Source organism: Cupressus sempervirens, chromosome 1, assembly GCF_028749045.1.
Source record: "Cupressus sempervirens isolate cs-2001-9-10 chromosome 1, ASM2874904v1, whole genome shotgun sequence".
In the NCBI taxonomy this organism is placed as follows: Eukaryota; Viridiplantae; Streptophyta; class Pinopsida; order Cupressales; family Cupressaceae; genus Cupressus; species Cupressus sempervirens.
The window spans coordinates 879523294-879595382 of record NC_143118.1 but is presented as its reverse complement, the minus strand read 5'-3'; the positions used below and the strand labels follow the sequence as shown (position 1 = coordinate 879595382).

General features: G+C 34.7%; 1 protein-coding gene across 2 annotated transcripts; it reads left to right on the top strand.

The window, feature by feature from the left end:
* Positions 1-54952: 54952 nt before the first annotated feature.
* Positions 54953-70619, top strand: LOC149580633 (HrpN-interacting protein from malus protein). 2 transcript variants are annotated; one of them, XM_089792551.1, is made up of 3 exons: positions 54953-55144; positions 55277-55422; positions 69895-70619. In XM_089792551.1, exons 1-2 carry the CDS (start codon positions 55066-55068, stop codon positions 55399-55401), a joined length of 204 nt encoding a protein of 67 aa, XP_089648677.1. In that variant the 5' UTR covers positions 54953-55065; the 3' UTR covers positions 55402-55422; positions 69895-70619. The 2 variants fall into 2 exon arrangements, with proteins under 2 accessions (XP_089648677.1, XP_089648670.1); XM_089792544.1 differs by lacking the exon at positions 69895-70619 and having other exon boundaries at positions 54956-55144; positions 55277-55630.
* Positions 70620-72089: the final 1470 nt, after the last annotated feature.

Genomic DNA, 72089 nt, shown 5'->3' with positions numbered 1-72089 from the left:
AGCCTTTCTCTTAGTGGAATATCCTAGAAATAAACCTTCATCACTTTTTGCATCAAGTTTTCTTTTCCTTGTATCTTTCAATATGTAACATTTTCTTCAAAAAACATTGAATAATTGACATTAGGTGCATAGCCATACCAAAGTTCAAAAGGTTTTTTTGTTTGTAACTTTCACTTGAACTCAATTTAGAGTATAGACTTTAGTGCTTACAGCTTCTCTCCAGTATTTTTGTGAAATATTCTTCTCTATCATCAATGTCCTTGCAAAGTCCATGATTGATCTATTCCTTCTTTCAATTATTTCATGTTGTGGTGGATTCCTTGGTGCACTTATTTGTCTCTTGATTCATTTGTCATTATAGAATATGTTGAACTCATCTAATATGAATTCATCTCCTCTATCTTATCTCAAGAACTTTGGACTCTTTCCTATTTATTTTTCAACTCTAGCCAAATACCACTTACACATTTGAAATGCATCAGAGTTTTCTTTAAGAAATATCACAATCATCATTCTAGAAAATTCATCAACAAATAGAATGAAATATTTGTCACCATAATAGCTTTGCACTCCAATAGGACCACATAAATCAGTATGAACCAATTCCAAAATATCATCAGAAGACTTTGTCATTTTTTCCATTTGACATTGTTTTCACATAAGTTTATTAGGTTTTCTCAATCTTGGTAATCGTCTTACTCTTTTTATCTTACTAATGCTTACCAAATTATCAAAGTTCACATGACATATCCTCTTATATCACAACAAAATACCTTCAAATTGTGCAAAAAGACAAGTATCTTTAGATAGGTCTAGACAGAACAAGTTACCTCTTATCTTATCACCACTTCCAATTAGCTCACTAGTAGCATCATACATCTTTTTGTTTCTATTTGAAAATTCAACTCAGTAGCCTAAACTGATCAACTATGACACACTCTAAAAGTTATATTTTAAAGCATCAACCCAATATACATTGTCACATCTGATCTTATTATTCAATATAATTGGTCAATTACCTTTCACATAATATGGTGCATCGTTTCCAAACTTAACACTACTTCCATTATAATGTTCTAACTTTTCAAACTTACTTGTGTTACCACTCATATGATTTGAACAATCGCTATCAATTATCCATCTGTCATTCTTGTTCACATGTGAAACCAATGCAGTTTTATCAACTTCATCAAATTCATCTTTCATTGAAACATAAACAATTTCTTCATAATTTTCATCATTATCACTATTAGAACCATCTTCTTTAGCAATGTAATAGGATTTCTTACCTTTTCCTTTGTATTCTTTGTTACCTTGGTTGTCTTTTCTTTCTTATCTTCCTCAATATTTTCTATCCTTCATTTCTTCTTTCTCATCTCTATCAGGACATCTTGCAGTAATATAACCAGCTTTTTTACCTGTAAAATAGATAATAGGGAGTTTACCTTTATATTTTCATTTTCCTCTTGGTAGGCTTCTTGCCAATAATGCTTCAAGATCATCAAGATCATCATTTGATTCACTATCATTGTCCATGTGTCTACTTTTCTTCTTTATTTTAGATCCATCAAGGGTGAGTTGACACTTGAAATCACATTCAATACTATTGATGGAATAATAATCAATATTTGACAATTCAACTACAATGATTCTACCAATTAGACTATCCAAGGTTAGATCATTACCACGTGTACATCTTAGTTCTTGAATTGCAAATACTCTAATTGCATAGATATGAAATAAAGTCCTCAATACCTTTCTTATCACATTCTCATTAGATATGATGCCTCCATCTCCTCTAATAGAATTCATAACCTCCTTGATTTGGCCACAATACTATGCAACAAATTCACCTTCTTCCATTCCCATGTCATCAAATATACCTCTCAAACTTTTAGATTTTTCTCTCAGCACATTTTTGTCTCCACCATGGATTTGTGCCAACTTGTCCCACATTTTCTTTACAAGAGCACATTCCTTTACATCATCAAATTCAACATAACTTAGAGAAGATGCTAGATCTATCATCATTTGATTGTTCTCTTACTTTTCTATAATTTGTTCAACAGTCATGGATCTAGGAACCTCAATGCATTCATTCTCTAGGTAGTACAATGTAGATTCTCCAACTCCAAATAGATGCAGTTTCATTAGTTATTTCCATGCTTGGAAGTTCTACTTCTTCAACTTAGGCACCTCTCTCTTGTACATCTTGATCTTTGGCTTAAGTCCTTTAGCCTTTCCTTACAAGCACCAAATGCTCTACTACTAATTGTTCGTATATTTAGAATAAATGAAAGAGGGTTGAATCAGTTATCCTTAGGTCCAAATGTACCAATTCAAATTTTACTAACTTCAAACAACTTTAAAAATATCATTAAACAACTTAGTCCATATAGCATATCATTAGCAACTTAACATTATGTTCATTACTTAACTATTTGTTTAGTACATGTCAATTTATACTAAATAAATAATAGTAAATAACATGCATCACACATAACATTCACACATATATGACACCAATATTTAATGTGGAAACCCAATTTAGGAAAAATCATTAAGTAACATGCTACCACTTTTCACTCTTATGAAGTGAGCTCGGTTAAAAGTTAACCTTGTTGAAGGTTACAAAACACATTGTTAGGTGTGATCTTGTTAGAGGATTTAATAACCTTGTTAGGAGTGGCTTGGTTAGAGGACTTTGGATCATTCCATTAGAATGTCATCTTGATTAAAGGATTTACAAAATTATTGTTAGGTCGACCTTGATTAAAGGATTTTGACTCCCATAATGGTTAGAAAGTTACACTAGGTTTGATTTGTAAAACACAACTCACTTTGAAATTCTAGATCTCTATTTGACTCATTTGTTGGTTCATTGATTGGACTTCATTAACATCTCTTTCACTGATCTTCTTGGAAACCCTTCAAGAAGTCACACTTCACCAATCTCTACACTCTTCCTCTGCTACTTTTTTATTCACAATTTCTCCATAAAATCACCATTCAATAATGAACCAATTTCATAAAACATCTTGTATGCCTCCTTAAATAGGTAGCTTTGATCTTTTGCCACTTAATGTTAGTTTGTGGCGATTGATCAGAAAAGTATTGTACATACTTCATAAATTCTTTGGGATTACAAATTTTAATCAGGTTGTAATCATTGGATCATAATAATATTGGACTTGTTGTTTGGTGGGCATAGCCCAAGGATTGGGTGAACCACATTAAATCTTGGTGTCTTGTGTTATTTTCTATGTGATCTATTATTTTCTAATATTGTTTATATTTTTATGTAATTGTTATTTCGATTCATGGTTTAATCCTAACACTTAAACATTATTGTTGATGTAAGGGTTAGGTTAGATCCTTTAAATCTATCTATCTTTTTTTCCTTCTACTCCTTTCTTGATACGTCTAGACACTACTCTTTGAATCATTGCCTTTGATCACATAAAAACTCAATTCATGCATTAAATATTTCATCTCATCAATCCTCATCATCCACATATTTTGACTAATCCAAAAGTTCAACTATGGCAGCCTCAAACTTGATTCTTTCACAATTTGTTGTTTTGTTGATAGTCATTCATCATTGTGTAGCTCAGTCACTATTGTTTTGTCTTGCTCAGCTTCCACTAGCTTACTCGGTCTTCACTATGCTTGGTTATTACTACACTTTCCTTCTTCATCTTGCTTGGCTATAACTATTGTAGAAACCAAATTTAAATAAAGCTTCTACAAACTAAACAAAATTCATAAACTTCAAGATAGACTAAGATGAGCTCTCAATTGAGAATATGAGCCACTAATGGGCTCTCTTCAATGAGAAGCTCTCTTGTTGATTAGCTTTGTCTAAATAGATAGGATGTATGCTCAAGCTTTATGCTTCAAAAAGGGCTTCAAATGGAGTTGGAATTTGGGTGTGAGTGTATGGTTTTGATGTAAAATGGCTTCTTAAAATGGCATTATGACTTTACTTCATGGATTGTGTTAAAATGGCTTGGGAGAGGATTCCTTAAATAGGCAAAGGGCTTGAGAGATCAAGGGCTAAGATGCAAGGATGGGAAAAAGCTCATGGAGGGCTCTGATTGCATGAGAGGAGAGCACATGGATTGTGCTTCCTTATAGCCAATCAGAGAGTGACACATGTCACAGGGTGAGAGGATGGAGGAAAGGGGAAGGATGAGTCAACAAAGGAATCTCAAGGGATAAAATCTTCATAAAGACCCTCATAATGGCTTGTAAGAGCAATAAAAGGACTTGGAAGAGTCATTTATGGCCTAGTGGGCTTCATAAAGTTTTATGGTTGAGATATTTTAAGGGAGATGAGAGCAATTTCGACTTGGGCTTGATTAGGAGGGTTTTAATCTTGCTTAGGATTGTGCAAATGATTAGAGGATGGATTAGGATGGTTTAGGATTAGCTTAGGGATAGGCAAGTGGATGGCATTTAATGAGGGTGGGTGAAGGAGGAGATATTTGTTAACTTTGGCTTGGTTTAGTAAGTCTTAACCCATGTTTAGGGAATGTGACAAGGTTAGGAGGGGATTAAGATTAGGTTTAAAGACATCTTCTAGAAGAGTCTAGACTTTGGATGAGGATAAAGACTTTCTAGAATAGTCTAGAACTTCCTAGGATGAGGATGAAGACTTTCTAGAAGAGTCTAGAACTTCTTAGGATGAGGATAAATTAGATTTTTAGGAAATAAATAAAGTTTTATTTATTTCAAGGGTTTGGGTTGAGGAGATATTTATTAAAACTTTTTTAATAAACATGAGGATTAATATTCAATCTTAATTAAATATTTTGAGTTGGGATTAGGGATAGGAAATGATGGGATTAGCCTTTAATCAAAATTAAAGAAGGATTAGAAGATTTTGGAAGAGGTTAGTGGTCTTAAGGAAATTGGCCAAGTCTTGGGCAAAAAATAATTTTTTTATTTATTTTGGGTTTTTTGGTCAATTTATTAATTAAATAATTAATAAATAAGGAAATAATGTTTAAATAAGATTTAAACATTTTTGGGAGGGATTCCTTAATTAAATATTTTTAATTAAGATAAAGGGATTTAATGGCATAAAAATAAATAAATTAATTAATAAATGATGATGTCATCAGGAATTTTTCAGAAAATAAAAATACTTTATTTTCTAAAGGTTTTTAGGTGTCTACAACTATCACTTAGCTAATACTATTTTCTCAGCTATCTCTTAAGTTCCTTAATCTTCTATTTTAGCTCGTTCATTGACCAACCATATCTTGTTAGGCTTTGCTTGTGTTTAACCCAACACTTCTATACTTCATACACTGAGTAAACAATACATCATCTTGTCAAAGACTAACTATTCAAATGTCCATTGTAATTCCTTCATACTTTCTCCTTGTTAGTCAATAACTTCACTAGTTCATCTAGTTATCTCTCTTTTCAAATCCTCTTCATCAATCGAGAGATATGCCACTCTACATTGTCAGTAAATGTCTCTTTGGTAGGTTTGACATCAATGACAACATAACAATTGTTCCAAATGTATTTTCCAACATTATCATGTTGTAAAAGTTAGGATTTGAACTTTAATATTGTGGGTCTATAAATACAAGGACATCTATAATATAAAGGGAGGGCACTCTTTGCAAAAGGGAGACTCTCAAGAAATTACTAGATAAACTTTCAATAACTATTTGTTTCACATATGTAAAAAAGAGGATTTGAGTTTGTATATTTTTAACTTCCAAGTTACATAAGCTAATTTTTTGTATGTTAAATTGGTGATTATTGTATACATTTATGTAAATCATTAACATTTGGTGTAATTGATGTAGTGAAATACATTCTTCACTTGGTATCTATATTTGGATGTGCTAGCATATCTTATCCCTTTGCAAATTGAGATCTATTCTGCTACTTTAATCATTATTAAATTATATGCTAAACCCCTGCTTGTAATTGTTATCATCTATGAAGTCTTGCTTGATATTTGTATGTCTTCCATTAAAGTTTTTATTATCCATTTCATTTAGTTTTATGTTCTATCCTTCTTGTACATTTAGGTGAAAAGTACATAGAAAATCATGAATATCCCTATTATACAAGGGAGTTTCCCCTCTCAAATGTAGAGGAAGATTGCAATTAGATAGTGATCTAGTCATAATCTCTCCAACTATTGGCACATTTCTCATTGCTCACAGGGAAAACATAGTCAGTTTTGAAGATAATGTCTATATGAAAAATCATTACCAATAGATTTCTAGAAACTTAATTGGGGATCAAAATGCTAGTGCTTGTTACTTCTCATAAATATTATAGTACCCTCCCTAGAATGAAGGTTGGTGACTCTATCTAAGGTTTGAATTTAGAACAATAATTTGGTACAAAGAAAAAGTGGAAAGTGATAGTGATAGTGACAATGATGATGAAGGCTTTCTCTATCAAAATAAGTGATTTCCTAATGAACCTATTAAATTTTACTTCTTGAAGAGTTTTTATGGTGGCATAAATCTTGTTCCTACAAAGATTCATACTTTCTTTCTTCAAACTTTGCAAAATATCGAAGAAAAAGATGGAAAAGATTATGGGTTTCTTTCTCATGATTATAAACCTTTATTAGGAAAAGGTTCTACATGCAAAGATAAATAAAAATTTATTGAGAAGCATCATTCATATAAATCAATGATGGATAATGATGATGAAGAGATCAGTCGATTTACTATACATTCTTCTCAACATAATCAAATTTTTGATGACCCTAAACAAGTTTAGTTTTTAAAAAGCTCTATAGTAATATAAATCTTTCTTCTAATAAAATTCATCCTTCCTTACAACAAATCATATATATAGGATTTTTATTTTGTTTGAAAAAAATATTGCTTAGATTATGATTAACATCAACTATGTTACATGGTGGGTGGGTGTGTGTGTGTGTATGTGTGTGCGCATGTGTGTGGATATATGTATAAGGAACTTTCCCCTTATTTATGATGATTTATTGCAAACCTTGAATTTTTGCAAAAGAAATTTCAAAAAGCTTAACTTTTTGAAAAGAGTTTGAATTTTTTTTTAATATTTAGAATAACTAGGGTAGGGAGGGGGGGTGCAGTTGAATCAGTTATCCTCAGGTCTAGATGTACCAATTCAACTTTTACTAACTTCAAACAACCTAAAAAAACTCATGAAATCACTCGGTCCATATAGCATATCATCAACAAATTAACATATTCATTTATCACTTAGTTATTTGTTCATTATATACCAACTAATAGTAAATAACATGCATCACACGTGTAAAATTCACACATATATGACACTAGGATTTAATGTCAAAACCCAATTTGGGAAAAACCACCACGTAATATGCTACCACTTTTCACTCTTCTAAAGTAAGCTCAGTTAAGAGCCAACCCTATTAAAGGTTAAAACCACACTATTAGGTTTGATCTTGTTAAAGGATTTAATCACCTTGTTAGGAGTGGCCTAGATAGAGGACTTTGGACCATCCCACTAGAATGTCACCTTGATTAAAGGATTTACAAAATGACAATTAAGTCAACCTTGATTAAAGGATTTTCATTACCATAATGGTTAGAAAGTAAAAATAAATTTGATTTGTTAAGATACAACTCATTTTGCAAATTTAGATCTCTGTTCAGCTCATTTGTTGGTTCATTGATTGGACTTCATTATACTCTCCTCTAATCTTCTTGGCAACCCTTCAAGCAATCACACTTCACCAATCTTCTCAACTTTTTTCTGCTATTATGTTCTTCATAGGTTCTCGAGAAAATCACCAATCAACAATGAACCAACCTTTGAAAACATCTCTTATGCCTCCTCAAATAGGCAGCTTTGATCTTTTGCCACTTAAACATCACCATAGATCTTAGGGTTTGGTTAGATTCAACTAATCTATCCACCCTTTTGTCCTTCTACTCCTTTATTGATACTTGTAGTAACTTCTCTTTTAAATTATTGTCTTTGATCATATAACAAACTCAATTTGTGCATAAATACCAGATCATTGATCCTTATCATCCATGCATTTTTACTAATTCAAAAATTAAATTATATCAACTTCAAACTAGGTTCTTTCACAAACAGTTATTTGCTAACACTCATTCATCGCTATATTATTTTGGTTGGTCAAAACTGTGTAGCTCGGTCTCTATTGTTCTATCTCACTTGGATTTCATTAGCTTCCTTGGTCTTCACTATGATCAATATCTACTACATTTTCCTTCTTCAACTTGCTTAGCTAAAACTATTACTTTGCTAATACTGTTTACTCAGCTAACTCTCAAATTTCTTAATCTTCTACTTCAATAACCTTGTAAAACTATTGCTCAATCAAGCTTAGTGTTTTACTCAATTATTTGTCTTCTTCCATACACTAATTCAACCATTTTCATTAATTCATATAATGTTTAAACAATACATCATCTTGTCAAGGACTAACTAATCAAGTTCCCATTGTAATTCCAACATATTTGCTCCTCTTTACTCAACAACTTTACTAGTTCATCTAGTTATCTCTCTTTTCAAATCCTCTTCATCAATCAACAAATATGGCACTCTACATTGTTAGTAAATACCTCTCCAATAGGCTTGACATAAATGACAACATAACAATTGTTTTGATTGTAGTTTCCAACAATCTCCCTCTTTGGCATTGATGGAAACACCTCTGGTTACCATGCAAAGTCAAAAGACATTCTCATGATTTATCATTGTCAAATCCCTCTAAAATTTGATATATATCTTCATTTAATATTGGTAGTTTCATTTTGATTCTCATCCATGCACTCACTTGCACTTTTCCCTCTTATATATTAGTACATATTCTCCCTGTAGATGTGAATAGTAATTGTACATTCTCCCTCTTTGACAAGAATGCAAAAGACATCATCCATCATCTTTCTAGTTTCACCATAAATATCATATTTATATTTTCATTGTCTGGCTAATACTTCAATGTCACTTCCTCCATCATCTTTAACTTGACTCCTTGTAGTTTTATATGCTCATATGTATATCCATCTTTTCACAATCTTTAGGTAGTTCCCAAAGTGTGACTTCCTACATCAATGTATAAGATATTTTGATCATAAAAATTGATGCAATGTTTCATCTCTTCTCACCTTACCTTAGATAATGGAATGACCTCTAACTTGCATCTTAGATACTCATAAGAATCCTTGGGTAATACCTTCATGAATATATTAGTTATCTTCTCCTTTGTGTTCACATGCTCCAGTCTCACTTCTTTGTCCTGTAACAACTCTCTTAAGTAATTATACTTGATAGAAATGTGTTTGGTCTTTTTATGCATCATAGGATTCTTGGATATGTTTATAGCACTTATGTTATCACAATATATCACAACAAGTTCAAAAAATATGTTCCTTCATACCTTTCAACAATTGCTTGATCCACACAATATTTGAACAATTGACTAATGCAACAATATATGTAGCCTCTATTGTGGATTAATAAACATAGTTATGCTTCTTACTTGTCCATGAAATCAATCTCCTACCTAGAAAGAAAGCACCTCCACTTGTACTTTTTTCTATCATCAATGTTTCCTACCCAATCAACATCTATATAAACCTTCAGCAGGTTTTTTATGTACACCATATTGCAATTTTCCAATCACTAACCTTTATAATATTTGATTTACCTTAGTTGAATCATCATTCTTTAAAAGCTTGTAATGAGTAACCATAGGTGTTCCAACTAGTCTTGAGTCCTCCATTCCAGATGTCTTCAATATCTCCTTGATATACTTGGATTATGTAATGTATATACCTTTCTTCATTTGATAAATTAACTTGTGAACCAAAAAAGAGCTTGACCTCTCCAAACATTAACATCTCAAATTATTTCTTCATCTCATTAGCAAATTATTTATACAACATATCATGTCCACCAAATATGATATAATCAACAAAAGAATTGTGCTAGTAATATCTTGTTCTTAGATTCACATCTCAAGTATAGATTTCTATTGAGATTACTTCTTGCAAAACCAATTTTCACTAAATAATTGTACAACTTTTCATACCATGCTCTAGTAGTTTGCTTCAAACCATATAATTCTTTGTGCAACTTACATACCATATTATTCTTGCTAGGATCAACAAATCCTTCAGGTTGTTCAATGTAGACCTCTTCTCCTAAGATTCCATTCATAAATTCATATTTTACATCCATTTGGCATACCTTGAAACCTTTGTAAGCAACATATGCAAGAAAAGTTCTCACTCCTTCTAGCATTTCAACTGGGAAAAATGTTTCTTCATAGTCAATTTTCCTCTTGTGCATATGCCTTACAAACTAGTCTTGCCTTGTCCCTTGTGACTTTAGCTTTCTCATTCATCTTATTTCTGAATTCCAACTTAGTTCCAATAAAATTCTTGTCATTTGATTTAGGTACCAATGACCATGTCTTGCTCTTCACTATTTGATCAATTTCCTTATTCATTTCCTTCATCCAATCTTCATTTTCCAAAGCATCTTTAATAGATTTAGGTACAACCCCACATAATAAACATGTATCATTATTCAACTTACTTCTTGTCATGACTCTTGAATCTTTACTTCTAATGATTTGGTCTAATGTATGGTTTCTTTTCCCATATTTTGATAGGACAGGTTTAGGGCTTCTATCTTCTTGTATATCACTTGATTATGCTTGTTCACCTTTAGGTATATTTGGCTGCAACTTGGCATTATATGTTTGATGTTTAGTTTATTTTCTTTGATGTTTAGCTTCTTCATTATGTGACTTGGTTCCTATAGGTTGATGCTTGGTGGAGCTTTTCTATTGAACCTCAATAGTGCCCGGTTATTGACGCTCGACAACCTCTTTCTCTAGTTCTAGTAAAGTACTTGTTTCTCCTTCATAGATGTATACAAAATTTATGTAGTCTTCATTTTCTTTCTTGCATTCATCTTCATTCTTTTTTTCAAATTCATCAACTCTAACATTTGTACTTTCCATGACCTTGTTAGTGTTAGAATGCAAACACTTATATGCCTTGCTTTTAGTAGAATATCCTAGGAATATTCCTTCATCCCTCTTTGTATCAAATTTTGCTTTCCTTGTATCTTTTAGTATATAACACTTACTTCCATAAACTTTGAAATAATTGATATTAGGTGCATAGCCATACCAAAGTTCAAAAGGGGTTTTGTTTGTACCTTTCTTAACTTCAACTCGGTTTAGAATATAGATTGCACTACTTACAACTTCTCTCCAATATTTATGTAAAATATTCTTCTCCATCATTAGTGTCCTTGCAGAGTCCATGATTTATCTATTCCTTCTTTTAACTATTCCATTATATGGTTGATTCATTGGTACATGCATTTGTCTCTTGATTTCTTTCTCATTGTAGAATATGTTGAACTCACCTAATATGAATTCAACTCCTCTATCTGATTTGAATCACTTTAGACTCTTGCCTATTCCCTTTTCAACTCTATCCAAATGCCACTTAAACATTTAAAATGCATCATATTTCTCTTTAAGAAATATCACACTCGTGATTCTAGAAAAGTCATCAACAAATAGAATGAAATATTTATCACCATAATAGATGTGCATTCCAATAGGACCACATAAGTCAATATGAACCAGCTCCAAAATATCATCAAAACAATAAGTCTTTCTCTTGAAACTAAACTTTGTCATTTTTCCCATTTAACATTGTTTTTGTTAGAAATGCTTTAGAATAACTAAGAGAAGGGGTGAGTCAATTATTCAAGGTTCAAATGTCCTATTCAAACTTTTCATCAATTTAAGTGTTCCCATTTAACTATTTATTCATCCAAGCTTATACATTCCTATTCAACAAGTTACCGTAAATCAACATGTAAGCATAACACATGAAAAGATCAACACATAACACAGTGATTTACATGGAAACCCAATTTGGGAAAAACCACCAGTAACATGCTACTTAATTCTCACTCTTCTAAAGAGATGCCTTGTGAAAGGCATGCCCTGTTAAAGGCTACAACACACCGTTAAATGTGACCTGGCTAAGGGATTTAACCACCCTGTTAGAAGTGGGCTTGGCTAGAGGACTTTAGAACATTCACTTGGAATGCCATCCTATTAAAGGATTTACAAATGGTTGTTAGACCAACCTAAGTCCATAGGATTTTCTCTTACCCTAACTGATACAATTGCTAGAGAGTAACAATAAGGGGTTTTGAGTTGATTATAGAATACAACTTAACTTGCAGATTTTAGATCACTTCTCAACTCATAACATTGTCTGGCTTTCAGTCTTTGCAACTCTTGACAACTTGCCCTCCTTTCAAGCTTTGTCTCCTTAAGGCTCCATGCTCAATGTACTAGTGCAATCATCTTTCTCTAACCACTTGTTAAATCAAAGCCTTTGTAATCTGTTCTTCCTTCTCCTAGATGTCTTCTCCTTAACACCCTTTCAACCACTCCACAATTTGGTACACTAGCAACTCTTGCTTCTTGGTCTATGACTCCTTAAATAGAAGTCTTGGAGTTTCTTTTCCTGCTTGATTCTTCCCTCCTTTATGGGTTAGGTAGGATTCATTGAATCTAACCCATATTTTGTTTCTTTTAGAAACATCATGAAGAATCCTCTTGAATTCACTCAAAAATGGTTTACATAAAATTATGTGCCACCAACTCATCATCCTTATCCTCCAACTAGTTCACAAAATTCAAGGTAACAACTTTGTCAGCTCAAATTTGACGAATCTTTGACATTTACAATACTACAGCAGCTCGGCGCTATTTAAATTCTAATGCTTGGCACATACTGGTGTGAACCCACAATACTGGGTACCACTTTTGGGGGACGAAGGAAATCACGAAATGATGAAAAATTCACATTTAGAATTTTATGTATGTTCGCACGAACATACTAACAATGTTTGCATGAATATAAATTAATTATATGTTCACGCAAACATATTGACTTTTAATAAGGTATGTTCATGTGAACATACCTTGTTAATATGTTCATGCGAACATATTTGCAACGGCGATTTTGTGATGAAAATTCCACTTTTCCGTTTGAGATCTTGATAAATTTACCCTTTTTTATGTTCGTGTGAACACAAATTATTATACATGTTCACGCGAACACGCTAAATTAAATTTTTGGCTGCCAAATTATTTTATCATACGTTCATGCGAACATCTGTTCACACGAACATATTAGACAAGTTCGTGCGAACATCTCAAATTATAAATTTTTGGTGTTGTTTTTTGGAGAAAAAATGAAATTGGCTCTTTTCACCCCTAAAATTGAGATTGAATGATCTCCTACTATAAATTAAAATTTTCAATTTGTGCTACTCGGAGCAAGCTTTCCAACAACTATAATTGTAATACATATTATATTCATTAAGACTTTCAAATATGAGTTTAACTTATAATAGGTTCATTACCGATTCAGCATCAACCGACTTTGACACCTCAGGAAAATTAGTAAATTAGGTCAAATATTTTTTGAAAAATATGTAAGAACTAACTTATTGAGATACCTTTCTATTCAAAAAAAAAAAAATGTTTCTGATAAATTGACTTCAAATTAGCTGTGTCAAATGGAACATATGTCTCAATTACAATTTGTGTCACTTCAAAACTTCATAAACTATACAATATTCAACCAAAATGAATCAAACCAAATGCATCCTATGGATATTGATGTTACAAATCTAACACCAAAAGAATTATGTTATTATCATTTCTAAAAAAAAGTTGTGTCAAACGAACTGTCACTCTTTAAAAATATTGAATTTTTATTATGTACCACTTTTCAAAGGAGATGAAAAAATTGACCTAAATAATTTATTTTTTTAGATTAAAAAATATGGTTACAAAGTAGGAATAGAGTACTCAAAATCATTAGTTTATGTCATCTTGAAATTATTTATATTTTTTGAGATATAGTCAGTTGAACATGACGTTTGTTGCAAAAATATTGATTCCAATGTCAAAATTGATCAAAAAGTGGAACCCATTATTGTAGGATCACCCACTGTGTTACTCGGCATCAACTACATTTTATTGATGCTTGGCACCTAAATTTCACTTGACACCAACTAAGATTTTTTGATGCTCGGCACCTGTTACTTTTCTCTACACTTGAACTTCACTCGGCACTTGAAGTTTACTCGGCACACATTAGATTTTCTAATGCTTAGCTTAAACTAGCTTGCTCGGCACTGATTACTGAACTTAGTTTAAGCTTTGTAGTTAACCTTGTTGTACAACTTATACTTATAGTGTTTCTAAGTGTGACCAACCTCTAGATCTTCAAGTATGTTATCAATACATCATTTAACCATTGTCTTAGCTAATCCTTGCACTTCTTTACAAAACCATAACTCAACCTTTCCCTTAGGTGCTCTTGTTACATCTTGTTGATCAAATCCTCTTCATCAATCAACTAAGTAATAGTGCTTGGATCTTATAAGCAATTTTCATTCCTACAAATAGTAGGTTTGACATCAATGACAAAACAATGATTGAAAACATTCTTCATCAACCAACTTCCTTCTTTACAACAATCTCCCTCTTTGATCTTCAACAATGATATTTTCAATTAGATTTCCAACAATCTCCCTCTTTTCCATTGATGGCAAACCAAACTGATCAACCATCAAACTAAACTATCTAACAAAATGCTAACTAGGTTAGAACAGTAAGTTAAATGCGAAAAAGTAATTGTGTAACCATCAGTTTTCACATCTCCATCTTTTGATCTACTATCCTAATTGTTTCATTTCTACTTCTCCCTCTTAGCTACTGTATTCTTTTTCTTACATTCTCTTCCTCTATATGCATTTCTTATCTTCTGCTATTTCTCTTTGTTATGATCATGTTCTTTATTGTCTCCCTCATACTGTTGATCAAATGTTGCTGATTAATTTCTACATTTTCTCCCTCTTTGACAACAATGCCAAAGACATATTATCTTAGCATCTTATCATGCAAGTATAGCATCTGTAGGTTTAGTCAATTTCTCCCTCTATCACCTTGCTTGTGACTGATTTGAAACTTCAGCACTTTAATTACTTTAGGAATAATCCTAAATTAGGTATCCTCTGCATCAATGTGTAATATTTCAACAATTAGCTCATTTGATGTAGGGGAGATTTACTTTTTCTTAAGTAGCCTTGGTTAGGGGTATCACCCCTAACTTACTGTTGCATTTTGTGCCCCCTGCCAAATATTTGAATTTTAAATACTTTCCTGCCCAACGGTCACTCCCCAGTTTAATGTTATTTTAAATCATCCCAAGAATATCAAAAAATTAAATGATGAAACCTTAGGATATTTCTTATTTCCTAGGTTTATTCTCGCAGGCTTGCAGCTTCCTCATCATCAGATCAAAAGATATCTACGACTAGCGCTATCTCGCTATGGGAAGTTGCATGTTGTTTTACCATAGCAACATAGTGCCTTTTGGCCGTGTGTCAGGTGGGTCCTACTTTTTTCTTGCTATTTCTCCGGTGCTCGATTTTGATAGATCCCTGGAGGGTGCTATGGCGATATCAAAAAATTTGTGTTCCTTGCCATTAGCAACATAGCACCCAGATAGAAAGTGTTTCTGCAGTGACATCAAAAGGAAGGTGGGTCCCAAGTATGCCCCGTCGGATATCAGTGACGAGGATTTGTCAAACAGGTTGGCACATGGCCAGTTTCTATTAGATTGGTATACTGATAGGTATCCATCTTGCTCATCCCCAAATCTCAAAAAATCAATGGTGGGTGTTATCTCACTATGGGAAGTTGCGAGGATGTTACCCATAGTGACATAGCGCCTCAGTGATGCATGGCAGGGTGGGGCCGAGTGTTATGAAAACCACAAGGATGGTACCAGTCTAGGCTAAGTCGGATGCCAACTGTATTGAGTTGGTTTGTGGGCCTAGAAGTTTAAGGGCAAAGCACAATAATATGGCGAGTCTTCACGATCATCAGATCTAACGAAATTGACGGTAGGTGCTATCTCACTATGGAAAGCTGTGAGGATGTTACCCATAGTGACATAGTGCCATTGCACCATGTGGATCAGTGGGACTAGGTCTCACCAAGATGAGTATGCCAGGGATGCCAGGTTGTGCCAGTGGTTGTCAGGTGGTTCATGGGCCCAGGTTCTCAAGTTTCTTCTAAGGGATAGTGCAGTAATATGGTGAGTCTTCACAATCATCAAATCAATCTAAATCGATGGTGGGTGCTATCTCACTATGGGAAATTTCTCGAAGGATACGCATAGCGACATAGCACCTCAGTGACACGTGTCCTAGTGGGTCCAGTTAAGACATTGATGGTCAGCGATCGGTAATTGATGTGACTGTCGCAGCCTAGATTTTTTAAAGGGTGGCGTAGTTAGTAATGAAAAGAGATGGTCAACCATGTAAGACCTTGTGGGTGGCAAAGAGAAATGAACGGATTGGTCCACATGGCCTGTTTCACTTACAATGTTTAGCTAACTCGTTGACTCTGCTGATTCATGCACCAAAAATGATAAGAAATCAAGGTTTTACGCGAATCTGATCTTCATGATCAATTCCAACCACCAGAAGTGAATGTGAAGCATGTAGGGACCCTCTATCACCCCGATCTAATCTATCTACTTGGTCAAAGCACAGTTATAGCGTCGCCTCTATCTTCTCAAGGCCCTGTTTTAGTTAATAGTCAGATTTCATGGTACCTAAAGCTATACTTAGATCAGATTTCTTCAGATCCCCTTGACTGTTCTTGGTAGAGCCTTGATGGCAGTGGTTGCAGGATAGTTTTGGAGGGAAAATCTCAATTATGCCTGAACTATAAAGGCAATTTTTGTGAATTTTGAAAAGGTCGACCTTTCTCTATTTTTTTTGTTACTGCTCTGTAGATTCTTAGTGTAAATTCCCCTATGCTTCTGAACTACATGATTTTTTGTATTATCTCCTTCAGCCATTGGTATGAAAGTGCAAGAATTCTTTGCCTCTTACTGGTGTTTTGTAGAGATCTATGATCTGCGTGACTGTATCTCCTTGGCCTATGAATGATAATATAAGTGAATCTCTCTTTCCTTGTGTCATTTATCTTGGTCTTCTGATCTACATGTGATTATTAGATTAAAGCAAGTCTGAATGTGTATATCCTTAATTTCATTCTGGTTCAAAAGTGCATGTATGGGCAAAGATTGGTCTGGACACTCTATTTTGGTGCATCACCTCTTTAGATTAGACTAGGTAGATTTTCTTTCATGCTCTCCTTCTCCCTTTTCCTCTCCAATAGTAGTTAGGTGCATCCTAATAGTAAGAGGAAGCTGGCCTTCTCCGGAGACTCAACCTCATAGTTCAAGTCCCACAGCTTGGAGGTTGTTTCCATGTTTCACTAGGTTGTCCTCATGCATAGGCTTTGGACAAGGGTGCAAACCTAAGTGACAACACTTACCTCTAAGATACTCAAAAGCATCTTTAGGTAGTGCTTTTGTGAAAATGTCAGCAATTTTTTCCTTTGAGCTAACATATTCCATCTTCACTTGCTTGTCTTCCACCAATTCTCTCACATAGTGATACTTGATTGCAATGTGCTTGGTTTTGGCATGCATTACAAGGTTCTTTGATATGTTGATAGCACTTGTATTATCATAATAAAGTATCACAGGCTCATTTACCTCTTCTTTCATACTTTGTAGCAAATGTTTGATCTATACAATATTGGTACAATTGATAGCAACTGTAACATATTCAGCTTCTATAGTGGACTGTGAGGTACAACTTTTCTTTTTGTTGGTCCATGTGATCAATCTTCTTCCCAAGAAAAGTGCTCCTCCACTGGTGCTTTTTCTGTCATCAATATTACCTTCCCAATCTGCATTAGTGTAGGCTCTTAGCTAAAACTTTTCACTCCTCTTGTAGTACAAACCAAATTCATTAGTTCCTTTTAGGTACCTCAATATTCTCTTTACTACAATCAAATGATTTTCCCTTGGATTTGCAAAAAATCTTGCCACTATTCCAATAGCTAATGCAATGTTTGGTCTACTGTGTACAACATATTGCAACTTTCCAATCATTGATCTATACAATGTCTGATTCACTTTAGCTTACTCATTATTCTTGGATAACTTATGTCCTATCACCATTGGTGTGCTAACTAGTTTTGAATCTTCTAATCCAAATATCTTGAGTATCTCCTTGATGTATTTTGATTGGGTTACAAATATGCCATGCTTCAATTCATGTACTTGCAATCCAACAAAGAATTTGATTTCTCCAAACATTGACATCTCAAACTCATGTTTCATTTGATCAAAAAAATCTTTGCATAGAACATCTTTTCCTACAAATATTATATCATCAACAAAGATTTCTGATATCAAAATATCTTTACCTTTTTTAGCCTTGATATACAGGTTGTTGTTATCTATTCTCTCAAATCCTATCTTCACAAGATATTTGTGCAGTCTCTCATACCATGCTCTAGGTGGTTGCTTTAAATCATAAAGTGCCCTATGCACTTTGCAGACCATATCCTTCTTGTTGTCATCAACAAATCCCTCCGGTTGTTCTATTTAGACTTCTTCTTCTAGTATATAATTAAAAAAGTAGACTTTACATCCATTTGGTAGACTTTGAAACCTTTGTAAGCAGCATATGCAAGTAATGTTCTTACTCCTTTCATTCTTGCAATAGGAGCAAATATTTCCCCATAATCCAGCCTTTCTTCTTGTGCATAGCCTTTGCAAACTAATTTGGCTTTGTTTCTAGTTATCTCAACATTCTCATCAAGTTTTTTCCTAAACACCCATTTGGTACCAATTACATTCTTATCAGCTAGTCTAGGAACTAGGGTCCAGGTTTTGTTCTTCTCAATCTGATCTATCTTCTCTTCCATAGCTTTATACCAGTCATCTTCTTGTAGTGCATCTTTTACTATTTTGGGCTCAACCTTGCTCAGCAGGCATGATTCATTCCTTAGTCTATTCCTTGTCATTGGTCTTGCATCCTTGTCACCAATGATTTTATCTGTAGGGTGATGTATTCTTACATACTTAGCTAGTCTTGGTTCTACCCTTCTTTCCATGTTTGATCCTTCAGCTTTAGAGTCATTTTGTTCTTCTTCACTTGGTACTTCACCTCTATCATGTATACTATTTTCAAAATTAGAATGTGCATTTTCTTCATTCTGTAACTTGACTTATGAATGCAGCTCGGGATTCACTGGCTGTGACTCTGCTGATACTAAGATTTGTTGCTGATTCCTAACTTGATTGGTAGATTTGTCTTCAACAGTCATTCCTTCATAGTAATATACAAAAGATCTATAATCTTCTTAATTCTTGGAATCATCAACTTGGACTTCTACGTGCTCATCAAAAGTTACATTTGCATTCTCCATAATCTTGTTAGTGTTAGTATTTAAACACTTATATGCCTTGCTTCTAGTAGAGTATCCAAGAAATATGCCTTCGTCACTCGTTGCATCAAACTTGCCATTTATAGTATCTTTAAGAATATAGCATTTACAACCAAAGACTTTGAAATGTTTTACATTAGGTGAGTGACCATACCACAATTCAAAAGGTGTTGCATTTGTAACTTTCTTGACTTGGACTCTATTTAGGGTGTAAACAGCAGTACTTACAACTTCTCTCCAGTACTTTAGAGCAACATTTTTCTTCATCACCAAGGTTTTGGCATAGTCTATTACTGACCTATTTCTTCTTTCAGCAATGTCATTCTATGGTTTAGTTCTTGGTGCTGATGTTTGCCTTTTGATACCTTTGTCATTGCAGAATATCTCAATTTTTTTTAATGTAAACTCTCCTCCTTTATCTAATATTAGGCACTTTAGACTCTTTCTTGTTTCCTTCTCAACTTTGGCCAAAGACCACTTGAACATTTGAAATGCATCAGATTTTTCTTTAAGAACATAACAGTCATCATCCTTGAATAATCATCTACAAATAGCATTATGTATCTATCTCCTAGGTAGCTTGGCACTTCTATTGGACCACATAAGTCTGTATGGACTAGTTTTAGTACTTCTTTGGAAGTGTATGTTTTTCTTTTAAAACTAGATTTAGTCATCTTCCCTAGTTGACATTGTTTGCACATTATGTTTTCAGGCTTCTTCAGTTTAGGCAAACCTTTGACTTTCTTCTTCTTGTTGATGCTAATCAGATTGTCAAAGTTAACATGACATAATCTTTTATGCCAAAACCACACATCATCAAGTCTAACAACAAGACAAGTTGCATCTTCCATATCTAGGTAAAATAGATTACTTCTTGTTTGTTCAACTTTTCCTATCAAATTTCTATCAGTTTCATAGATTTTGGCAATTTTATTTCCAAATTCTACTTTGCAACCTACATTGCCTAACTGTAATACACTCAACAGATTGTAGTTCAGTCCTTCAACATAGTATGCATTATCACATGAAATTTTCTCTGTAAGTTTAATTGAGCCTTTTCTTTGATTTGACATGGAGCATCATTACCAAATCTAACACTATTTCCATCATATTGAGTAAAGGTAATAAACTTACTTTTGTCTCCTATCATGTGATGTGAGCATCCACTATCTATGATCCACTTTTCATTCTTGTTCACATAGGTTACCAATGTTGTTGCTTCATCTTCATCTTTATCTGATTCATCCTTCATGGCCACATAGACTACTTCATCATCATTCTCATTAGAATTTTCTTCAAAAATGTAGCATCCTTTACCTTTGTCCTTGTAATCTCTACTATCATCTTCTCTCTTGTTCTTATACTTATTTCCTTCTTTGTAGTTCTTCTTCTATGTACATCTTGCAACAATATGACCTACTTCATTGCAATTGGAACAAATGATAGGCAACTTACTTTTGAATTTACCTTTGCCTCTATGGAATCTTCTAGTCAGTAGTGCTTCCAACTATTCCACATCTTCCTCATCTATGTTGCTATCACTGGATGCATGTTTACCCTTTCTAAGTGTCTTTCAATTTCAACTTGGCCTTGAAAGTAGATTCAAGGTTCTTAGGTCTGTAGTTATCAAAGTTGGACAATTCAAATGAAGTAAGTCTTCCCACTATTCCTTCAAAGGTTAGTGTGTTTCCTTGTACACACCTTAGCTCTTGAATGGTTGAAACTAATAGCATAGATGGGTAGCAGGGTTCTCAAGTTTTTTTTGTTGATAGTCTCTTCTTCCAATTGATCACCTAGACTTCTTATTTCACTTACCACTTCTTTCATTTTGGATCCATATTGAGCAGCATTCTCACCTTCCTCCATTTTCATCTCATCAAACTTTCCTCTAAGGCTTTCTCTCTTTGCTCTCTAAACATTCTAATCTCCTCCATAGATATTTGACAGGGCATTCCACATCTTGAATGTAGTATCACATCCTTTGGTGTCATCAAATTCAGCACAACTGAGTGTAGAGGCAATCTCCAACATTGCCTAATTGTGCTCCTTCCTTTTGCTCAAATCATCTGCAATAAGAGGTCCAGTTGGGTTTACATGTTATGTTCCAATTAAGGTTTTTGTATGATCACCTATTGATCCAAGTTGCAATTTCATCAGACTCTGTCATGCAACAAAGTTGTCCTTATTGAGCTTGGGAACTTCTCTCTTGGACATCTTGATCTTCCTACTTCTAGTACCTTGAAACTAAATCAACAAATGGCTCTGATACCAATTGTTACAAATGCTTTAGAATAACTAAGAGGGGGGGTGAATCATGTATTCAAGGTCCAAATTTCCTATTCAAACTTTTTACCAAGTAAAGTGTGCCCATTTAACTATTTATTCATCCAAACTTATATATTCCTATTCAGCAAGTTACTGTAAATCAACATGTAAGCATAATACATGAAAATATCAACACATAACACAATTATTTACATGGAAACCCAATTTGAGAAAAACCATCAATAACATGCTACTCAATTCTCACTCTTTTGAAGTGATGCCCTGTGAAAAGTCTACCCTATTAAAGGCTACAACACACTATTAAATGTGACCTAGTTAAAGGATTTAACCACCCTATTAGAAATGGGTCTGGTTAGAGGACTTTAGAATATTCACTTCGAATGTCACCCTATTAAAGGATTTACAAATGGCTGTTAGACCAACCTAAGTCCATAGGATTTTCTCGTACCCTAACTAATACAATTGCTAGAGAGTAACAATAAGGCGTTTTGACCTGATTATAGAATACAACTTAACTTGCAAACTTTAGATCACTTCTCAGCTCATAACATTGCCTGGCTTTCAATCTCTACAAATCTTGATAGCTTGCCCTCCTTTCAAGCTTTGTCTCCTTGAATCTCCATGATCAATGTACCAGTGCAATCATGTTTCTCTAACCACTTGTTGAAGCAGAGCCTTTATGCTCTATTCTCCCTTCTCCTAAATGTCTTCTCTTTGACACCCTTTCAACCTCTTCACAATTTAGCACACTAGCAACTCTTGCTTCTTTGTGTATGACTCTTTAAATAGAAGTCTTGGAGTTTCTTTTCTCACTTGATTCTTCCCTCCTTTAATTTCAATTCGTATGGATTAGGTAGGATTCATTGAATCTAACCCATATTTTGTTTCTTCTAGAAATATCATGAAGAATCCTCTTGAATTCACTCAAAATTGGTTTACATAAAATTCTGTGCCACTAGCTCATCATCCTTATCCTCCAACTGGTTCACAAAATTCAAGGTAACAAATTTGTCAGCTTAGATTCGATGAATCTTTGACATTTCTAATAATAAAATAGCTCAACACTATTGAAATTTTGATGCTTGACACATACTATGTTACTTAACATCAACTATATTTTACTGATGCTCGACACCTGAAGTTCACTTGGCGCCAAGATTTTCTGATGCTCAACACCTATTACTTTGCTTAGCACTTGAACTTTGCTCGAAACCAAAAGTTTACTTAGCACACACTAGATTTTATGATGCTTGGCTCCAACTAAAAATTTGCTTGGCTTAAACTAGCTTGCTCGACACCTACTGATGAACTTAGTTTAAGCTTTGCAGTTAACCTTGTTACAACTTATACTTCTAGTGTTTCTAAGTATAACCAACCTTTTTATCTGCAATTATGTTATCAATACATCATTTAACCATTGTCTTAGTTGATCCTTGCAGTTCTTTACAAAACCATAACTCAACCTTTTCCTTAGGTGCTCTTGTTACATCTTGTTGATCAAATCCTCTTCATCAATCAACTAAGTGATAGTGCTTGTATCTTATAATCAATTGTCATTCCTACAAATAGTAGGTTTGACATCAATGACAAAACAATGATTGAAAACATTCTTTATCAACCAACTTCCTTCTTTGCAACAATATCCCTCTTTGATCTTCAACAATGATCTTTTCAATTAGATTTCCAATAGTTTGCACATCATCTTGTTAGTTTTTCTCAATCTTTGTAACCCTCTTACTCTTTTCATCTTACTAATTGTTACCAAATTATCAAAGTTCATATGACATAGCCTATTGGGCCACAATCAAATATCTTTGAATCATCCAAATAGACAAGTATCTTGAGATAGGTCTAGATAGAACTAGTTACCTCTTGTTTTATCAACACTTCAACACTTCCAATTAGTTCACCAATAACATCGTAAATCTTTTCCTTCTAGCTTTGGATTTGAACTCGGTATCCTAAACTGATCAATTATGCCATATTCAACAAGTTAAATTTTAAACTATCAACCCAATATGCATTATCACATCTGATGTAATCATTTAGTATAATTGATCATTTACCTCTCATGTAACATGGTGCACCATTTCCAAACTTAACACTACTTCCATTATAATTTCTAGCTTTTCAAACTTACTTGTATCACCAGTCATATGATGTGATCAACTACTATCAATTATCATATGTCTTTGTTGTTCACATGTGAAAGAAATGGAATTTTTTCATCTTTATCTAATTCATCTTTCATTACAACATAACCAACTTCTTCATTATTTTCATCAAAATCACTATCAAAACTATCTTCTTTAGCAATGTAACAAGATTTCTTACCTTTTCCTTTGTAGTCTTTATTACCTCTATTGTCTCGCCTTTCTTGTTATTTTTTATCTTTCCTTTCTTTCTTTTTATCTCTATTTTGACATCTTGTAGCAATATGACCAACTTTGTTACATGTAAAACATATAATAGAGAGTTTACCTTTGTATTTTCCTTTTCCTCTTAGTAAAATTCTTGTCAATGGTTCTTCTAACTCATCAAGATCATCATCTGATTCACTATCACTGTCCACATTCCTACTCTTCTTCTTTCTTTTAGATCCATGAAGGGTTAGTTGAGACTTGAAAGCACATTCAATACAAGATGGTGTGTAATTATCAAAATTTGATAATTTAAATGCAGTAGGCCTACCAATCAGATAATCCAAGGTAAGATCATTACCAGGTGTACATCTCATTTCTTGAGTTGCAGAAACTCTAGTTGCATAGATAGAAAGTAAAGTCCTCAATACCTTTCTTAACATGGTCTCATCAGATATGATTCCTCTAGACCCTCTAATAGAATTAACAACCTCCTTTATTTGGCCAAAATACTATGCAACAATTTCTCCTTCTTTCATTCCCATGTCATCAAATTTGCCTCTTAAGCTTTCAACTTTAGTCCTTAACACATTTTTGTCTCCTCCATGGATTTGAGCCAACTTGTCCCACATTTTCTTTGCAGTAGTGCATTCTTTCACATCATCAAATTTTCAGTTTAACTCAGGGAAGATGCCAGATCTATCATCATTTGTTTATGCTCCTGCTTCTCCTTCATTTTTTCAACAATCATGGGAATATCCAACTCCAAATAGATGTATTTGCATTAGTCACTTCTATTTTAAGAAGTTCTCCATGTTCAGCTTAGGTACCTCTCTCTTGTACATCTTGATATTTAGCTTAAGTTCTTCAAACTTTTCTTACAAGTACTAGTGCTCTAATACTGATTGTTAGAATATTTAGATTAATTGTTATAGTATTTAGAATAACTTAGAGTAGGGGAGTGAATTAGTTATCCTTAGGTCCAAAAGTACCAATTCAACTTTCACTAAGGTCAAACAACCTAAGAAAACTCATAAGACCACTCGGTCCATATAGCATACCATCAACAACTTAACATATTCACTTATCACTTAGTTCTTTGTTTAGTATATGTCGACTAATAGTAAATAAACAACAATAAATAGCATGCATCACATGTATAACAATCACACATATGACACCGGGGTTTAACATGGAAACCCAATTTGTTAAAAACCACCATGTAACATGCTACCACATTTCACTCTTCTGAAGTGAGCTTGCTTAAGAGTCAACCCTATTAAAGGTTACAAAACACAATGTTAGGTGTGGCCCTATTAAAAGATTTAATCACCCTATTAAGAGTGGTCTAGTTAGAGGACTTTGGATTGTTCCATTATAATATCACCTTGATTAAAGGATTTACAAAATGATTGTTAGGTCAACCTTGATTAAAGGATTTTCATTGCCACAATGGTTAGAAAGTATTAGCATGTTTGATCTATTAAGATAGAGCTCACTTTGCAAATTTAGATCTCCATTCAACTCATTTTTTGGTTCATTGACTAGACTTCATTATACTCTTCTTCCATAATCTACTTGGAAAACCTTCAAGAAATCACACTTCACCAATCTTCTCACTTTTCTTCTACTATTTTTCTCTTCACAGGATCTCCACAAAATCATCAATCAACAATGAACCAACCTTTGAAAACATCTCATATGCCTTCTTAAATAGGTAGCTTTGATTTTTTACTACTTAAACATCACCATAGATCTTAGGATTTGGTAGATTAAATGAATCTATCCAACATTTTGTCCTTCTACTCCTTTCTTTATACTTCTAGAATTTTATTTTGAATCCTTTCCTTTGATCATATAACAAACTCAATTCATACATTAAATATGCCATCTCAACAATCCTTATTATCCATACATTTTTACTAATCTGAAAATTCAACTATGTCAACCTCAAACTTGATTATTTCATTAACTATTATTTGTTGACACTTAGTCATCGTTGTGTTCTTCTACTCAATCAACACTATGTAGCTTGGTCTCTGCTATTCTATCTCACTTGGCTTTCACTAGCTTACTTGATCTTCACTATGCTTAGTTGCTACTACATTTTCCTTCTTTAACTTGCTCAACCAAAAATATTACTCAATGAATATTGTTTACTCAACTAGCTCTTAAGTTTCTTAATCTTCTACTTCAATAGCCTTGAAAATATTGGTTTAAAGAATAATTTTGACAGCTGAGTGTCAATACACTTAACCATTTTTCACTATACATGCCGAGCAAAGAGTAGGTGCCGAGTGATATCAAGTGTCGAGTGATATCAAGTGCTGAGTTATTCAAGTGCCGAGTAACATAAGGTGTTGAGTTATTCAAGTGCCAAGTAACATAAGGTGTTGAGTGATACAATTTTGTTTAGGTGTCGAGCTATCTAGGAAACAACATGTGCCAAGCATCAGTAATGCTTCAGGAGCCGAGTAACTCAAGATATCAGCATAAGAGTTTTTAATTGCACAAACTATGATGTAAACCATTTTTGTAGCAGACATAAGGTAAATCTCGAAAGATCTAGAGATAAGAATGAATCTTTTACATTTCCTATGCAATCTGCATGCAGCTAATTGGAAAATTGGAAAGGCATGCAACCAATCAGCAAAAAGGGAAGTATTGAGTAGGAAATTGAGATTCAATGTGGATCGTAGATCCATATCTAACCCTAAGTCTTTGAAGTCTTTTTAAGGAAGACAAAAGATTCACTATAATGATGATGAGAGAAGGAGAATAGTGTTAAAGGAAAAAAAACATAATGGAATTCAGTGAAAGAAGACATAGAGAGTAAGAGCAGCAATTCAATATTCAATTGATCAGAACAAAGCAAAGGAGACAAACAGAAATCAGATCTCAGAGGATCAAAATCAGAGAGAGAGCCAGAACAAGTGCCTGCATTCAACAATCAAGGATTGCAAACTATCATGTTTATAATACCTAATACTCTCTTACCATTGTATTAGAAAGGAAATCCTATGTAGATAGGTTGGCTTAACAGCTATTTGTAGATCCTTATCAAAAGGTGATTAAATCCTTTAATATGGTGACACTTCATGTTAAGTATTTTTAAATCCTCTAAACAGGTCATGATTGACATAGTGTAAAGCCTTTAACAGGGCAGACCTTTAACAAGGCAGACCATCAGAAGTGGTTGAACAATATTATTGCAGTGAATTTTTGTGGGTATCATTCCCACCCCAATTTTACCTTCTTATTTCTAGAGGGTTTTTGGGTTACCAAATTCCAGTGTTATGTGTTGTTTATGCATGTCTTAGTTTCATATTTTCATGATGTATTTACATGCATGCAATTTATTTTCAGATAAAAATTTTATTGGATAAAGTGTAATACTTCTGATTCACCCCCCCCCCCCCCTCTCATCAGTATTCTTTCCATATTTGAATATTCCAATAGAAAAATTATCATTCGATCAAGCTTAGTGTTTTAAGAAATTGCTAATATTCTCTTCCATAATTCGTAAACTCAATTATTTTAATTACTTCATATTATGTTTTCATAATACATCACCTTGTTAAGGACTAACTAATCAAATGCCCATTTTAATTCCAACATACTTGCTCCCCTTTACTTGAAAACTTTATTACTCCATCTAGTTATCTCTCTTTTCAAATCCTCTTCATCAATCAATAGATATGACACTCTACACTATTAGTAAATGTCTCTCCAGTAGGTTTGACATCAATCATTAACAATTGTTCTAGTTGTAGTTTCCAATAGAATAAATGTTAACTTTTTCACATGATCTTTTTCCTCAAACCCTAACTTTTTACATCTTCTTGGTCAAAACCCAAACTTCTTGCACATTTTTGGTAAAGTCATAATTTTTTTGCACATCTTAACTCCAAACACAAAGTTATTGTAAAAAAAATTCCCAAACCCAAATATTTGCATCTTTTTAATCAATAGGTTAACCTTTACTTTAAAATGGTCAAAACTTTAAGTTTTTTCATTTTTTTTAATTATTAAACTTAAATTTTTTGTAATATTGGTTTCAAAATTTTGAATATATAAGTTCCACATTATGTATTTCAAGGAGCATGTAACTACATTCTGTATTTCAAGAAGCTTGTTTTGCATTTTGTATTTAAAATTGAACAACCCTATAACTTCTCCCTTGAAACTTCAATTATCTATTTTCTCCAAGTTCCCTTTGTAAGAAGATTCATAACTTACAACTAAATTCATTACTTGTGCTAATAAATAACATGAAATAATATTATTATGATGAATTAATCAAAATTTTATATCTGCATGTGAGTTTATCAAAATTGTGATTTCTTTTACTTCATGTGAGATAACCATAGAGTTCAACTATTAAACCTAATCACCAAAATATTCCCTTTTATCATTCATGTTGGTGCATCATATAAATATTCCCTTATATTTCCCTTGTGTAGCTTTGATGAACATCTTGAGCTACTTGAACCATATGAACCATTACAATGGGTTCAATGTGTCCAAGCAGTTCAAGAAATCTTGTCCTCTTTATTAATAAACCAGCACATGATCAAAAATTAGGAGACACATAAGGTTACTTGAGTTGGACACTAGCACAAACACTCAACAATTTCAACATCTTGAAATCTTTTAACAAGTTCAAAGGGTTCAAGTGGTTAATCACCTTTGAAGCCTCAAGATACAATGGTGTCGCAAATAAATTGAAAGACTTAGCCATTGGGTGTTGAACTATTTGAACTTGATCAATAAAGTTCAAAGAACTCAAGAATTTCAAGGTGCTCAATGCTTTCTTTCAAAATTAAGATTCAATCCTTTTACAAAAGATAAATAAAAGGACTCAAAGAGTAGGAATTTTGGTTTAAATATGATAGACTCACAAAATAGTGAATTTTGGGGGGGAAGACAACAAAGTGTTGATGGAATAACATGACATCATAAAAACCTTAAAATAGATCATCAAATACATACTTGCACTAAGGTTTTTGAAGCTTTCCAGAATAAAGACTATGGTGGGATGAAATTCCTTGATTACTTATAAGCTTTCTCTCGAGGACTTAAAATGTGAAATAATGGTTGAGAGACTTAGCAGAGTTGAGTGTTTGTTTGTGAGTTGAATTGATTTCTTGCAAAAATGAGGGCCTAAGGCTTACTTTATACTGTTAAATTAATAAGATATTGTCTTCTTAATTAAATCATTTTGATTTAATTATTAAATCACTTATTATCTCTAGTTTACTTGAGCTAAACTTTAGGCATATAATAATTAATTCTTTTATTAATTATTATCATGCAACCTAGGTTTTACCCTGTTAGGGTTTTTATATCCTTTTATAAGGATTGATCTCTTTGTAATTTCATTCATTCACTTTTGATTATAGCAATCTTTTTTTTTGCACATCAAGAATGCCTCATTTATGGATTTGGCAATTCTAGCCTCCATAGCTTTTTGCTTCTCTTTCTGTGACAAGTGTTTTCATGTAGGTGATTGTTGGGAGCTGTGGGGTTGATCTTTCATCAACTTCAACATGGTATTAGAGCTCCAAATCTTCATGCTCCTACTTTGTTTATGAGAATTTTTCCTTGCCTTTCAGATCTTTGTGTTTTCTTTAAGAGGATTTCAATTTTCAGAGTTATTTTGTATTAATCTAGGGGTCACTAATTTTTAGGTCACTTTGAGCCCAAACAGACATCATCGTTGAGCTCAGAGTGCCCAAAAACCCCTATTTAATATATTAAAAAATTCAAATTTAGACACAGTTGGAATTTGAAGCAAAATAATATTACTTCCAAATTGAGCACATTTCTCGAAGCAAAGATTTTCTAATTTTTTGAAATGTCTCTTGATGCGGCAATTTTATTAGTTTTTCACACAAATCAAGCTTTTTTATGAAAATACATTTCCTGAGGTATTAATTTTGTGATTTTTAGTAAAAAATCAATTTTTTAATGTAAATTGAGGTTTTTGGGCATGCAAATTGAGATAGTTTTGGTACAAAACTAACATGCTTTCTGAGACAATTTCTAGTACTGGCATTCACACTTTTCAAGACATTTTGACATGGATCCTGAGGTAGCGGTTTTTAAAACTTTTTTTGACCCAAATGTGGTTTTTGGGCATAACTTGCTCATCTGGACTCTGTGTTTCAATTCGAAAGAAGTGCCAGAAAACTGATTCTAAGATGGTCATGATCTTGTACCTTATTTGGATTTTTTATTCTATTTAGTGGCCTATTTTGTCTATAAAATTTAGAAGTTATTTTTTTCACACTGGGAGACATATTTTGAGATATTTTATTTTCCAAATTCTATTCCAGGCACATCCCATTTAGTTTTTTTGCTTTTCTGCATTCTAATGGATATCTTGGTTGTTTTAGGTCTAGGATCTGTTTTGTTGTTTCAGATAATTTTTCATGGGTTGTACTATTTATTGTATTAGCCTTATGTCTCTTTTAATCTTTGTTGATACCCTTTTGTAGTATTTTGCAAATGCATTGAGATAAAGTGCCACTCTATTGTATTTCAGGATCTTAGACATCTTTGTGTTTTGTTGTACTCACACTACATTATAAAGTTCCTTGGGGGGTTTTATGTTGGCCATATTCACCATCTTCTTTTGTCAAGTGAATTTTCCTTCCATGATATTACCTTCATGATGTGTCAATGACATGTGCTAGTATAGGTGTTTGTACTTCTTTTGCACTCTCGATGTTCCTAGTTCTTCTCTCTGCATGAGATATTAAATTCAATTTTAGTGTTCATGTCTTACCTCTTAGCATTAGAGTGGGATTATGTTGGTTCTATTTCTTTTTTGGTTTGATGGAGTGAGCTATATATTTAGTATTTGATCCTATGTGCTAGGCGATTGTCATGGTTGGATACCTATGCATTTCGGTGAGATGGATCATTTACCATATAGACATTCTTTCATTCCTATTTTTTGGAGGCAATGAGGATACCTTCCATCTTTGATTGATCATCTCTTTAGACTTATTCTTCCCTACCTAGTCATGTTCTATACAATGGAAGTTCTTCAGATCAATAGTTTGGCAACGTTTGTAGCTTCATGCTTCAGTGGTGTTCTTCATGATCATCTTTTGTTCCTATCTTTAGGAACATTATTTCCATCTCTTTTTGGAGTAGGGTTTTTCCCATGTGGTTTTCTCTATTTCTCCTCTTTATAGAGATTTGGTTGTGCTTGGGTACCTCATCAGGCCTTGTTGTCAGGACCCAATTTTCTTACAACAATAGTTTCTAAATTTTTAGCTACTCCCTAAGTTTATCTTGGGGGGGTATTAGAGTAATAAGATATTCTCTTATTAATTAAATTATTTTGATTTAATTATTAAGTCATTTACTATCTCTAGTTTAGTTAAGCTAAACTGTAGGCATATAATAATTAATTATTTTATTAATTATTATCATGCAACCTAGGTTTTACCCTATTATGGTTTTGATCTCCTTTTATAAGGATTGATCTCTTTTTAATTTCATTCATTCACTTTTGATTATAGCAATCTTTTTTTTTTGCTTGGCGAGAATGTCTCATTTATGGATCTGGCAATTCCAACCTCCATAGCTTTTTACTTCTCTTTCTATGACAAGTGTTTGCATGCAAGTGATTCTTGGGAGCTATGGGGTTGATCTTTCATCAACTTCAACATATACCTCTCCCAATCATTTTGGGTACAAAACTCAAAGAATATTATAATTATTACATGGTTTTAGTTTGGGAAAAACATTAGGGAATGAGGCAACTTGGTTGCCTTGTTCCTTCTAATTTAGTACCAAATTCATACTAAAGGTCCTAATTTTTTAGAAGAGTTTATAATTATATGTATAATTGAGTTGGGGTGATTAAAACCATATGTAGGAAGTAATATATGATAAATTAAAGGAAGTTAGAAATTGTATAGGGATGTAATTTACAATGCTACATTTATCCCCCACTTTACCAATAATATGATCCTACAGACATACTCATGAGAGAGAGAGGAAGTATCTTGGAAAAGACAACTAAGAGAAAATAAATCATTGAGTTCAAGGGGACAAGCTCCCAAACTAAGGACGCTAACTTGTACAACCACATGCAAGGACACACAAAACAAAAGTAGAGCAAGAAAAGTTTGAAGGAAAAAAAAAGAGAAAAACAAAGACACACGAAAATGGGGTTAGTATTATAAATGAAAGCTCCAAATCAAATATTTGAAGAGTCAATAATGAACAAAATGTCTCAAACAATAGTATCATGCATGTGATTTCATTACTAGAGCAAAAGCAGTCAAATGGAAAGAAAAAGAACACACATTAAAGATGAGACAAGAAACCATAGTAAGTTGTATTATTCTTATGGAGTTATGGGGGGGGAGGGAGAGAGAGAGAGAGAGAGAGAGAGAGAGAGAGAGAGAGAACATGGGCTACCAAGTTGTGTAATTCTATGTGAGAAAGAGTGAAAACTTTAGTAGACAACAAGTTTTATTATGTTGTGTGATCAATGAGAGAAAGAATATAAATAGTTGAAAATATTATAGTGAGTTGTGTTATTCTAGTTCCATTCAATCCAAGAGAGTGTTCAATGGAAAGAGAGTTAAACATTGTATCAATTTGTGAATATGAAAAATGTATCAATACAAAGGAAATGTCAAATATTCTATAAAGTTGTGTTATAATAATCAACCAATCCCAAGGATAACTAAGGAAAGTATTTTATCCAAGGAATTATACTAAAAATGGTCTAAAAGGATAATCAAGGAAAGAATTATATCTAACAAAATATACTTAATTGGTGCAAAAGGATGAACAACGAAAGTAATGTATCCACAAAAATATACTAAAAATGATGCAAATGGATAACCAAGGAAAGTATTGTATCCAAGAAAATCCACAATATAATACATAACTAGGCCACATATGATCCCCCTCTTTAAGGTGGAGACAAAAATTATGGTGGCCTCTTAAAGAAAAGAAGGAAAAGGATACACATCTTCAACACTTAGGAGATATCCTTGAAGCAATAATGTTTGTGCAACCCTATCCAAAGACACATAATTATTTTAAGTCTAGGGAGAGAGTTGTAAAAAATATATATAACAACAAGAGTAAAGAGGTACTTTTGAGGATGCACAAGGGAGAAGGAAGAAGAGATCTTTACTTAAAGATGTAATATCTCAAATGGGAGATCTTGAATAAAAAATACATCACTGAACAAAAGAGGGAAAGGATAAAAATATTTGTTTCTTCCCTCATTTCTAGGTAAATGGGGAAGGAGAATAAGAATATTTGTTCTCCCCATTGATAAACATACACTTATAAACAATAAAGAGGTTGTGATTAAGGGTGCACACTTCTTACCTAAGACATAATTATTGATCAACACAAAAAATTCCAGGAAAGAAATAACGTTGCATGATAAACAAACTTACTTCACCAAGGAAGATGAATCCTTAGAAATGATAAGATATTAATAAATGAAACCATGTCCCCCAAGAATGAAGGCAAGGAGAGGAACTAGTGTGTTTCTTACAAGGTATGACTATAAGTAAAATACTATGGGAAAATTATCCCCCAAATAAAACTACTAATATTACATAGTGTGGAGCAACATAATAGCTAAACAAAGTAATAAGGCATTGCATTCATGTTACAACTATACTGTGTATTTTATTTTCTTGACCTTAAAATCCTAGAAAAAATGACTATAAGTAAAACACTACGGGAAAAATATCCCCCAAATAAAACTACTAATATTACATAGTGTGGAGCAACATAATAGCTAAACAAAGTAATAAGACACTACATTCATGTTACAACTATATTGTGGATTATATTTTCTTGACCTTAAAATCCTATGTCTTTTCTAGTGCATTGTGAGGAAGAAGGTTCTATAAAGACTTATTGCATCTTTCGAAGATCTTGTACACTATATCCTTGTTTATAAATCAAGACATAACCAACTTTTTAATGTGTATTTGGTGTAGGAGGTGGAAATAATTCATCACAAGATTTATAAGTTATTGTGTAGGGATAGATAGTAGAAGGTTGATTTCTATAGGAATGTTCTTAAACATATGATATTATTATATACACCTTTGTAAGTTAGGAAGAAGTTATCTCATCTAGATATGCATCCTTACTCAATGTTATGTTAGAAGATATATCATGAATGAAATGAATAACATCATCTTGTCTTCAAATATTTTGGCTATTATAATATGTGGGAGAGGAAGGACCGAATATAGAGAAAAAAATAAATCAAACATGCCTAGCCTCTTGCGCTAAGATATCTTCGTGAGGATATAATCCATTACTACTATTGTATATTGCATGTCTATTGGGGGGATCATTTGTAGGAGTATGAACATTGTCAAAATTGTCAAAAGATAGCTTTAACAAGGAAAAAGTGTGATGATCAATGTTTCATCTACCAAGGATGTGTCATGTAGGTGTGAAAAAAGTAGAGTTTCATTGAGAGAGGTAATATCATCCTTTTGCCTACAAATATTCAAATAAGCAAGATGATCTTTAGTATAGGGGAAAATGTAGCCCATTAAGGCTTCATCTATAGAAGGAATATCATTGAAATGTATAAAAAGTGAGAATTATCACTAGGATAAATAGTCATGATATCATCTTATTAAACAAAATAATACTCACAGGAGAGGTAAATCATGATTGCACAAAGATGTTCTCGTGGGTGGGATCAAATTCAAGAGAGGGTAAATCATATACATGGATGAAAGGGAGAAAATAGTTATAATCATATGCATGAAAGATAAAATATTGAGTATCTTGAATAAAACTCAAAATTGAACTAGAAAAAGAAGATACCATCTTTATTAATAAAATGCACCATAAATAAAATACACAAAGATTTGTGTAATGCAAATGTATGGACTAGATCTCTAAATATATGAAAATTTAGCAATAATATGATGCAAGTATAGGTTAATGAAATACATAAATGATAGTTATAGATATCCAAATAATAATTAAGATGTGAGAGTCAAGTTCACCAAAATGTAAGGCATTGAAAATAAGGTTCACAAGCTCAGAGGTACAAACTAGAAAGATTAGGCCCAAATCCTCTCTTGCATAGGAAAGAAGATAGTCCACTAGGCTCAAACTCTAAGTAGATAAAATGATAATTCATTATGAGGGACTTTGAAAATATGATTATGATTGAGATATGAAAGATCTAGGGCCAAATAGGAACAAAAGGTGTTTTTTTGTATGCATAGAGTGACCAAGAACTAATAGACAATTTGAGAACACATATTTGGAAAAGACATATTGTAAGTAACTTGTAGTTTGAGTTTCAAAATGAAGTGGGAGGATTGGAGTGACTTTGTCATCTTGTTCTTGGAGTAGGGTGACTTGGTTTCTTTATTTTGAGCAATTTCTAATCTGACAACGTACCAATTGTTTCTCTCTTGCCTACTTGTCTATATATCTTTCCATGTGTTTTCCACCTATGCATACACATTGAAAAGATAGAAAATGTTATTGTCTAGATTTTTTTTCCCAAGTCAAACCCTATAGTAGAAATTAACCTTGAAACTTAATTGGAAAAGAAAAGTGTATTGATATGTATCAAAGGCTATATCTGAAAATTATGAGTTTGTTATATCTAGATGATATTATGTTCTTTGACATCAATCTCAATTATTGATGCAATAATATGAATCCATAAAAACCCAGAAGGAAAACATAAAATACATTTTTTGATTAAGGTTTTAGAAGTTTTCCATAGTGAAGAATGTGGCGGTATGAAATATCTTGTCTTTCTCTCAAGGAATTGAAATGAAAAATTATAGTTGAGAGCTCCAATTGATTTGAGTGATGAATTGTGGATTGAATTACTTGCTTTCCAAAATGAGAGAGGATAGCTTTATTTTATACCTCTCCCAACTATCTTTGGGGTGTGAAACTCAAAGAAAGACAACATGGATATCAAATCCCTACTAAAACCTTATAATCATTATACAATTTCAATTTTGAAGCAAAACATTAGAGAATGGGGTGATTGGGATCACCTTGTTCCTCCTAATATGGTCACAATTTTGGACTAGAGGCCCTAACTAGAGATTGGATACTAGAAGTATATCAAAAATTGGGCATGGGTGATTATAATTTAATGTGGGATGCCATACATGCTAAAATAGGGCCTAGGTAAGAGAGAAAATTCATTTAAGGATACAATTTATGAAACTACAAGACTATTTATAACATTTAATTTAACCTTCAACTCAAGAAGATGGGTCTTATCCTATTTGAAAATTCAAATATTTTATTTTTCATTTAATCACTATTAAAACCAAAAATAGAAATAGGTCTAATATCATAGGCCTTACTCTTATACCCTACTTTCGTTGAGCCTATTTTGGTGGGACCAAGGCATCTAGATGCATACTCTACCAAAATCTCATCAAATTTCAAATAAATCTATCATTCACTTAATATTGTGAAATTTGGTCTTGGCTTTTTTGCTTATGATTATTTTAAGTTGGCTTTTTATAAAACAATAATCTTTTGTTTCACATAAAATGAATAAGTTTTCTCCATTTGGATATACAATATATAATCTTTATGATAAGGAAACTATGCCAAATTGGGTATAAGTCCACAAATCTAAAGGAAAATTAATAACATCTTGAGATTTATATGAATTATTCACCACTCATTTTCAAAGATGATGGAAGCTTCAAGAAATGTTGAAGGATGATAGGGAATCACTAATTGTTGATTAGATTGTACCTCTCCTCAAGTGTTCAACATGTTGTCATCTTATCATGCATTTTAAAGTTTAGCTTTAGATATATATTATTTTTTAATATTTTATTATTTAGTTTCATGACTAATACACTCTTGAGTGTTGGAATGTTCAAAATGGGAAGAGTACTTCTGAGATTGGGAGGGGAGGGGGGTGTGAATCAGAAGTACCACACTTTTAACCTTTTTAATCCTTTAAATCAAATAACTGAAAATAAACTATATGCATGTAAATAAATTAAATGAACATGGAATAAACACATGCATCAACACACATAACACTAGATTTGGTGACCCAAAAACCCTCCAGGAATACGAAGGTAAAACTGGGGTGGGGATGATACCCACAAAATCACTATAGCAATAATTGTTTGACCACTTCTAATGGTCTACCCTATGAAAGGCCTGCCCTATTAAGGGCTTTACACTATGTCAATAGTGACCTAGTTAGAGGATTTACAAACACTTTACATGAAGTGTCACCCTGTTAAAGGATTTACAATAGGCTATTAAACCCACCTAATTCAATTGGATTTTTAATCACCTTCTCCAAAGTTTCTCCCACCTAGTTGTTCAGCTAACCTATTAATATAGGATTTTCAACATCTAATACAATGGCAAGAAATTAATAGAACAATAAACCTAACAATATGCAATCTTTAATTTCTAGATTTAGTCACTTGATCTACTCTCTCTCTCTGATGTGATCCTTGCTTGATTTGATATCTGTTTGTATCCCTTGTACTATTCTGATCAACTAGATGTGTAATTGCTACTCTGTTCCTTTTTCACACTTCACTCTGAATTTTGCTATAGTTTTCCCATACACTATTTCATCCACACATACAATGGGGTTTTCATCCTCCTTTTAAAGATTGGGAAGACTTAGGTTTAGGTATGGATCTACGATCCATATTGAATCTTAAGTTCCTGCTCATTCCTTGCATTTTTCTCATTGGTTGCATGCCTTCTCCACTTTTCTAATTGGTTGCATGTTGATTGCATAGGAAATGCAAAAGATTCAATCTTATCCTTATCATCCTTCAAAATCCTTCTATGTTAGCTCCAAAAATGGTTTACATCTGAGTTTGTGAGGGCACAAACTTGTATGCTGATTCTGTGTTACTCGGCACATACTGGACTACTAGTGCTTGGCACATGTTTGATCCTGGATCGCTCAACACCTATTACATCCTATCTTATGTATGACTCTGGCTCACTTGGCATGTGAAGCATCCTAGTTTGCTTGGCATCAACTGTGACTCGACACCTATATATCACTCGACACTTATATAATGCTTGGCACCTGAAGTCACTCGGCACTTGTTGGAATACTAACTCAACACACACCGTGACTCGACATACATAGTGTACTTGGCTTCAATGTAAGAAGTGGTTAAGTGTGTTGACACTCAAATGTCAAAATTATTCTAAGACCAACAATCTCCCCCTTTGACATGAGTGTCAAAAACACTTAACTATGCATTATTGAACTGACCTTATGAGTACATTTTTCATTTTGCTTAGGATATATGCAAAATTTTAAAATTTGTTCAAAATACCTTGTTACTCCCCCTGAGCTGATTGTGTCTTGACATTCTTGAAACCAAAATTTTGTGCTGATGTGCCTGATACTCTTTGTCTTTGCCCTGTTCCTGTATTTTGTACTTGTGTTGATTCATTCATATCTTCCCCAAAACATTATTTCTCCCCCATACTATTTACACATTATGACTTATCTCCCCCTTAGTCATATCTTCCATATTATTATTTCTTCCCTTAAACATATATCTCCCCCTTTTTTACACTAATGTCAAAGGGTTCTAAGGAGTAATACCATACTTAGCCAAAAAGTTACTATTTACCTCCATTATTATTTTCAGAGCTGCATCCCAATTGTCCAAAGCAATGTCAAGTGACTTGCGCTAGATGGCAGTCTCTACAACAAGATGTACAAGTCCATCCAATGTAGAAAGATTTGGATCTTTCTTTAAAACAGTTTCAGCATAGACTTGTTCCTTGTGGAGGACCTCCAAATGTGGGGTGATAGAGGATTGAATTTGCATTAATTTAGCCTTTATATTGGCTTCCTCTTCTATGAGTACAACTAACTACCTTTGACTATGAAGCGATTGTGCAAAATGATTCTCACTTTGAGCTGGATCTTTTGGTAGTTACATGCTAGAAATACTCAAATTTCTTTCCAAGCTCATTATCCTTTGATTTATTTCTTGTGTAAAGTTGGAAAAATCACACAACTTCTTGTACAATGAGAAAATGTTCTGAAGTACAGCTTTGACCTCATCAATTTTCTTGGCCAACTCTACATGTTCAAGTGCTATACCACTTGATATCTTCTCATTTACTTTCCACTAAAATTTTCTCTCAGACCATTCCATAAGTTTAACATTGGTTTCCTGGTCTTCACTAGTCACTTGGTCAACTATGTCAGATAGTTGTTCTATTATGGGCTTTGCTTCATCCGGTGACTACAAGCTAAATGCATCCATAAAAATGTCCTTAATGTCATTCAATGCTTGCTTGTGTTTATACTCTTTTCTGAGTATCTCCTGCCTCTTCCTTCTATCTAAAGCATCTTGCATTTCAGTGATCTGAGCCATGGTGATGGTCTTGGAGTCATATGAAGGTATTACTATGTCTTCATCTAATTCAGGATCTCCATAGTGAAGTACCCTGGCTACTCTAGTTGAGCTTGAGCCTGGAGTTGATATTTGCAAGGGTATGGCTTCAGGGCTTAGCTTTTGAAGGGTCTTCGTGGGAGTGCCAGTCTTTGGTAGTTCTACCAATGTTTGTGTGGCGGTCTGCTCCTTTTCCTTTGATGTATCCTCCTCATCAGATTTTCCTTCCTCTGCACTTGGCTTATGTAATGTATCACCTATTTCTAGAGGTGGTGGAAGCATCAAAATTTTAGTGCTAGTAGTTGTATGAGTGAAAGGTGGTTCCTTTGATTTCACCTTTTCTCTTTGTGGTTTTGCTACTGCCTTTTGTAATTCATCTACACTCACCAATACAGGGCTTGTGCATAACTGTTCCCATAAAGTGGATTGGTGAAGGATCTTGGACAGATCCTCTGTAGTTAGGGGATTGATGTTCTAAGCTAAATTGTTAGGAACATCTTTAATAGTTATTGTATCTACAGGTGTGATGGTTATATGAGGAGGGGTAGGAGGTGGCATTTGTGTGTCTTGCACACTCTGTTCCTCTTCTTGCCGCTATTCAGTTGTTGCCATATCTTATTTTTGTGTTTCTTCCTCCTCGCCCTTTTCTTTATCCTCCTCAACTTTCTTATCTTCCTCCTCTTTCTTCTTTTCTTCTTTAGCTCTTGCTATTGCTTCCTTTTCTTCCTCTACTTTCTTCTCTTTTGTTCTCTTTTCCTCTTTCTTTTCCTTGTCACTGGTTTTTGCTTTATTTGTTTCCTCTTCTTTGTTATTAGTTATCTTATAAATTGTTTTCCACAATTGTGTGGATTTATTTACTACATCCTCAATCTTGTTTTGAAGGATGCTAACGGCTCTATACTTAGGTGCAAATTTACCACCATGTTTCTTATTAGCCTTTGTCATTTGTCCTTCTTTCATGTTAGGCTTTACTTGAGCTAGGGTAGATTCTCTAATCTCCCTTTCCATTTTCAAACAATAATGCCATTTATTCTCAACTATCTCATATAGTTCCTTAGGCATGGTATTGTCAAGTTCTAGAGGTGTGTTTTTGAATTCTGCCATCATGGCATACATAGATTCCTCTACTTTATTTTTGCTCTTCTCTATTGAGCTTATTAAAATGAAGAGTTCTTAAGTCATTTAAATCCGCATTCCTAATCTTTTCACAAAATTTATCAATTGCAAACTTTGGAGGATGACTTACCACTCTAAATTGGTTGTGGTCCTCTGACTTTGTTCTCTCTTCATCATTAGTATCTAGTTGTGCCACATACTTTCTTCTTTTCTTTAGTTCTTTAGTAGGCTATTTAGTGGCTTTCTTTTTCTCTTTTGCTTCCTCTTTTGCTTTTTGTGTTGTTTCCCTTGTAGTAGCCCTTGTTGTAGGCTTCTTTCATTTTTCTTGAGTGGACTTTGCTACCTTTTTGGCCTTTGGCTGAGCTGTAGGCTGAGTTTTAGCCTTTCTCTTCTTTTGCTCAGCTTGAGTAGGTACTTCCTCGACACCTTCCTCCTTGTCTTCTCCTAAGCCTTGTGTAAGTTCCACTAGATCTTGCCCTTGCTCTTCTTCTTCTTCACTTTCTCCTTTTACTTCTTCTTCTTCTTCTTCTTCACCACCTACTTCTCCTTCAATATTTGCCCCAAGTTTCTTCTTTATCTTCTTTACTAATTTATCCTTCTTCTTGATAACAGGGTTGTCTTCAAGTTTGTCTCAACCTTTGATTTGACAACATCATATGCGCCAAAGTGAGGAGCTGCCTTATCTATTTCGTTTGCAAGCAATGTTGTGATTGTTGCTGAGGCTTCATCAATATCAAACTCATATCCCAATGGCCTTAGCCATCTTACTCTTGGTATTGCTACATGTATGTAGGTATAATCAATGTCAACCAAAAAGGATATGTCATTAATGTGTTCTTCCACTAGAGAAACTAGTAATCTCACCTTTTTCTTCATGGATTTCTTAAAATCCTTAAAATAACTTGTCATTTGGGCTTCAAAGTTGTCACCCATTTGATCAATGAACTCATTGATTTGTGTAATTGCAGTTTTGTTAGGGTTCCAATTCACCTTTCTAATAGAAGGAAACTCTTCCATAACATAAAAGAATATACATATAAGAACTGAACCAAATTTGCATTGAGCACCTTTTGATCTCCTTATTGCTCCTAGGTTTTCATTTATTTGCTGCAACATAAGTTCTGATAGATCATATGTGTGATCTTTCTTTACCAGTTTGTAGGCTACATCAACAACTATACATGGCACACTGTTCAATCTATTGGATTTGTAGAATTTGTGGGATATTACTCTTACAGAAAAATCTAGAAGAGAATCAGTAATAGTATCAATAGTCATTCCCCTCTTATTTTATTTAGCTCTAGTATTCCTTTCAATGATTTCTTTGGAATCACTATGCAGGGTCTTAGGCAGATCTAGGGTTGGGAAACCTGTAACCCTATGTACTATCCTCTTTGTAATCTTCACTAGTCTAGTTTCCAACCAAAAACATCCATTGTGAATTCTGCTCAAGATAATTTGTATCCATTCTGTTTGGAAACCAGTAGGGTAAACTAGGGCATTGGTCAAACCCTTTCTCTCAACAATCTAGAATTCGTCCTTTAGAATTTTGTTTTCACATAGTTTATCATAGGATTAAAATATTTCTAGATCACCTACTACACCTATCTTGCAGTTATAACACTTTCTCACATCTTGCACCATAACAACTTTAGGTGGAATGATAGACAATGCGCCAACTGGGTCATTTCTATAGACAACTTTTGGGATTGGCCTAAACTCGAGTTGTTGACCTCATTATTCACTAACTAAACCTCATGACCTTCTTTTCCTTTGGGGTTTCCTGAGTGTTGCCCCACTTTTCACCATATACAAATTTTGCAAAGTGGAAAGTGAACTAATGTCATGTTTTGTCAAAGTCTGGTCAATAGGTCTTTCCTCTTTAGATGCTGAGTTTCTCCATCGGGTTTTCATCTTTTCCCTTCTCCTGTGTCACATATAGCCCCAGTGGATATTTCTTGATTATCATGAGTCTTAGGGGTAATTTAGAGCCATACTCGATGGAGATTCTCGAATTGTGCTACATCATTTGAATTTATTACAGCTCATTTAGTCTGGAGATAGAGAAAATTGAATTGGCAGAAAATCAGGTTTCCACTTCTCCTTAGTAGGTTTTCGCACCCCGAAGGTGAATTTTTGCAAAGGCTGGAAAATGTTATTTGTAAGCTTTATTGAAGTAAAGTGAATCATGTTATGAAAAGATCATTCAACTGATGTCATGATTTCACAGTGAGAATCATTTTAAAGTCCGAAAAATAACCAAAATAGTGATCGACAAAAAATCAGGAAAGAGCTTCTCCGTGGTGGATTCTGAAGTTAGAAATTAGTTTTTCGAAGAGGTGTATGTAAAGGAATTAAGAGAGCCAATGGGTCCCATCTCTCACTTGTGAAGTCAGTTTTGTGTCTTTCGGAGGCTTAAAATAAAGTGAATAGGGCAGAAGAAGTAAAACAATAGTGATTGGCAGAAAACAAAGTTTCTTCTTCTCCATAGCGAGTTTTCGCACCCAGAAGGTGAAACTTCGCATCAATCCATAAATGCTATCTATAGGCTGAAACAAGGAAAGGTAGGCCATATTATGATCAAAACATTCAAAATTATCATGTTTTCATAGCGGAAATTACTCAGAACTCATTAAGATGATCAGGATAAGCATCATCAAAAAACTCAGAAGTAGCTGCTCCTCTAGCGAACTTCGAACCAAGAGGTAAATTTTTCGCAAAGGCCTAAATAGAAAAGTAAAGTTAATAGCAGGCCCCAGTTTTCGCTCGCAAAGCCTCTTTTATGTTTCCCGAAGGTTTTTAGTAAAGTGCTTAGGGTAGAAAGGTAAAAGCAAAAGCTTAAGAGGAAAATCAAAAATCTGCTTCTTCGCTGCGGGTTTTCTACCCTCAAAGGTCATTTTTTGCATTTGAAGAAAAATCATCCCTGTAAGTGTGGTATGTATGTGAATTGATTGCAGATTATTTTGGGCAAGTAAATAGAAGAAAATCAATGAATTGATAAGGTTTTGCAAGCAAAATTGAGTTAAGCGGATTTTTCCCTAGGAAGTACTTCATTCTTGCTTTTCGAAAGATGGATGAAACGGAAAGTAAACCAATAATTAATGAAAGTTAGTGTTGAGCCAACAGAACTAGTGAAAAGACAAAGATAAATCCGTTAGAACCTTTACATCCACCAATCCAATGGATTTACCCTTAATTTCGCTCATGTGGCGTGATTTATGAAATTCAACGGGCAAATCTAGGGTTAATTTTATAAAGAGGGAAGTAACAAATTTTCAAACTACCATTTTACTATTATACTGTTATATTGGATAGTGCTTTCAAGTAATTTTCAAAGTTACAGAGTTTGCTTCTTGTATCATTTGCAATTGTTTGAATTTTTGCTATCATAAATCAAATAAAATGGCAACAAGATTCGCAGGTTTCGATGGATTGGGTGGAATTAAGTCAGCATGGTCGACTATCACAGATACTTCACTCCATTTTTATGATATGCAAGATTTTCAAAGGAGATTAAGAGCAGAGCTAGTTCATCCCATTACAGAGAAACTTCAAGGAAGTGGATTAGTGGAAGCAGCTGGGTTCCCTGTAGTAGTACAAGCCCCAGAGTTGATTTTGGAATGCATCAATCATTATAACCCGGATACAAGGCAGATTCTATTGCCTAACCAAATAGTGTTGATTTCAATTGATCGACAAGTAGTGGTGAATTGCTTGTGGATTCCATAATGGGAGGAGTTCTCTGATTTAATGATGAGTGGAGCTATGTTTGAGTTCTCCTTGAAGAAGATGGTTTGGAGGAAGGAGATCATGCAATCTTGGTTTCAAAAGCCAAAGGGAGCCAAGAGTAAAGTCCCTAAAACTCTTTTCGGCATAGACCTCAAACCAAAAATTGTTGACATTTTGGTTCTGTTGCATTGACTCAAAGCATTCGATAGATTCCCACTGAAGCTTCCTAGGTACCCAGATGATATGATCATGCTCATGGAGATCGTGAGGCAAGCAATACAAGTGAATGTGTTGAGCACCAGCCTAAGGAAGAGAGGGTATGAATTCCCTATAAAAGTTGGAGCATACAATTGTGAGACTAGATCAGATGCAAAGAATATAATCAAAGCATTTGAGAGTAAATACAAATTGGAAGAATATGAGGTAGTAAGGCCCATGTTTGATTTGAATGGATATGCCAGAGACGTGCTTCAAATTGGAAGCATAATCAAACATGTGACAACCATGGAGGATTATTGGGCAGACTTTAAAAATGAATTGGAGAGTCGAGATCATGTCTTTGCCAGATTTACAATTGATCAAGTAAAGACATATGGTATAAATTTAAATGTGGAAGGGTTGGGAGACGATGGTCAAAATATGTACAGTAATACATATTTGACAAAATTGAGGAATACTCCCATTAGCTCTGAACTATATATTGACACAGAAGAAGATTTTGATGTCATGATGGCAAGAATTATCAAAAGGACTGGGAAGTGGGTTGAGTGGACAACTAAGAAAGGCCAGAGCAAGAGCAAAACTACTCAAGTTTCTCCAGCTACAGCTACTCCTGCTTCATCTCAAAGTGCCAAACCCAGTGCTACTACTACACTTGCTCAAGGTCTAGCTCAATCTAAAAGAGGAGGTGGTCAACCCCCGGAGAAGAATGCTCCAATAACCCTGACCTATCAAGGTGGATCACTACCAGTCATTGGAGTTCAAGTCGAAGCTAAAAAAGAAACAGAAGAACAGAAAGATGGATCTCTTGCCCCAGTCTCACCTCCACATGTCACTTTACCCCCATCTCCTCAAGCTTCTCCAATCTTATCTCCTCATGTCGCCCCTATCTTATCCCCTCATCATAGCCCTACACCATCTGTAAGTGCTCCTTTTCTAAAGCCCACTGGTTCTCCTATTCAAATAGTAGAGATTGGAGATGATAAAAGTAGTAGTAGTGAATCCACTGAGTCTGATGAAGTTGCAAAGAAAACTCAAGAAGAAGAGAAAGCTCTAGGTTCATCTAGGCTTCTTTCTTGAGATCCAAAGACCCCCTTTTTTGCAACTATAGCAACAATGACTCCAGTGAAGAAGAAAATTTTCAGCATTGAATCACTTGGAATAGCCTCCAAAGTGATTAATAAAGAGTCTTGGCTCAAGGATACTTTAGAGAAGAAGCGAAAAAGAAAAGTTGAAAGTGTTCCTTCAAAAGATGTTGTATCTCAAGCGGTTCACTCAGGATCTGCCACAGTAAAAGCTAAAAAGTAGAAGACCTTGTCAATATTGGGACAAGATCCAGAAACAGGGCACTTAACTATGGAGGTAGCAAAACCAAACAAAGCAGGGAGAATTGAAGATATGATGCCAGAGGACTTCACTCTGCATTCAATTGATTTGGGAGAGGCGAGACATGATACAAATGTAGGCCTATGGAAATTGAGTAATGAGGTGATAGAAGAGCAACTGGAGAACCTCAAGTCATCGAAGATCAGAATGAAAGCTGAAATAGAAGAGTTAAGAAGGTTCATTAGGAAATTAGTTGTTCCATTGGCAACTATTACTGGTGTACCTACCACTAAAATTCCTTCAGCGGAAGAGGTACAAGCCTTCATATCACAGCTCCAAAAAGATAGGCATTTTGGTCAAATTGGAAAGGAATGGATCGAGAAACTCAATGTAGATGGAGATTCCCTAATCGATCAAATTGGGAATATTATCCTCCGACTAGAAATTGAAAAGGATAATATTATGTCTAACAGTAATACCTTGGCTAGAGAAAGAGCGAGGTGTATAGAATGTATTTCTCTCCTGATGATGGTTATTTAGATGAAAGTAAAGGATGCAATTGAAGCAAAGATTCTTAAGAAGGGAAATGAACCTCTAAATGAATGGCTCTAGAGCATGTAGTTCAAGCTAGAAATGATTCAAGAGGCTAAGAAAGGACTCAGAGAAACAGGGGACAAAGTGAAGAAGACCCAGGACAGAGCATTTGAGCTTATGAGAGGATTGCACACTAAGTCACAAACCAGTGGACAAGGGAAATCCTTTATCAATATAGAAGTGATGAAGAATAATTTCTCTACATATTTAAGTAACCTATCTGGGACAGCTTCAAGCGGTCAAAACAGGGTAACAGAACTACAAACACTTCGTGGATGGTGTACGTGGCTGCTGAAGAAGTGGCAAGTCAGCTGAATGAAGTAAAAGAACTAGCCCTAAAGCATTCAAGGTGGCTTTTGAGATTCACCAACATGCAAGTACCCAATCATGAAGAGTTGATTCCCATCATGGTGGCTGCTAAAACATATAGGATGAAAACTTAAAAGGGGAAGAAGTCCAAGTGATTCAGATTACCCCTTTTTCATTTTTTGTTGTAATTTTTGAAATCTTTGTTAATATTTTGATATGATAAATTGGCATCTTTCCATTTGTCATCCAGAGAAGATGAACCGATTAATATTCCTATTGTAACAGTCATCTCTCAAATCCTATATGTATGAAATTTAATGGTTAATCAAAGGTCGAAAAAATTTTGGTGTGAAGTACTATTTTGTTGCAGAGACAATTGAATGGTATTTTGTTTCAATCATTTTCTGTTCTAGTAGATTTTGTGATTAGTGAGTATTTCCTTTCTATATTCCAGAGAACTAAGGAAGAGCAGAGTTTCATATCCCCTGTTTTCCAGAATACAAATGAATGTAATAAGTATATTGTTATAACTCATTTGATGAAAGGATTCCTTTAGTTTTCTCGATTTATCAATCATGGTTTAGATTTGAATTTCAATTTATTCTAGTCATATGCGAATAGATTTATGGATTCATAAGAAGTGTGGATACATGAATCTGTTTCAGTATTTAGAAGTCTTTCACGCCTGAATTAAGTTCTAGTTAGGCTTAATTTGGTTTGCCTCTTATGCTCTCGAGTTAAGAGCATACCCCATATTAGTTTTAGGAATAAGACACAATTCCTTGAACATCATTCACACAAGGAGTTGTACCTACCAATTTAGAGAGAAGCCAGTAATCAAAGAATGGCTTTTCAATTGTTGTAAATAGATATTGTTCATTATTCAGGCATTAGGATTCGTATCTTCATAAGAAACAAGAGAGGACAAATCTATTTACCGACACTAAGCTAGAAGCCATTATACCGAACTAGGGTTTAAATGTATTAAAAAACTTTAACTCTACGTAGCTTGGCACCTGATAAATACCTTGGATTGTTGAAATGTATGTTGAATTGTTGTTCCAATCAATGCAAATGGCTTCAAGGTTACCATATGATCACTCCTACTCTTTTCTCATCTTTTCTCTATGTTCGAATGGCCTGAAAATGATCAAAATTTGGCCTTATACCTATCAAACCTAGCATTAAATGCTTCATGCATACAACTTTGAACTCAACACTTGAAGGATTCAACATGACTCGGCTCCCATCGTATTTTGTTTACTCGACCTCCACTAGATTTCAACTATCAACTTGGTCGCTATTAGAAACTCAACATCCATTAGAGCTTTGCTCGGCATCCAAGGACAGTTCAGTAATATTGGCAAAAACTTCAAATTTTGACTTGGCATCCTTGCTCATGCAAATTTATTCCTTGCAATACTTCTTTGTTCTTTGGGACTGATGTAGGATATAGCTTTGCATACCAGTCCCATACATCTTTCTTTTTCTTAGTTGGATGAAGTGTGATCACTTGACCTTTTGGGTGAAGTGATCTCTCCATTTGATGTGCTGCACTCATCTTTCTTCTTCCAAGTCTTGTTCATTTTCCCTCTTATTTGTTCAACATCAACCTTCTCTTTTCTTTTGTTAGCTTTTGTCTTGGGTGATTTTGACTTTGTTGGGCAGTTCTTGCTGATATGTCTAGTCTTCAAGCAACTAAAACATGTAGTTTGAATTAACCATCTACTGTAATTCCCTCTAAAATGTTTCCTAATGCAATTTTTAGGAATGTGTCCATACTCTTGACAATAGTGACAATTATACCTGGTGTTGTAATCCCAGTTGTAGTGATGACCATGGTTGTTTCCCTTTGTAGGTTGATTAGGTGTCCACATAGGCTTTGATCTGCATTCAAATGCTCTATGTCCATACTTTTTGTAGTTGTAGCAATGACCTTCAAATTTTGATGTCCTTATGGTCTTGGTTTTGCATTCATCTGCTTGATGTTCTTGTTTCTTGCACTTTTAGGCTCATCATGTTGATGATTGTTCTTGCTCCTGTATACATTAGAGGTATTTCTCTTTTTACCACAGAAATGACAAGTAGGTTTAGTATTCTTATCTTTGTTGCTCCTTTCTTTTGCAGTCTTGGATGATTCTCCTTGCTTAGTGCTATTGTAACCAAGTCCTGAAGTGTCATTACTAGCCCTTGGTGATTTCAGTAGTTGCTCAAAGTACTTGATAGACTCATTGGGTTTTTTGAAGCTTTCTGCTATCTCCTTCTCTCTTTTCAATTCATTTTGTAGTTGATCATTTTGTATCTTCAATGTACTGATCTCAATGTCTTTCATATTTAGCTCATGATGAGCATTCATCATCTGGCTTAAGGTGTCTGATTGCATGTTTGAGATTCTTTCAAACTCAATTGTCCTTTCCCCTAGTCTATTGGTAAGATTTCTCTTGTTGTCTTCTAACATGACCTTGTCTTCTATGGCTCTCTTCTTTTGTTTAGTCACTTCACAAAGCATTATGGCTTGTGACTCTTGTTCAAGCTTGAGTATTTTGATTTCTTCAACTTGTGCTCTATTTTTCTCCATCAATTCTGCTATTGCTGCATCAAATTTCTTGGAATCTCCATTGGAAAACACTTGTGTGGTATCAATATCCTTGTATTGTATGTCATTTTCAGCTATGGCTATATCCTTTCTTCTTTTCAAGGACTTTCTCAATTCTTCTCTGGCTTCTTCCAATTTATGTAGAGCAAGATGCACATCAATCACCTGATTGTCTATGATCTTCCAAAGTTTGAAGACTTCCATCTTCAGACCTTTTCTCTAAGTTGTTAATCTTGTCCTTGTGAGAACCTAGTGCTCTGATACCAATTGTTGGAATGTTCAAAATGGGAAGAGTACTTCTGAGAGTGTGGGGGGGGGGGGGGGGGGGGGGGGGGTGAATCAGAAGTACCACACTTTTAACCTTTTTAATCTTTTAAATCAACTATATGCATGCAAAAAAATTAAATGAACATGGAATAAACACATGCATCAACACACATTACACCAGATCTAGTAACCCATAAACCCTCTAGGAATAAGAAGGTAAAACTGGGGTGGAGATGATACCCACAAAATCACTACAACAATAATTGTTTAACCAATTCTGATGGTCTGCCCTATTAAAGGCTTTACATGGTGTCAATAGTGACCTAGTTAGAGGTTTTACAAACACTTTACATGAAGTGTCACCCTGTTAAAGGATTTACAATAGGCTATTAAACCCACCTAATTCAATAGGATTTTCAATCACCTTCTCCAAAGGTTCTCCCACCTAACTGTTAAGCTAACCTATCAATATAGGATTTTCAACATCTAATACTATGACAAGAAAGTATTAGAATAATAAACCTAACAGTATGCAATCTTTAATTGCTAGATTTAGGAACTTGGTCTACTCTCTCTCTGATGTGATTCTTGCTTGATTTGATATCTATTCATATCGCTTCTATTGTTTTGATCAACTAGATTTGTAATTGTTGCTCTGTTCCTCTAAGTCTTTCACAGTTCACTTTGAATTTCGCTATAGTTTTCCCATACACTATTTCATCCACACATACAATGGGGTTTTCATCCTCCTTTTAAAGATTGTGAAGACTTAGAGTTAGGTATGGATCTATGATCCATATTGAATCTTAAGTTCCTGCTCATTTCTTGCATTTTTCTCATTGGTTGCATGCCTTCTCCATTTTTCTGATTGGTTGCATCTTGATTGCATAGGAAATGCAAAAGATTCAATCTTATCCTTATCATCCTTTGAAATCCTTCTATGTCAGCTCCAAAAACGGTTTACATTTGAGTTTGTGAGGGCATAAAATCATATGTTGATTCTGTGTTACTTGGCACATACTAGACTACTGGTGCTCGACACATGTTTGATCCTAGATTGCTTGGCACCTATTACATCCTATCTTGCTCAGTACATGTATGACTCTGGCTCCCTTGGCATGTGAAGCATCCTGGTTTGCTTGACATCAACTGTGACTCGACACCTATATATCACTCGACACTTATATAATGCTCGGCACCTGAAGTCACTTGGCACCTGTTGGAATACTGGCTTGACACACACTGTGACTTAGCATACATAGTGTACTTGGCTTCAATGTAAGAAGTGGTTAAGTGTGTTGACACTCAAATGTCAAAACTATTCTAAGACCAACATTGAGTTGGTTTATGCACACCATTTTGATTTTATTGTCTAGTTTTCACTTTGATAGGCTCGAGTAACACTCTTTTTTATGTTATGCACATAATTTTTACAAGTCACAATAGTAGACACACAAAATATTTGAAGCATACATATGCACATTTTATCTCAAATCCAAATTTCTTATCCATGGATGTGAAAACACCAAAATGGGAATTTAGCTAAAGGAAGCCCCTATATCGCCACACCACCATTTTCTCTATTTATGGTTGTACATGTATAGATCTAACACCAAATATGTTTATAGGAACACAACAAATTGAGATAGATTGTTCTAGGCTTTGAATGAGTAGAAATACCTTGACTAGTTTTCCAACTCAATAGTATGACACTTTTAACTAAATTTCTAGGAAATAGACCTATAGGACCAAATGATGTAATTTTTGGAACTCACTCCTAGTCATAGACCCTCAAGCCTAATTTTCCTAGCTTTAGAGTCCATTATTTTTAGGCTCTTCTTGTTGTTGCACATGCACCTTTACATCTTTTTCCTATTTCTATAGCTATCAACAATGTTTTATATCTCTACAATTCTATTTTATCAATTTATGGTCTCTTTATGCATGCTATATCTCTATAGTTCTATTATATCAATTTATGGTCTCTTTATGCATGCTTATACACCTAATTACCACACATTAAAATCAATAAATTCCTCTTTCATGCAACAAATGAATATAACCCAAAAACTATTTGACCCTCTTTCATGAGAGATAATCAAACATTACACTTTTGTCTTTTTTCTTCCAATGTTTTATAAAGGAGAGGTTGGTTTTGGTTAAGTTATTAACTAGATTTGTTCATCTATTTTCTATTTCAAACAAATAGTTCAAACATTGTTACACACATTGAGTTCCCTTGTTTTCTTTAGACTAAGGTTTGGTAGGTATATGAAGATCCTCATACAAACCAATATCATATAATCTTTTTAAAAATTGCCTCTTACCCCTTGATGCTTCAAACGCCACATACAATATGTCTATGATACCATTAAAGATTTTAGTGTTATGGGGAAATTTAAATCTTTATATAATGATGAGTTTTCTATAGATTCTCCTTGTCCTCGAACATGGATAGTTGTCAATTTTTCACTTGCATTGATTCCTTCTACACAATCATTGCTTGAAGCTTCCACCATTCCTATTTAATGAAACCATCATGGTCTCTTAGATTTAACTTTGTGGGATGAACATTTGGCAAGTATATTAGATTTCCTTTTTGATTCCCATATTGTATTTTTCCAAGACAAGTCAAGGGTTTATCTCTTCTCTTTGATGATAGTAAATCACAATTATTGTCAAACCATCATCATCACTAGAGATTTTCATTCATTAGTTTTAACATAATCTTGATTTGTCAACTCCATTGATTGGGATAGCACCTAATTTTTTCATGGCATACTCTAGCATGGTGACACTATTACAACTAGTGATTGTCGTTGCACCAAAGTATTGACTTTTTAATGCCTGATACAACCACTAGACATATGAAGTTGTTAAACCATATCATGAATCCTGAAGGGGGGCGTTGGTGATTAGCCCAACAATCCCCCCTCAGTGTTACCCAAGGGGATGCAAACTTACAACAAAGCTCTGGTATCATTTGTTACAACTAGTGATTGTCATTGCACCAAAAGATCAACCTGCTAATGCATAATACAACCACTAGACTTATAGAAGACACAAGAGGCTACTAAACCATGTCATGAATCCCAAATGAGAGATTAGTGATTAGTCCAACAAATGCATGATCAATATTAGTGACATATGCATCGAGAGCTCTTTTCTCATCTCTTATTGCAATTGAGTTTTGTTATACATATCAACCATTGGACTTGTTTCTACTAAAGGGTGTGCATTATATTTGTGGACATTAGATTGTATTTATCTTCAAGCATTATCCATTGACATTAGAGATATTTCCTTATGGGGGTCTATAGTCTTGCTATTTTTATCCTATGGGGGATATTTGCTGTATATTTATGATGAATGCAGTCTTTTAGGGCTTATGTTGAATCTTCCATTCATCACTTGCATATGTTTATTTTTTTGCATTCTTTCATTAAGAGATGAAATTTTCTTGTGAAGTTTTTCACCTTTATCTATTTATGAGATATAATTTGTAATTGGGTACCTAGCATGGACTAGTATTTAGGACCCACTATAATCACATATGCATCATTTTCATTTGCCTAAATTCTCCCTAAGTTAAACACAAGAGGGTGTGATAGTATGAACGATTTCCTACCTGTTTCCCACTTTTGTAGTGTGATCAAGACACATTATCTAGTGTGATCAAGACACATTATCTAACTTGTTCTTAGGTAGGTCTTTCACACATGTTTACATTTTGTATTTACTTTAGAATCTAGAAGCATTTATATAAAACTCTAGTGATCATGTGATCTTATCCTATATTATCAAGTTAGTTATCTCATTGCATACAACTAGGACAATTGTCACAATCTAGTCAAGTCTTGTCTCTCAACCTTATCTATATAAGCAAGGCTCCCTATATATCATGTATTGTAAGGGTATGTACTATAATTGATTCATGATTGATAATTGTACATTTTACATCTAAATTGTATTATCTTGCTAGAAAAACTTGTGGAAGGTTATTTTTGTTTTGTAGGTGATCTTGGGGGTTGCAAGCTCATTATAAACTCCTACATGTGGAAGAAGGAAACTTCAGAATTTTGTTTGAATTCAAGAGATGATCAATGCATTGATATAAATATTAAGGGCCTTTCTAAGAGTACTTCATCAACAATGACCTTTCCCATTTATCACCCACAAATTAGAGATGGGGTGATTGCATCCATGCTTTACACAATATAAAAGCAAAAATAGTTCCAAATCATCTAGTTTATAAACTTGCCAAGTTCTTCATTTGGGATGAGGAAGAGTTATAGAGAAGGGGGATCTCCCTAATGCATGCCTCTTTCAATTTGAAAATGAGAAGGAGAACCATTTATAAACACAAAAAAAAATTTTAAAAATCAAGGAGAAACAAACGTAGTATAACCTATGTATTATTCTTATACTCACACCTCTATAAATGTTTTTGTAGAATACTTAATTCAAATCATATCTTATGTTGATACCAATTTCTTAATCCTTACATTCTTCAACACTTTATCTCCCACAAACCACCTTGAAACATCACAAACATTAGCAATTACTCATCTCACTCAATCTTGGTTATCACTTTAGGCAACCCAAGCACGGGTTTGACTTTGCTTTAACTACAATATGATGTAAATCTATTGCACATTTCACAAAAAAGTTATAAGAATAGTTCAACACATAGAAGAAAAGATAAACTTGAAATGGTTGAACTAACACTCTCGTCCTCTAAGGAAAAGGTCTAGTTACCACCCATGTTCCCATGACCGCTCGCTCCTTGCTCATCAAACATCTCAATTGGTAACTTAAAAAGAAAAAGAAAAAATGATAATTAAAAGCTCATTTAAAAATTTCATATGTACCAATACTCGTCCACCTATACCTCGAGTACTTAAAATTTGAGGACTTTAATTGGAGGAGTTTTACAACTTGATCAATACCAATACACAACTATTATGATAATTATGTATATGTATTGGTCCTAGGAACAAGCAATTTATGACCTAGTTGTGCAAAACTTTATGATAATTGTAGTGGAAGGTTATTAAGACATCTTTAAATCAATTTAGGATGATACTTTGAAATGATCAACTTTTGTACCCTTATATATATAATGGATCCTACATTATTCACCCTTACTATGGATATAGACATTTAAGTTATATATAAAGAAAACAAAACAATGGAGATCCCATGAACCATACAAATTTGAGGAATGAGTGAAGTTAGTTATACAGCTACACTCCGAGCTTCAAGAGAGATGAATTTTTAAAAAAAAAGTTATTTTCACTTCTAATACTAGAAGTGCTGGTTGAAATAAGAGGATCTCCATAAAGTAAGTTTATTCTCGGAGTTTTTGGGTTTATTTCATATTAATCACCTGTAGGCCGTTCTGGATTTCTACCATCTAACATGTCTGGGGGCCGAGGAATAGTGGGGGAAAAACCAGCTCAGATAATGCTATGGATGTGTACCATTGGCACCGTCGTAGGTAATCCAATTGTTGAATGTGGGCGTCCATTTTTTTTCTCTCAGACCTGTGCTTTTATTTTACAACGGTTTTTTTTTTTTAAAATCTATACATAGCTTTTAACTAAGCTTTCCCTTTCAAAAATCGGCCCAGGTCTCTGGATGGTTGGAGTGAACAGACAGTTGCAAAACCGGGAAAAAAAGAAAAGTTTGGACAATAAACTTAAGGAGTTGGATTCAATTCCAGCCGCCCCTGATAAAAGCACAGAAGAAAAGTGATACACAAAAGATTTCTACCAGGCAAGGGTTCACATTTGATTTAGCTGTCCATTAAGATTGAATCAGGCCTGGAATATGATTTATCAGTTCACTTTATCTTGAGCTAGGTCCGACATTTGATATGTTGGACTAGTCTAGATTGAATTAGGGCTGAAGTTTAAAGTTTCAGACCTTCAATAGATTGTATTTTAAATGTCTCGCAAATTAATGATTGAAACTTTTTGGCTTATTTGCAATGTGTTTTCTTTTATATTATTGCCAAAGAGTTGTTTTATTTTTCTCTGCGCTTAAAATATAATAAGGGCTGCGTTTGGGCTGAAATATTAATTATTGGCCTACATATACTGCAAATCTTTTGTTTTAGCATTTGCATTTGCAGAGCTTCTGTCATTTGTACTGCCAAAGTTTGACTCTAGTTTTTGGGTCTCTAAAGGTATTGGAATGATCGAGTTTGGAGTTATATTGATTATGAGTGTTTTAAGGGGTTTGAATAAATGCCAACCAGAATTTAAAATGTCTATTTCATTTTTTAATATTTTTTTGTTTGACTGTGCTTTCAATGTATTCTCAGTTTATGGAAATCATTTTTAAAAAAAAATCCAAGCGTTTCGATAGGAAGGAATTGATGGGATGGTTGCTCTGGCGAAAAACATACATCCAATAAAGCTTAAACTTAACCTTTAAATGTTTCTTTTAAGAACTTTGCCAAAGCATACAGTTGGGCTTTTCCTATTCACTGGAAGGGCTAGTTGTCCTATGGGTTGGAGTGAATTTAGTTTATTCTTGGGGCATTGCGTCTTGTTGACAGTATTCCCATCAATCCATCCTTTTATTGTGGACACAAAATAAGTATGGCATAGGGTTTGGGTTCCGAACACCAGGTCAAAATTAGAAAAGATAGATTGGTGTAAACATACATTTTTGTTTAATACCCAAATGGATAGCATAGTAACACTAAAAGCAGCACCAGTTCTTCAAGTTTTAGAATTCAACAGTTTGAGATATTGCTTTTCAACCTTTTCAAGGAATCTCTAGGACTGCTGCTTCTTGTGCATTTTGAAAATCTGTGGTAATGGAGTCTACTTGTCCATGGTGAAATCTTGTATACTGCACGGTAAAGTCAAGAGGGACACATTGAGATGTTATACACTTATGCCTAACTGTTAATCTGTATAAGAGGATCTCTCTGCTACAGAAATTTGTTTCAGGCTGCATAATTTTTGAGAGAAGCGAAGGTGATGAAAAAGTCAGATTCATACAAGCATTGGAATATTAATAGATGAATGTCAATGAACTAATAGTCGACTGTTACATGTTTTTCTCTAATTATATATTTTCCTGTTAGATTATGAAGGAATAGGTTTTTATTCTCCATTTTTCCATGGTCCTCTTATTGTGTGTATTTTAGTTAGAAATGCAAGATCATATATTCAGATGAATTGTGAAAGTGGTTTTGATATTTTGTGGTTGAGGTTTTTTGAATGGAATATGTGGTACTCACTAGGCTGAAGTACCCCCGAGTCACATGTGTTTGAGAATGCCATAATGACAGTGAGGCAACTGTATTGTTGATCTTTTGTATTAAAGGTCAAGCTTGAGCTAATTTATGTTTACAAAATATTTTTAGGTATTTTTCCTGATTCCATGTCTTGTTATTACATCTTTGTTAATCTGCAGGAATAACTTGTGTAGATAGAGATACTTAACTCAGCACTCTCAAAGTTTTGTGTCATGCCATGCAGAAGAACCTTTTTGAGGATCTGTTGAGCTTCTTTGTTAGGCAAATGATGTAGAATGCTTCCTTAATACTGCAGTAGAAGTTGAACTGCTTCCCGGGCATGTTTTTTAAATAGATCTCTTGCTTGCTTTCAAAATTTTTCTTTGGGGGGAGTCAATCTTATCTTGATTGAATTTATATTGTTTAAGGCACTGAGGACAGAGAAAAACCCCAAAACCGAAGGATAAGCTGTGGAAGTAATGGTGGGGTGGTGCCAATGCTGCTGCCTCTGTAGGTGACTCCCTTGACTGGGATGAGTGGATCTCTGTGAGAAAGATCTACAGGGTCTTATGGACCTGGAATGAAAAGGCAAAGTGACGCAGTGCAAGGCAGGAGAATCCCCAAAGGAGATGTCCTAGCCCCCTAGCAAACAACCACACAGCGGAATATAGACAATAACACAGAGATTTAGATCCACACAATGCCAATTCTCATAATAAGATTTTCATCCAACAGGCCCAGCTGTAAGGCCTTCCCGGTTACTACCTAATGCATCAACAATTACAATAAAAGTTCAGCAAGATCTCACAAGATCCAGACCATTAGCTAGCCCAAATCCACAACCTGGTAGAGAACTCCAAGAAGAATCTCAACTTGTGCTTGCAAGCCACCAAGCAACGTTCTTGTTTCCAAGCCACACTTAGCTACTAGCTTTGCTACATTTCGCATCTCTCAGCTACTCCTTCTTCTCCATGCTGAAATCACAATAATGACTTTAGACGCCGCAAGATCCTCTACGTATACTAAACCAAGCCACAGGTCGACCTAGTCAAATTACATTAATTAAATACACCCCTCAAGTCACAAGTCAGCTTGGCAACAAACATTAAATGCATGACATAAATTAAATACTTAGGACAGGCCCTAAGTTTACAGCGCATAACTAACTCATAAGACGACATAAGAATATGCACACGTAGACATAGGTCCACGTGCCAACCAACTATCCAAATCCAAGAGTGCACACACCAACTCCCTCAAATCGAAGCTCACAAATACAATCTCCAAAGCTATACCAGTATTTAGGAACACATTACCAACAACCACTAATATGGCTCTAACTCCAAGACGATAACTCCAAACATCACATGCACTTAGGACAAGGTTGCCCGATATATTCCGAACACAAACCTAGCCACGCAAACCAAACTCCACAAATCCGAGCTCAAAGCCACTGCATACAGGATTATTGACTCCCGTAGGATTCTCCTGCATCACAAAGCTAACTGCCTTTTGGTGCCACAATAAGATTAGAATGTTACATAGTATCATATAAACAACAAAAGCACCATAAATTTGTAATCATAGCATCATGATCATACCATCATAACGATGTAATAAGCTGTAGTAACCCCAACTGGTTATAACTTCTTCAAACACCAAAATCTTCTCTAGTTCAGTTGTTCGACATTTTGTCAAACACTATGCAAGCAAGCTCTGATACCAATGTAATATCCTCTGACAAGGAACTAATATGCAAGTGCCATTCTTTTGGTATTATCAGTGCAAACACATGGAAGCTAGATGCAAAACAATGACTACAGTAATGCCAAAATTTAGATTCTAAATTATCACAGCAAAATCATATGCTGATGAAGTACAATGATAATAGTGATGCTCGAGAATGGAAATGAATCAAACACAGATATTGCAGCGCGACATTGTGCATGTGTACTGTAGCAGCCAAAATCTTTTCTCCAATTAAGCACAAATAGAACTCTTGAATTGAAGCTCTTCTAAATACCAAATTCAATGGATATTTCACCACCTCAAATGGTTGCAACACTGAAGAGTTGACGTTCTCCAATGGTTGACTGAAATCGGAAACCTTAGTTTCTTCTCCCAACTTGATATCAAATGCAATTCACCAAAATTGGATCATAAACAATGAAGCTCTCACCTCTACTTATACTTTTCCTTCACCCTTCTAGAAGGAAAATAAATTTTTTAATAATTGCATTATCTAGAAGTTTCTCCCTTTCCAATAATTAATGTGCTTTTAGGAAATTAAATTACTAGAAGTTTCCCTCTTCCAATAATTAATGCACTCGCTAAAAGGTTCTCTCTTGCAATACAATAATTAATTGTGCTTCTAGAAAATTAAATTACTAGAAGCTTCCCCCTTTCAATAATTAATGCACTCTCTAATAAATTAAATTAATTAAATATAAAGTCACTTTTTTTTTTTTTTTTTGACTTTATAAGAAATTAATTTAATCAATTTCTCCTTATTTCTCCACTTAGCCTTCGGAGAACGTAAAGGCTAAAAACTCCACTAATATGCTAAAAAGATGGGGACATTACAGTCCGCCCTTCCTGAAATTGCTTGTCCTCAAGCAACTTCAGGTCTAGATGCTGCAAAATCTCCTCATTATCACATGTCGCAACCTCTACTAGTAGGCCCTTCCATTTTACCGAATTCTCCCTTATAATGCACCGCCTCAAGTTCCTTTCCCTGAAATCAATGATAGCCTTTGGCACCAATATCAATTTTCCCTCATCATCCAAGGGTGGGAGCACTGTAGAAGGAACAATATGATGTCTTAGCACCTACTTGAGGCGTGACACATGAAAAATGTTGTGCACCTTGCTCTCTGCTAGCAAATCTAACTCATAAGCCACCTCTCCCACTTTCCTAATAATCCTGAATAGACCATAGTATCGTGGCTTAAGTTTCTTGGCACCACTCTTCTTGAGAGTGGATTGATGGTAAGGCTGCAACATAAGATACACCATGTCTCCAACCTCAAAGTCCGCTCTGTCCTCTTTTGGTCTGCATACTGCTTCTACTGATTGTGTGCCTTGGTTATATTATCCTTGAGAGTCTTAACAATGTCTTGACTCTCCTGTAACAAATCACCTGCACTGGGCACTCTACTGTCACTCAAAAGCAGATCCATAAAATTGGGTGCCTCATACCCACATAGGGCCATAAAGGGTGACATCTGAATAGACATGCTATAAGTGGTATTGTAGCAATACTCATAGAGATAAATCCACTTTACCCATGCCTTTTGTTGCCCTGCTATATAATTTTTGAGATATCCCTCCATCCATTTATTCACTATCTCTGTCTGAACATCTATCGGAGGGTGGTAGCTAGTACTCAGAGTGAGCTCTGTCACACATAACCTGAATATCTTCTGCCAAAAATGACTCATAAACTTGTTGTCTCTATCACTCACAATGCTCCGAGGTAAGCCATGTAGTCTGAATATCTCCTTGAAGAATAACTCTGCCACCTATGTAGCAGTATATGTAGTAGTGATCGGAAAGAAGTGTGCAAACTTCATAAGGCGATCCACAACCACATATATGCAGTCCTTGCCTTGGGCTCTAGGCAGTCCTGTGATGAAGTCCATAGATAAACACTCCCACTTTCTATCAGGAATCGGAAGTGGCTGAAGTAAACCTCCTAGATAGAAGTGTTCCTACTTATTTTGCTGGTAGGTGGGACACTCCCTAATATACTGAAGTACTTCTGCTTTGAGCTCTTTCTATGTGAAGCACTCTCTAGTCTGCTGATATGTCTTGTAGAAACCAGAATGTCCTGCCATAGTTGAATCATGAAAAGATTTTAGAACCATCCTCCTCATTGTTGAGCCTGAAACCAAAAATATTCACCTTTTATAAATGATGAGCCCATCCACAAGGGTGTATTTGCTATCCTGAATAGTTCGATCTATGAATCCAGCGGTCCACGTATCCTTTGCATACTCTTCAAGGATCAAGTGTCTCCAATCCTTCGATATATTTGTCAATAAGCTCAAATGGGGCCTACATGATAAAGCATCAACAACTACATTCTGTATCCCTTTAAAATATGTATATCAAAGTCATAGGACTGTAACTTGCTCACCCAGTTCTGTTGCCTATCATTGAGATCTCGCTGCCCCAAAAAGTGTTTTAGGCTATGATGGTCAGTTTTGATACAAAATTTGCTATCTACCAAATATTGCCTAAATTTAGCCAAAGCATGCATAATGGCTAACATCTCCTTATCATATATGTTGAAGCTCCGCTCTGGCCTTCTTAATTCCCTGCTCTCATAAGCAATAGGGTGCTTCTCCTGCATAAGCACTGCTCCAATGCCCTCTGACTTCCTCTGCACTACTCTGACCTCAACTTCACCATGGCAGAAGTGGTGAAGCAAACCAATGGGACCCATCCAATACATCATGTCAAACCTGTCGCCACCTGGATCCCAAAACAATCGAACCCCACATCCATTCACCAGATAGCGATAAAAATATCTAGGAGTGTCTATAACACAACATCTCTCTACAACTCCCACTAAACTCCCATGGATGTGATAACTAACCAAACCATCATGCCAACTGACACCATAGTCATCCCGTAATCATGCAACCATAAGAAAACTTTGTGACATAGGAATAGCAAACCCTATTGGATACATATCAGCATGATGTATAACTGACAGTTGTCCCTGCAAATAATTCCTCACAAATAGTTGAGTTAGACGCTTGCAGTCGCTAATCTCATCTTCCAAAGATTGTGAACACCCATCCCACAAAGGATTGCATAATTCCAGAACCAATCCATATCGATGCATCATCAAGTCCTCCGTGCGTGGGTCAAAAGAAAAGTGATGGGCACTCCTCATTGTATATTTGCCGTAAAATGCGCCAACCCCTGTCAATGGCTCATCACTAACAACACTTGAATCAAGTAGCTGATCCCTCTGACTCTGAAAAACAACAAGCTGGCATCCAAAATCAGCTGCATGGAATGAAGTGACAGATTTGCTTCTAGGAGATGGAAACAAATCAACATGAGAGCCATACTCCCAACCAGATGACACTCTCTGAATGTCCTGTGTGGATGACGGAGTAGTGTCATGTCCTACCACACAACTCTCAGGAGAATCCACCATTGTGGAACAAGGGCTACCAGTAAATTGTCCTGTATCAACTGTCACGGTGCTAATCTCAGGAGAACTTGATACAACCAAGGTACTCATCCTAGCTGAAACTTTTTTACCTATTTCTATGATAGATGTAACCACAACCCCACTACAACCTATGGATATAAGATCCTTATTAGCTACCTCTATATGTAACTGTACTATATCTGCAGCTGGTGGAGACTGTGCCAAACTCAACTCCTCTGTAAGCTTCTCAATTTGTAATTGTGACTCTTGAAGGGCCAACTGGGCACTTTGCAACAAGTCCATAGTCACCTCAAGCTCATGAGTGAGCTTATCAACCGTCTCCTCCTTTCCCTGCAATGCAACATAACAAATGCAATCCCACTTGAGAAGAAAATCTCTATCTGCAAGTAGTTGAACTTTGTTTCATCATTCTAATTGCTTCTCGGAGTGCATGTATCTCTGCAAGGGAAAAAACACTATCACCATGCTCATCTGTCAAAGGAGTACTCCAACCATAGGTAGCCAACATTTAACGAGCAACATCAAAATGCTCAACGGTTGTGGCAATCATCCTGTCATTAACCTTCAATTGATGAAACATTTCCACACAAATCTTCCAATTTGTCATCCACGCTGTGATATGAGGCTAAATCAATGTCACTCACCATATGATAAGCAGCATCGTGTATGCTGTACCTCATAGGATGGCTCAACTGGCGAGGTAGAAGCTGCTGATATAACAGTATCTTCAAGCACTTCCACTTTCAAGGTGACTATGTGTCCATCCACATCATGATCTTGGGATGAATTTTCTAATTCGTTTTCTAAGGTCTGATTTTTGCTCTCCATAAGGTCAGTTGTATGATGGTCACTAACTGTTGGGAATTCATCATAGAGGCTTCTAGATACGATAGAGACCTCTTGTTTCTCTTTCTCTTCGTTCTGTGATGTAGTCCTCTTAAAAATGGAAACCACACATCGTGCCACTTTGTCTAGTTTTGCAAGGTCTAAAATAAATTCATTCATCCTTTTCAGATTTTCATCCAACCTTTTCAAACTTTGTTTAAGCTTCTCCATATTCTTGTCCCACTGCTTCTGGGTACTTGAAGTAAACATGATTAACTAATTGATTCAATGTCCAATCTACCCAACAGGATGGCAGGTCAATAGCTCTAATACCAATGTAGTAACCCCAACTGGTTATAACTTCTTCAAACACCAAAATTTTCTCTAGTTTAGTTGTTCGACATTTTGTCAAACACTATGCAAGCAAGCTCTGATACCAATGTAATATCCTCTTACAAGGAACTAATATGCAAGTGCTATTCTTTTTGTATTATCAGTGCAAGTACATGGAAACTAGATGCAAAACAATGACTATAGTAATGCCAAAATTTAGATTCTGAATTATCACAGCAAAATCATATGTTGATGAAGTACAATGATAATAGTGATGCCCGAGAATGGAAATGAATCAAACACAGATACTGCAGCGTGGCATCATGCATGTGTACTGTAGCAGCGAAAATCTTTTCTCCAATTAAGCACAAATAGAACTCCTGAATTGAAGCTCTTCTAAATACCAAATTCAATGGATATTTCACCACCTCAAATGGTTGCAACACTGAAGAGTTGACGTTCTCCAATGGCTGACTGAAATCGGAAACCTTAGTTTCTTCTCCCAACTTGATATCAAATGCAGTTCACCAAAATTGGATCATAAACAATGAAGCTCTCACCTCTATTTATACTTTTCTTTCACCCTTCTAGAAGGAAAATAAAATGTTTAATAATTGCATTAGCTAGAAGTTTCTCCCTTTCCAATAATTAATGTGCTTTTAGGAAATTAAATTACTAGAAGTTTTCCCCTTCCAATAATTAATGCACTCGCTAGAAGCTTCTCTCTTGCAATACAATAATTAGTTGTGCTTCTAGAAAATTAAATTACTAGAAGCTTCCCCCTTCCAATAATTAATGCACTTTCGACTAAATTAAATTAATTAAATATAAAGTCACTTTTTTTTTTGACTTCATAAGAAATTAATTTAATCAATTTCTCCTTCTTTCTCCACTTAGCCTTCAGAGAACATAAAAGCTAAGAACTCCACTAATATGCTAAAAAGATGGGGACATTACATAAGCTTGCCATGCAATGTGGCTGGATTAGCAAGCATACTGGACCAGGACTCAGTACCCCATTCGAACTAGACTAGCACCAAGGGCACAAGGGGCCGAACTCTGCACCTTAGCAGTTTCGGAGAATTTGATTTCACTTCATGGACAAGCATATCCATTGCACCTTGTCTGTTTAAGATTTAATGTTACAAGGAATGCACCTAAGTTATCTGAATCACATAGGACATTAAATAAGTTTTTCAAGCTAACCTTGCGAGTATGCCTCTCTCTAGAATTTCTGTTATGGAGATTTCACCTTGTCTTGATTGCATTAGACATTTGATTAAAAAAGATTAAATGGGTCTTGATCTATCTTGATAGTTCATATTACAAGGCAATCTACTTGTTTTAAAGCTGAAGTTATAACTTGGCTTTGCCAGACCATCATTAGTTTGATATTATAAGAGACTAATTCATCTCGAGTCCACTGTTGGTTTATTGTCCACAACTTTGACAATGTAACTCTGCAAAATCTTATTTCTTATTACTTGATATCTATAACAGTGATATTTAAGAATGTAAGATGATGTAAGTAATATAGATTTGAGCCATCTTAGTTTGAGAAGCTGTTGAGCACTCTGAGTTTGAGAACCTTTTGAACCCTCTTTATGAGGCAAGGTATTTAGAATTATTCCTTATGCTGTAGAAATTGAAAGCGCTTCCTGGACAAGTATGTCAAGTGCACCTTGTCTCTTTCAAGATTTTGCATTACATTAATTGCACCTAAGTTATCATAATCACATAGGGCATTTGAGAAAATATTTTTTTCAGGTGGGTCTTTGCTTTCTCTTGAGAATTTCTATTACAGGGAAGTTAACTGAATCATTTTGAAGCTATAGCTTTTAGAGTTTTCCAGTCAGTCATTAGTTTGGGATTCAAGAGACATGTTCATCCCAAGTTGCTATCAATTTGTTACCTATGGCTTTACCTGCACATTTGACTTCATATAAAAAACAGAAATGTAGAAGAAAGTGGGTATGAGCAATATGGAATATAATCAAGGCAAGTTTGACTAAGAGTAACTCAGGGCAGAAGAATAAACATTTTCCATCCAGAGCCTTATGCTGAATTTTGTGGAAGATTCACAATGTTTCCTAACCTCTTTTGTCGAAATGCTAATAAACCTATAATGAAGCTGCAGACTTGAAGAATTGACCAAGAAAGATATGTTCACAAGAGAGTGTTACAACAAGAGCTTTATTGAATATTGCGAACTGGTCAGAATGATACATTTAGATAATGGGTGAGATATATTATAATGTACAAACACCTTGATTATGTAGGCAAGATATGGTGAGGTATGACAAGTACACTTGATACAAACATTAAATGCCTAAATAAACATCAAATGCCTAAATGACTAACAGTAAATAATGAGACATGGCCTCATTATAAGTAGGTTTTACAAATGACACCAAGGATATATAAGAACAACTAAAAGTTCATTCACACTAACAACCCCCTTGAGTGCAACTTAAGGAGTGAAGTTATTATGCAAATGATGCAAGATTATAATTGATGATGCAATATGCAATATGAAGATGCAAGATGGGTTTTAACAACTAAGCCATGTTAGGTAACCAAGCACAACCAATCTCTCACAAATGGACAAAAGGCAAAAACCTTGTGGCAGTGGGACAAAACTCCTTTCCCAGAGAGAGAAAGAAAATCATGAACAAGTGATAGACTAAGTGATGTATGGAGGTCTCAACATCAATACCCCTCAAGAGTGTCATTCATCAGAAAGGTACAATACAAAAACCTCTCCAATGAAGGTAAGATAGAGACAACTAGCCCCTCCATAATGAAGTATGATCAAAACCACTAAAGAGAGTCTGAAGCCAAAAGAAAATCCAGTAAAAACAGACCGCATGTCTCCCTTTAGGAAGAAAGAGATGATCCAATGGTGCATACTGAAGAAACTCCATCTCCATGAAGAAGTTAGAAGGAAGAAATCTCAAAAATAAAATCTCCCTTCTCACAAATAAAATATCTGAAGAAGAGCCAATTACCTTTGAAGATGTCTCATCAAAATCAGGTTGACCCCAATTAAGGAAGAAACAATGGAATGAGCCTGAGGAGACTCGAGAACATTCTACAATTTAAAATCGGCAAAGATTAGAGTTACCCTCTCAAGCATTTCCTCCAAATTTGTAGAAGGATGATAAATCAAGTCTGAAACTCCTAAAATGAATCCTTCCTGCAACCACAAATCTGAAAAATTGAATATATCCTTCTCTGTTGGAGTCCTGCTAACCATATCATCTCTCAACTCTGATGAAGTGGGTAATGGGGAAATCATGGCAAGATTCACAAACCCACCAAGAGGACTTGAATTATTCCCCTCACTAGATGAGGAAGATCTAGGAACACAGGGATCATAGTTAGGATGGAAGTGGGAAAATATATACACTTTAGAAAACTGATTATTTGCAGACAAAATCCTATCAAATGTAGTGATCTAAGAGATCATGAAATAATATGATCAAATGAGCAATCAATATGTTCTGAAGCACGGATCAATATCCAACCAGTATCTCTATCTGCATGAGTGGTGATAAATGCATGACCCTTTTTTTTCCAATCTCCATTAGCAAATCCTGCTAACTTAGTGTGTATAAGATCCTCATGATTGGTAGAAGAATACTGTGAACTAGAAGATAAAGAAAGAATGGAAATATGATGCTCAATGAGAAGTTGTTTCAAACTTTCAACTCATGATTTTCCTTCTTATAGAAAACTTTTTTGTTATGCTCAATCGCTTTGCAAAAGGTACACTTGGGTTTCTCCTTCTTGGATTGAAACTCTTTAGGAGAGCTGTTTATAGTCTCACTAGATTCTGTCTTAGGCTTGTTCTTTTTCAATGATATATCTATCAATGCATAAGACTTAGGTGTGGTATCATTTTGACTTAGCCCAGATTTTTCCCTATTCAATCTCTCACAAAATGCCTTAATGAAGGCATGACATCAGAATGACCTAACCTACTCATGATTGAGTTAAAGGAAGTAGAGAAATATGAGAAAACACCTTTCGATTTTGAGAAAATCAGAAATATTCTTTCCCTTATCAGTTTACTCTTACTCACAACCTGCTAATTGAGATCTCAAAGACTTGAAATTAACAAAATAATCTTTATTAGTAGGGAATGAATTAGTTCTTGTACAAACTTTGCATACTCCTTGCTGAAGGTAGGTTGTTTCTAATTCTAGGTGGACCATAATCCCCAGACCAAAGCAATCTTTGTATTGTCACTTTCCATGCATGATATATATGACTAAAAACCTCAAATCCCAAATAGGGTATTCGAACCACAAGCTCAAATCAATCAAAATAGCAGTTTTTTTACAGAAACTGATCTGAAGCCTTCAAGATATGCTGTACAACTGAAAATGAAGACCCCCCGAACAAATAAAACTCCAAAATGTAGGATGTCCAAGTAATCAAGTAGATGCCACAAAGTAGAAAAAAACAATAAATAATGCCTGGCATTGAATCTGGATAGAGCGCACAGGTCTAGTAATAGTGCTGTAGATTACCTTTTAAATGTTGTCCGAATCACCAAAATCGCACAAGCTAGCAAAATGTTGTGAGATTGAGAGTCCAGAAGGGAGTATCCACCTCAAGTTGCAAATTGGTGCTGTCGAAGAACAAAATATTGAGAAATGAACTTCACCACTTTGAAGCTGGTTGAATCAGCTTTCCAACAATCTTGTTTAAAAAATTTTGCCCTCTAGATCAAAAAAATTCTTAGTTTGAAAAAACAGTCTATGAAGTCTTTGGAGGTCAAAGATGGTCATAAATAGCCCGTAGGCACATAGCACCTACACCAATATGACTATGGCAGGCTCCAAGGTGAAAACAAAAGAGCACACTGCTTAAATGGGCAGTGCCGAGTTGGGCAGGGTCATACTAAAGCTAGTAGAGACAATGCTTGGGTAGGGCCTTGGTGATAGGTGGTCGTGCCATCATCGTGATGGAGATCGAAATTTTAATTGTTATCTGCATTTGAGAAGATCATTTAGGAGACGAATGACGAAGTGTTATTGCCAATATTAGAGAACTTCATTGTTGTGTGGACAAAATGAGTTTTTTTTTAGCAATGCATAATAAATTCATGTCCTATCTTGATTTTGGTAATAAACAACATTTTCTAGAGCAATAGCAGATTGAGCAGCTGAAGAGTAGCAATGAAATCAATTCTGCACTTGGTTTTTCTGGGACGGTGCAAAAGGTTGAAGAGGTGACAATAGCCATTCCTAATGTTTACACATAGGATCAGACTAATAATCCTGCAAATCCTGATTCACACTTTCAAAGCACAGGTCCTGAAATTTGGCAAGATACAGTAGGCAAAATGGGTATATTAGTTTCAGGCTCTGGAACAAAAGGAAGCCATAAAATGCTTAGGGTACTGAGCAAGGGGTTCTTCTGTTCAACTTGTTATGAAGGATTGCTTGTAAATATGAGTACTGAGATGGTTAGCACATCGCAAATGGAAGGTGTTCCAGGGAGAATTTATCCTTATCTAGGATCAGCATTTCTAATTCCAATGGGGCATTTTGATCTTGCAAAGTGGGAAATAGTGGTTGAAGGTTGAGCTTGTTTGGTTGCTAATTCTCTCCAATGTAGTTTAAATTTTATATCAATCTCTTGCAGCTCGCAGTGGGTTGCTAACTGGGAAACATATTGCATAGATCTGTGCTGAAGAGTATCCTCGACCTGTGTGTCTATTACTGTAGCTACAATGCGAGGCATCCGTTTTGGTTTTGAATTTGACAATGTTTTTGGGAACTGCTATTGTGTTCAATCTTCTATTAGATATGGATATGAATGTGTGTGTAATATTGAGCACAGTTTATATATTTCTCTTTCTGATACCTCTTCCACACTTGTGACAACATCGTGCAGAAGTATTGACTATACTAATGGCAGGATTGGTGCTTATCTTCTTTGTCCTTGACACTATACACACTGAACAGAATGTTGCTTTCATCATGAATGGACTGCTTCCTATAGTGAGGCGTGGAAGTCTGTATATGGACGATGGCTTTCTTGGTGCAAGCATCATGCCTTACAATTTTTATCTTCATTCTTCTAGTGTTCAAGAGCAAAAGGCTTGAAGGTTTATCTTATCAGGACGCGCAACCACTAATTGAACAGGGATTTCTAGACAGTGCATTTTTCAGGCCTCAACATGTGCTTCCTCAATGTTTTTGCCTTAATATGCCATTTCCTGCAGATATGTTTGGAAGTAACGGCAAAGGTCTGGGAGAACCAGAACAGCCTCTAAACAACGATGAATTGTTCAGGATGTTGTGGCATCATCCTAATGTTATAATCAGTTGCATATGTGAGTCATTACCCGAATTCATATTTGCAATCGAAGTCTGGAGCATAGGGTCTGGAAACATAATTGGGAGAGCATAATATACATTTGATGGAGTTTTAAAAGGAGTTCAAGACAAACGTCTAGAGAATACATACTGGAAGTCGGCTCTGACTGTTTTCTAAGATGGAGTCGTATTCCAGTAATTTGTGAATCACATCTGCCTGTCTCATCAAGTGTTATTCATGGGTTATGCAGGTAAGCGTATCCATATGATTATTGATATTATTTACTTATAATGTTTTGAAATGCTTGTAACAGGTACGTCTGGATACAAGCATCATCATGGAATCGATGAGAACACTTTAACATTCGATGGGGAGATAAATGCATACCAGCAATAAGAAGCATGGCATCCGTGCGGCTTCCCGGAGTCTTGGATGTTTGATGCCAGGCAGAATGGAGAGTTTCAGATGGACGCGTAGCATGATATAAAAGCTTAAGCGATATTCATATGGCATATAATAAAGCTGAATTTAGACAAGCCAATAATCTATAAGAGCAAGCAGAGATATTATTTAAAATGGCATATGTTTAAGGGACCTACGTAAATGGAGTTATAGCGGCAGTTTTTGGTTTTATTACCTCTTGATTTAATTAACAGTCAGTTGTTGTTTGAAAGAAAATTAAAGACAAATTGATTAGTTATGGTGAAGAGGTGCGTTGCTTGAGGGAACAAAACCGACAGCTCTATTATATTTATAAATATGTGTAAAACAAAGCTGAGAGGAGATATTCATTGTTGCTTTTAAAAGGACAGTAACTCTCTATTATCAAGCATACATATTTGAAATTTGCTTCATTTTAAAGGAGAAGTTGGATCTGTGAACTAAGCAAAGAGATTGTAATCTTTTGAGCACTGATTCAGGCATTGTGTGGATTTTGTTGTGCTGAATAGAACCCCAGGAACCTGAGTGTCTTCAGTATAATTTATCCGGCAAATAAAAAATAGTAAGAATCTCAATTGTTTTTAGAGTTGGAATGCATATAGTTTGTCCTTTATTGTGTTGATCATTCATTTGTTTATAATTTTCTAATTTGATAAGCACACTAAGTTGTTTATTGTTCTTCTGATTTGACAAACACAAATAGCATAGGATACGAGTTCTTTTCTGTTATTTGTATCTATTGTGTCCATTAAAAGTTAAAGCATAATAGACAAGTCTGAAATGCGTTAAAATATAACAACTTGTGGCATCATAATTAGTAAATTTTCAAGCAAAGGTTACATTATCAATGTCATAAAGTTGTATGTAAAAAATATATATATATTTGACTCTATTACCCAATAGGAATTTGACACTGGTCATAAATTTGTTCAAAGTTACATAAATTAAATACTGGCATTTTTTCATCTTCTTTCTTTAAAGACTTTTAAAAAAAAACAATCATTTTAACATTTTTCTTTCAGCAAAATACAATTCTAATAAACAATCCAAATTTGAAGTTATTTATCACAAATTTAGAAGTTTTCCTTGACACTTGCCAGTTGAAGGAATTTGTTTTGCAATCCGCTATAATGTATTTTGCATCCGAGTTTTGGGATTTGGGTAAACAGGCTTTGGTCAAGCGGAACTTAAAGTGCAGAGGATTTAATCCTATCACGTTGGCCAAAATTAGTTAGATACCCAACATTGAGCAAGCAAGGCTCGTAGGTTTCTAACCATCGATTTTGATAACCAACATGTCGGAAGGGTATTGGCTGCAGGAGCAGTTCAACATTGAAAATTTATGTCATTCATATGTATTAATTTCAATATGTTATTTTTGTATCCGAATGAAAAAGTCCAAAGTTAATATGTTTAAAAATGCAGATAATCGGGAATCTTGTATCATGAGAAGTTAAAGAGTCAAGTAACCGAAACTTTGTAACTGCCCACCAAATTATTTTAAAGGGCCAAATTCGTTTCCAGAAAGACAGGGAGCCAAGAGGATGAAAAGAATGTGAAAACTTTAAATGCCTCTGGCTGTTGAAAGCCAAGAGTAGTTTGTATTTTGAAATTGCATGATGTATGAAAGTTTAGATCTATGAAAGTTAAGTTTAATGGCATTGTTTTGATCCATCTCATTAATTTGTCTAGTTAGTTAATGGAAGAATAATGAGTAAGCTTATGAGAGGGCTTATATTAGTAGAGATCGGTATAAGAATGTGAGTGGGGGACTTACGATTACATATGTTTTGTTCAACATATGAGCTTCCTTATTCAAGAGAGTTGGAAATTCGGCATTTCATCTTGGAATACTAATTATTCAATTTTGCATGTTTTAGTGGCTTAAAACTCACATCAACACATCCCTATTTTTAAATAATTAAATTGAAAATGACTTTAAAATATGTTGGTTCAAATTTTGGTACAGATGCAAGTTCGAGATTCGGGTTCGAAATTTGTTTAAATTTTTTTGGGCTTGGGTTCGGATTCATTTTGGGTTCATCTGTACAAAAACATATGTTTTTT

Coding starts and splice junctions, on each gene's coding strand:
- LOC149580633 (XM_089792551.1), top strand. CDS start 55,066: ATGTCTGGGGGCCGAGGAATAGTGGGGGAAAAACCAGCTCAGATAATG. Junction 55,145..55,276: donor TACCATTGGCACCGTCGTAG/GTAATCCAATTG, acceptor AAATCGGCCCAG/GTCTCTGGATGGTTGGAGTG.